Consider the following 72,089-nt stretch of genomic DNA (forward strand, 5'->3'; position numbering starts at 1 on the left):
GGACAGAGAAATGAGAATGGCGACCGTCTAGTGGAGTTCTGTGTAGAACAACATCTTACAATTACAAACACGTTATATCAACATCATCCACGGAGATTATACACATGGCGCAGCCCAGATGGACGAACAAGAAATCAAATAGACTACATCCTAATGAGGTCAAGATGGAAGTCGTCGGCCGTCAACTGTAAAACATATCCTAGCGCAGACTGTGGAAGCGATCATCAACTCCTGGTATTGAACGTTCGACCCCGTTTTAAAGTCCCCAAAAGAAGACCCCAGAGAAAAGTCATGTCTCTAAATCCATCAAAAATCAGTGACTTCCAACAAAATCTAGAAGAAGCTCTTTCTTTAGACCAAGTAGCTAGTGACCCTGAGAGCACTTGGATCTATCTCAAAGATAAGGTAATCTAGGCTACAAAAGACTGTGAGGCAGCGGTTTCCACTGGCCGTAAGCCATGGATATCTGATTGTGATACGTGGACTATGATTCAACGCAGAAAAGAACATAAAACTAGATACGGAACAAACGATGAATACAGAGCGTTATCGAAAGAAATCATAAAACAGTGCCGCAAAGACAAATCTGATTATATCTCTCAAATATGCAGAGTGATAGAGGAAATGACTGTCGAAATAAACCGAGGGATTTATTTCAGAAGATCAAACTCCTTACCAGAGAATTTAAATATTTAAACTTCAAACGTGGTCTTTAGTAGATAAGGAAAGTAATCAAAAGACCGATACTTACGAAATATTGGAAACATGGCGAAACTACTGTGACGAGCTATATAAAAATAACGAGGTATCAGCAGAAAATCTCCTCCTCCTCTGACTACCCTAGAGAACCTACTGTCTTACTCGCTGAAGTCAAAGATGCAATTAAATCACTAAAGAGAAATAAATCCCCAGGCATTGATTCAATACCATGTGAAATATTACAGTTAATAGGTGACAAAGGACTACATATCATCCATTCTATCTGTGTCACTGTTTGGAATTCAGGAAAATGGCCATCTGATTGGTGTACCTCAATTTATATCCCGCTACACAAAAAAGGAACTACTACCAGATGTGAAAACTACCGCACACTGTCACTAATATAATAACACATGCTAGTAAAATCTTGTTGCATATCATCATAAACAGATTAAAAACCTATCTACATTACCAAATACCTCAGGAACCAGCGGGGTTTCTAAAGGGTAAAGGTACAAGAGAACAAATCCTGAACCTGAGACAACTCATTGAAAAGTCTATAAAATTTCAAGTACCTATGATTATATGCTTCGTTGACTACCAAAAGGCATTTGCTTGTGTAAGCTGGATAAATCTGTGGTCAATTTTAATAGAAATGGGCGCACCAATGCACCTGGTGACTCTTATTAAAAATCTGTACCAGTCCAATATAGCGACAGTACGATTAGATCAGAAGTTCTCAAACCATTTCAAGACCGAGAGACGTGTTAGACAAGGATGCGTGTTGTCACCTGACTTATTTAACATTTATGGTGAACGTGTCATGAGGATGGTTTTAGAAGGGGCTGGTGGAGTAACAGTAGCTGGTATGAAAATCTCCAATTTAATTTGCTGATGACACTACACTTTTAGCAGCAAATGAGCAAGAAATGTTTGATCTGCGAAGAGTTGAGTACGAAAGCAATAAACTTGGTCTGAAAATCAATAAAGCTAAGACAAAAATAATGGTGGTCGTCAGATTCGACACTATTCAACTGACTAACATGTTACAGGAATACCAGATAGTAAACACCTTTGTCTATCTCGGGTCTAGTATAACTAACGATGGTAACTGTGAAGCAGAAGTTCGGAGACGTATTGGTATGGCAAAAAATGCGATGAGTCGCCTAACTAAAGTTTGGAAAGACAGATCTATCTCTCAAAATATCAAAATGAGACTGGTGAATGCCCTTGTATTCTCAATATTTCTATACGGAGACTTGGACTCTTCGCGCATACGAGCGCCAAAAAATTGATATCTTTGAGATGTGATGCTGGAGAAGAATGCTGCACATACCTTGGACAGCTTATAGGACAATCGTTTGAATTCTAAACCAACTTAAGATTAAAAAAAGAATGTGTGTGTACTTTGTACGCACGTAAGAAGTTATACTTCTATTATATGATTATATGATTATAAACGAAATTAATATACTTTTTATTTATATTTTATTTAAATATTAAATTAATTTATACTTACTACTTCTCAAACATTTTTATTAAAACAGTGCCAAAAAACACATTAAAAATGCCACAAATGATTTCTGAACATTAATTGTCGGAAAATTTTTTAACTAAATACGTATTTTCTGAAAATAAAATTATATAATAAATATACTTACAATCATAAAATGTATAAAAAAAATAAAAAAATAAAAGTTTCTATTGGGATTCGAACCAACTTACCACGCGGCTGGTATTTGCGTTGTATTGGGATTCACCCGCATTAAAACTTCGCCACAGAGACAGCTTGTCATTATGTGCGATCGTCTAACTAAACAGATTAACCTTTTGACATTTTTAACTTATGTAAATCAAATTATTTTGATTTTGAATTGAAATGATTTAGAATTGAAAAAATACAACAAAACATAGAGTAAGAAGACAATATATTAGGTGAATATTGATAGAAATTTTGATGGTAATCAAATTATGTAAATAAAAGTATTACATACATACTACTTATGTATTTTGGTAGGTTCAAGGTAGGTATCGGAGCCCGTATAACGACTAATAAATTTCGCAATCACTTGCGTCGTGCAAAGTGGCTATGTTCAAATATCATAACAAAATTTGATCAACTATTTATAAAACACTTACCAGTGAAAGATTCTTTAGCTTTGAATAAGCGAGATCTGCGGCACTCATACTAGGCACAGTTTGATGAGCTTTCACATTGGCATGCAACAATCATCTCTTCTATGTAAATAAGTCCAAAAATATAATATGAAAACTATTTAAAAAGGCAGTATAACCATTAACTAACTTTTTGTTTGTTGTTTCTCTTCCTACAAATTTTAAAACGCAACAAGCATACATTATAACCAAACCATGCACAGTCCCACAGCTGTGCCACAGCTGCCATATTGGATAATTTTTGTCATGTCATTTGAACATCCAATCAGAACAAAGTTATAATGCGCATGCGCCCGGTCGCTAGGTTTTCCCATATAAAATTTCACCGTCATTACGCCCGTAAAGAAGTATAACTTCAAAAAATGCTGTCCACAATATGTCTGCAACGACTTCTGAAATTCTTTGGTCACGTGTTTCGTAGAGGTGACGACAGTTTGGAGAAATTAATTGTTTCTGGAAACGTTCCGGAGAGAAGATCAAGAGGACGATCACCAACAAGATGGTTCGACCAAATAAAGAATTCAGCTGGAAACTCATTCTGCGAAGCACTTAGAGGAGCTGAAGATAGAGACCAATGGAGAAACATTGTTAGGAATATTGGAAGAAATCACGATCCTCAGTAATGGGGAAACAACAAGAGAGAGAAACACCAACAAATCTTAAGCTGCAGTTTAGCTAAGCTCGGCTTATGTATATCCATAATTTTAGATTTTTAGCTAAGGCTAAGCACATCTTAACTGAGACGAAGATGCAATCCACGTGACAGTCCATTGTGGCAAGCTGAAAATTGATCTAAGTAAGACTCAAATATGCAACGCGTGTTTAGTAAGCTAAGCTTAAGGCACGTCTTAAGCTTAAGATATGTTGGTGCAACCAGGCATAATATCATCAGAAATAGGAAGCGATTATAAATTGGTATTGTGCAAAATCCGAATAAAAACACATATTTGTACGTGATAACAAAACATCAGATTACATCACAAAGATAAAAGTCGAAAGCTTGCAGGATGAAGCCACAAGATACCTATTAAGATACCTATACTAAATTTACAATCAAGATGCAGTAGAAATAAACAAACCAAGACACGTTAAATTCTACTAGGAGCACTCACGAATCATAATTTACAATGTATAAACTTTGGAAATCATGATTTGGGATTTACAATGTATATAGGTACATTGTAAATTATGATTCGGGAGTGCTCCTAGTAGCATTTAACGTGTCTTGGTTTGTTTATTTCTACTGCATCTTGATTGTAAATTTCGTATAAAAAGAATAACAGAAAGAAGTACAAACACCTTCTTCTTACCGTTCCGAATATTGGCGATCAGCATGGCTATCCTAACTTTGTTTGCTGCTATTGCTATTCGAAATAGTCCAGTTGTCGATGTAATGAACCACTTTTTCAGATTTTAAAGCCAAGATATTTTTCTTCTCCCCGGTCTTGTCATTCCAAATACCTTGCCATGAAGAATGAGTAGCAATAGTTCATTCCTCGTAACATGGTCAAGATAGCAAGAGAGAAATAGCATAGCTTAGAGAGCAGAATCACTTATAAAAAGGAAAAAGCAGAAAACATACACCATTGTACCTACTACTCCGGTCAACTTACGCATCCGAGGCTACAAAAATTAACATCAAGCTGAAAATTGGCAGGATTGTTAAAAATACCATCATAAATAAAATCTAAAAAGTCCTCATAAATCCGACCCCTGCTAAAAATTTTACGCGGGGTCAAAGGTCACCAAATATGGTTTTTAGCGATTTTCAGCGAAACGGTAAGTTTTATGGTAAAATTAGTACTAACAAAAAAGATTCGATAATTATCTATAAAAGATGCCTTATTACTTTTTTTCCTGGGAGCCACCGTTTTTAAGATATAACGATTCAAAAAGTGGTAATCGTCATAATATGCGCACACGTTTCCACACCACCATTGAGGTAGTGTACTTAGCGCGTTTTTTAACGTGGTTTCCCCAGTAGGCCTATTCCACGGATCTGTTATGATTCTGTTTAATTTAAAGCTATTTAATAATTGATATTGGCAAGGGTTAAAAATGATTAAATTTTATATAAAGCGGTATAAATTAAAAAAAAGGGAAATTTATCAAACTGGTTCATAATTTTCTAATACTTCTGCTTCCCTTGTTCTTCTTCTCATTGTTCTTCTTCCTTTTCTTCATCTTCTAGTTCTTCTTCTTCTTTTTCTTCTTGTTCTTCTTCTTCTTCTTCTTGTTCATCCTGGGTGCAAGTAAATTGTCCCAATAATGACACATCGCATGGCTCCTCGATTGAATCAAATGAATCCTCAATTGTTGGTAATGCAACATTGGAGCACGACCGGTTTTGACAATTAGTGCATGCTACCGAGCAAAACAGTCCAACTTTTTTGCAACCACATTTAGCGCTACATCCCTTTTTACAGTTGCAAAAAATTGTGTTAGGAGTTTTTCCGGCGCAGGGGGAGTAAAGTTTGAATTGGTTCTAATGAACTGTCGACTAATTTCCATCCCCAGTCTTTTGGATCTAGCTGATAACCAAGCCACACTTGAACTTGGTAACATACCCGAAAAAGATGTTGATGAGCAGCCGCTGAGGTTGGAGGAAGACAAGATAACTGCACTTGTTTTTTGTTTCGAGTATGTACTTTTTAAAAAACATGCATATCGAAACTTATCTAAGCACGTAGTTTTCTTAAGTGCTCCATACATAGAGAGAGAAAGATGGCCATTTTTTTTCACGCTCTTCATTACATTCCTGGCCGCAAAATAAGCATTGTTTTTTAAAACAAAAAGCTGGTTCACTTACACGTGCTCTAGTAAGAGGAGGACTTTTGGTCGATGTACTGGCTTCTTGTTTTTCATATTGTCTTTTAATAGCTGCAGCAATAGAACACTTTCGAGTATAACTTTTACGACACTCCACATGTATGGTCACAGATTTCTGCTGTTTAAGAAATTCTAAAAATCCATCAGCTCTTTCAGTACTTGCATTGATTAGTGTTTTTATACCACGTTCAACGGTAACAATTTCACCTTCAGTTAAAATTTTAGCGCAAATAAAACAATATTCTGACACTTTTGTTATAAAAATGAAAATAACACGAAATACACGATAAAAAATATAGGTTTAACACGTATTTTCACTCCGGAGTAGTACTCAAGACTAATTAATACCTCGAGGGTGTCATCTACCTGAAGGATTTTGCCACCCAGGAAAATTACGGTGTAATTTGCATAAGTATTTACTAGTACTTAGCAATAAACATTTTGCCTAGAAAGTTGTCTTTCATTATCATGTTCAAACCCTTCTGAGAAGAGAATAGGTAGGGTGATTAGATTAGCTGACGAACGTGTTTATTCCGACAAAACCCATCTTTGCAAATTGAACTAAGGCGCATAAATAAAAAGAATTATTATAAGTTAATACTTTGTCATTTGTTGTATTTTGTTGTGTATTTTTGTTGGGATTAAGCCGTAAAATTCAAATAATTCTTATTATTTTCGCGTTACAATCACTTTGTAAAGATTTTTTTGTTGGCACTGTAATATAATACAGCTTATGGATTGCATCCCTCGGTAGACCGCAAGCTGTATAATAGAAACATTATCATATTTATAATCTTATATTATTATGTGTAATATAAGTTAAGTTGACCGTAGAATATTATGTTTACTTGTATTACAGCTTCAGTGATGTATATACCTGGTGTACTAAAATATATTATGACGATTAGAAGTCTTTCAACTCTTTGAATCGTTGTATCTCAAAAACAGTGCCTCTTAGGAAAAAAACTATTAAGATATTTTTTATAGATAATTATCTAATAATCTAATCTACATTTTTTGTTAAAACTAATTTTACGATCAAACTTACCGTTTCGCTGAAAATCGCTAAAAACCATATTTGGTGACCTTTGACCCCGCGTAAATTTTTTAGCAGGGGTCGGATTTATGAGGACTTTTTAGATTTCATTTATGATGGTATTTTGAACAATCCTGCCAATTTTCAGCTTGATGGTAATTATTGTAGCCTCACTCCTATTTTTGAGTCTAACTAGACCGGTCTATACATTTACAAAAAGTTCACAATGTAGGTAGGTATAACAACAATTATCGTAGTGTAATAATTTTTATTAAAACAGCACAAGACATGTTAATTTTTTCCTCACTTTACTATTTACCCACAATTTTCAGTGTCAATATTGGAAAAATCAGGCGTGTCAATTATTTTATTTGCGAGCGCGGCCAGCGATAGTTTGAAAACGTTGAAGATCAACAAAAGAACGTGACTCATCGCATTAAGATAATGACGGTAAATAGACAAATAGTCAACAAGACTATTTACTATAGTGGTACAAAGGGCATCAGAGCGTTGAAGATAAGCGATCGCATTAGAAAGTTAAGCTTGAATTCAACAAATGATACCAAACAAGAATCGGCTTGTACCAGAAGTAAATATTTGGCATCTAAAAAGAGCAAAATTTTAATATGAATGATATTATTTGTTTACAAACGTAATCATAAACATTTTGTTGTTTTGAAAGAATAAAAAAACATGAAATTGCATTACGCAAATACCTATTATACCTCTTGTTCAGATCTGTTTTTCTATAAGGTCATATTCAACACGAGTCGTTGTTTACGCCAAAAAGGAAGGGCCGTTAAGCGGAGTTTTATAAAAAATGACATTGAATTTGTAGACATTCTTTACGCACAATTTAGGATTTTTATAATATACAGGGTGTAACAAAAATACAGGTCATAAATTTAATCGCATATTCTGGGACCAAAAATAGTTCGATTTAACCTAACTTACCTTATGGTAGGGGAGCCCAAGCGGGGATTTTTGCAGTTACTCGAGCGCGTCAGGTTATCATATGGGGAGAAACCTGGTGCCCTGCAGATGTACCTCTACCATATATTGGCTATTAACACAGGGGAGTTCGTTAAGGGGGGCCCGAAAAAAAAATCTATCCTTAAAAATACTCGAAATTGTCAGATTAAGATAAGGTAAGTTAAGGACATGCAAAACAGTGAAACTTTTAAAAATCTGACGATTTGAGCGGGGCGTAAAGAAATGGGTGAGTTAAAAGTTTCACAAAAAGAAAGCGAATAATTCGCGAAATGAACGTTAGATGGAAAAACTAAAAAATACGTGTTCAATATTTTTTTCAAAAATCTATCGAATGATACCAAACATGACCCTCCACGGAGAGGGGTGGGGGGTAAATTTAAAATTTTAAATACAAATCCCGTGATATTTCGCAAAATAAACATTAGATCGAAAAACTGCTAAATGCACTTAATCAGTATTTTTGAAAAATATATCGAATGGTATTAAACACGACCCCCCACGGAGGTGGGGTGGGGGTTACTTTAAAATCTTAAATAGGAGCCACAAATTTTTATTCCAGATTTGGACTCTTTACGTAAAAATAAGCAACTTTTATTTGAAACATTTTTTCAAATTATGGATAGATGGCGCTATTATCGGAAAAAACGATTGTTGGAAATGGAAAATTAAATTAAAAAATGGCAAGCGCCCACTAAAATAGAAAACTTTACTTAACTTTTTTTGGTTTTAGGACCTACTCTTCACAACCCAATATGTCACCAAAGCGCTCGAGTGACTGCACATTTACCATACTTCGATCCCCTACTATTAGTACAAATGTGCAAGGAAAAAAAGTTACAGCCCTTTGAAGTTACAAAATGAAAATCGATTTTTTCCAATATATCGAAAACTATTAGATATTCTTTATTAAAAATGAACATGTGGTATTCTTATGGCAGTAGTATTTTAAGAAAAAATTATAATGAATTTGGACACCCCATAAAAATTTTATGGGGGTTTGGTTCCTTTAAACCCCCCCCCCCCCAAACTTTTGTGTACGTTCCAATTTAATTATTATTGTAGAGCCATTAGTTAAACACAAGTTTTTAAAAACTTTTTTGTCTCTCAGTACTTTTTTCAAAAGTCAGTTTTTATCGAGATATTTGAATATTTGTCAAATCCACCACATATTTGTATATGGAGTACGGTTATGGAGACTTGGTAATAATATGAAAATTTATTTATGATTTACATTTTTAAGTATATTTTGAATCATATTAAAAAAGAAGCCACATCTCGATAAAAGACGCTTTATCAAAAAAATACAAAGAGGCAAAAAAGTTTTAAAAACACTGTGTTTAACTAATGGTACCGCAGTAATAGTTTAATTGGAACGTACACAAACATTTGGGGGGTTTAAAGCAACAAAACCCTCATAAAATGTTTATGTAAACATATTAAAAAAGAAGCCGCAACTCGATAAAAACTGCCTTATCTAAAAAATACTAAGAGGCAAAAAAGTTTTAGAAATATTGAATTTAACTAATGGCACCACAATAATAATTTATTTGGAACGGACACAAAAGTTTGGGGGGTTTAAGGGAACAAAACCCCCATAAAATTTTTATGGGGTGCACAAATTTCACTATAATTTTTCTTTAAGATGTTCTTTCCATAAGAATGCTACATGTCCATTTTCAACAAAAAACCTCCTAAACCGAATCTAATAGTGTTCGATATATTCAAAAAAATCGATTTTTATTTTGTAAGTTCAAAGGGCTGTAACTTCTTTTGTGTGCATATTTGTACTAGGGTAAGTTAGGTTCATTCGAACTATTTTTGGTTCCAGAATATGTGGTTTAATTTATGACCTGTATTTTTGTTACACCCTGTATGTAGACCAGGGCATTTAGCACTAAAAACACCGGAATATTTCGATTTTTAAATACAGCACGAGCACCTAGAGACTTCCAACTTTTTGCATTGTGTTCAGGATGATATCAGGAAAAAAGTCTACTACATAAAAATAGGTGGAAATGCATAATTGCATTTTATAGTGCATAATATGCATCCAAAAGTGCAAAAACATGTCAAAATTCAGTCAAAATAATTGTATTAAGGTCAGATTTTGTTACTCGGCGGGTTTTTGGGGTCGCTAAAGACGAATTCAGCATTAGAACCGACCACCTGAGCACCTGGTGTCCAAGGTTTCTCTGCTAAGGCACGTCATCTGAAGTTTCGAGTGTTTTCGGTACTAAATTGATGTAAGTATGTTATTCGGGCGATTTTTTGCGTTACTAAAAACGAATATGCCATCAGAACCGACACATGGAGTACCTGGTGTCTAGAGTGATCTTCTGGAGTTTCGAGTGAGATCGGCACTAAATTGATGCAAACATATACGGGGGATTTTAGGGGTTACTGGGCACGAATACGTCATCAGAACTTATCTCCAGAGCACCTGCACCTGGTGCACACAGTCACTACTAAGGCACGTCATCTTCAGAAGCTTCGAATGTTTTCGGCCTTGAATGCATGCAAATAGATTACTAGACGATTTTTGGGGTCGCTTAATACGAATACGCCATCAGAACCGACCACCTGGTGCCGGTGCCCAAAGCCACCGTTAAGGCGTGTTATCTTTTGGAGTTTGGAGGGTTTTGGGCACCAGTTTTCATCAATTTAACCGATCTCACTCGAAACTCCAGAAGATGACTCTAGACACTAGATTCCATGTGTGGGTTCTGATGGCGTATTCGTTTCTAGTAACGCCAAAAATCGCCCGAGTAACATATTTTTGCATCAATTTAGTGCCGAAAACACTCGAAACTCCAGATGGCGTGCATTAGTCTGGTGATCGGTTCTGATGTCGTATTCGTCTTCAGCGACCCCAAAAACCCACCGAGTAACAAAATCTGGCGTGTGTATGTACTTTTGGATGCATTTTATGCACTTTAAAATGCTACTATGCATTTCCACCCATTTTTGTATAGATAGTAGACTTTTTTCCTGACATCATCCTGAATACAATGCAAAAAGTTTTAAGTCTCTGGTGCTGTATTTAAAAACCGATTTATTTTGTGCTAAATGCCCTGGTCTAAAAGCTCTTTTAAGGCGTCTGGTGAAATATGCGAATGTGAATCAAAACAATTTTCTTCTTCTTTATTTTTCTCTCCTGTAGACCTTTTCATCACCATTATTTTTATGTGCATGCATTATTAGACCTGGATCCCGCGTACCAAAAAAAAGGTGATTAATAGCAAGCTGAAAATTTGTTAATAGTTTAACGGTGTCTAATCGGACAAACTCTGATGTAAAATTGTGGAACAGGTTAAAAATTTGGAACGTCAGACTACGAAAACGTTCCATGTATTTGGTCGGACAGAACCTCCAATTGATTTGTTGCCCTTTCATTGAACTCTCGTGCAAAAATCAGACTGGTATTTATCACCAACTGGACATTTTAATGAATGGAACACGAAGAACATGTCAAATGACAGGAATCATGTTGGTTAGTAATAGCAGTCTGATTTCTCTTTACTATATTACGAATATATGTGCCAAATATCTCGACAAAATATTCAAAATTAAAGCCGCAATCTTGGAACGCGTTTTCCATTTTCATGACGCGCTACTGTAGCCTCTTAAAGTTGGTGATTGGTTACTGACATTGAAATTTTGCTACTGAGCATTGAAATTATTTATTGCTAAGGCGTGGCTTAGAAAGAAACTTCAAATTTTAACTACTATACAGGTGCAATAATATCCAAATTAGAGCATTCCCAAATGACGGGACCTCTACATATTATTTTATAAATTTTCCAAAGCCAAAAATTTCTATATAAACAATCTCGTGCTATATCCACAATATTTGATTTGTATTAACCCACGTAAGACGGTGCCACGGTGCATAGATGTTTACGTAAACAACGGTGCACCCCATCCGTATGTCCATTTTTTTATGTGTAAATGTTGGTGAAATTGATTTGAAAGGTAATTAGAACTTCTTCTTCTTATTCTTCGTCTAGTCATTCACGTCCACATCTAAACATAAGCCTCTTCAAGTCTTCCTTTCCATTGTTTTTTGTTGTACGCTACTTGTAGCCAATTTTTTCCGTCAGTTCGTTTCAGATCATCTGTCCATCTCATAGGAGGTCTGCCTCTGGGTCTTTTGTGTTGGTATGGTCTCCAGGTTAGAATTGTTCTATGCCATTTGTTTAGACCGCCCTTAGCTACATGTCCAACGTATTCCCATTTAAATTTTAATGATTTTTGTACCACATCGGTGACTTTGGTTTTCTGTCTTATCCATGTGTTTAGGTGATATGCCTAGCATTGCTCTTTCCATTGCGTGTTGAGTGACTCTGAGTACAGTTCACCAAGAATAGCTGAAAGTCTGAAAATAACCACGCCCATGATGCGCATTCGTCATCCGACGGATCTCGCACTGAGCGTTCACTTAATATCTACCGTTTGTAACGTGAACAAGTCGGTACAGTCTGGAAAAAATTTTTTGTAAGTACGAACCGCAAAGGAGAATCAATTTAAAATTTGCAAATTTTGTTTAAATCGGATCTGAAGGGAAAAGTTTTAAATAATCAGACACGGGAAGTGATAGCAAACGTGATTCATTTTATGATAAATGAAGCGAAAAACAATAAACCGTGTAGAGATTTGAAAAAAGTGCAGGAACGTGTGGTATTGGCAACAGGTGTTAGTTTAAGCAGCGTTCAAAAAATTGCTCGGGAAATGCAATTAATTGAAGATGGCGAATATTCCTCATTTGTAACTCCAAACAAAAAGAGAAAAAAAAAGCGCTTCAAAAACGTGCTTGGACGATTTTGATATAGGGCGTCTTCGACGTTATATAATGGATTTTTGTATAACACAAAAACAAGTCCCAACTGTGAAACGCATACATAGAAAATTTGCAGAGGAGTACAACTACTCAGGTTCCATAGAAAGCCTACGAACAGTAATTAGAAAGATGGGATTTCGTTGGCGAAAAACCAGAACTAATAGAAAATTATTAATGGAAAAGCCTAATATTCAACATCTTAGACTGAATTTCTTACGTAGTATGAAACGTTACAGGAACTCAAATCGCCCAATTATATACATGGATGAAACATACGTCCATTCATCTCATACCTACCAAAAGAGCTGGTCTGATAGTTCAAACAAGGGCATACAAAAACCAGTATCTAAAGGACAGATGCTTGTGATAGTGCATGCTGGAGGTGAAAGTGGGTTTGTTAAAAACACTTATCTGCGCTACAAACCTACTATAAAAACAGGAGATTATCATGATGCAATGAACTACGACAATTACAAAAAGTGGCTTCAGGATAAACTGATACCAAATTTGCCCCCGAACAGCGTTTTAGTGATTGTTAATGCACCGTATCACAACGTACAAATTGAGAAATGTCCAACTATGTCTTCCAGGAAAGTAGAAATGCAGCAGTGGCTGACAACGCGAAATATTCCCTTTACAGATGACAAGTTGAAATTTGAATTATACGATATTATAAAATTACACAAACCTCTGTTTAAAACCTATGAAATTGACAAAATACTCGAGGATAAAGGACATTCAGTTTTACGGTTACCCAAGATATTATCCGGATTTGAATCCTTAGTATGGGCTTCTATGAAGCAATATGTCGCTGAAAAAAAGTCAGTTTTGATTTTAAATTAGTGAAAAGTTTGTGTGGACTGAATAAAACGATGACGACAAATGCTATGGAAATGGATACGAGAAAGGTTATAAATATCTCTTTTAACAAAAAGTACTGGTAAAAAGACACCATATTTATGCTTCACCGGGACCGAACATCTAATTTCTATTTAGTATTGCAATAGACGATTTTATTACTACTTTATTACCCTACTGCTTACGCCCTTTTTCTCCGAAACCTTTTGGTCAATATAATGGTAATATAAAGTATAAATAGTCAATATAAAAATATAATTTTTGGTTTATAATGCCATAATTTATAGCAACGCAAGCGGTTTTTGTTGGATCTATTTTATTACATCTCACTTTGTAAAAAAATACTACAAATATACTGAAGAAAAGTAATGACAGTAATAATAATTGTGTACGGGACCTATTAGAAACTATTCAAACTTTACGTTTCTATATTTGTGTCTCCGATTGTACCTATATTTTAAAGTTGACCCTCGCGTACAGGCTATCTTTTTCCTTCCGAGTGCGTTCTCACTTCATTGTTCGCGCAGGCAGTTAGAATTTCAGACTTTCAGCTATTCTTGGTGAACTGTATGTTCATATTCTTTTTTGTGATTGTCCATGTTTGTGATCCATATGTTAATAGAATTTGCTGAATTCTGAGTAAATAGTTCAGTTTGCCGAACTTAATTAGAAATTATAACTTAATGTTTATTATATTATGAAACATAATTTTACAAACAAAGTACTTCTTAAAGTATACAAAGTACAAAGTACAAAGTACAAAGTTCTTCTTAAAAAAAAATAATTATCGTTGCAAGACAAACACATGAAATTTTTCACAGAGTGAGCAACACAAACAAAAAAAAAACACAATACAGTAATGCCGGGACTTTTGGTTTTTTTTTATCTGGTATAAGTAACATTTTCTTTCACTAGCTTCCGTCCTAAACCTAAGCCCATGGGCGTCCACAGGGAGGGGCAGAGGGGGGCAGCTGCCCCCCCCCCCTAGAGAGGACGAGGCGAGTGTAAAATTGGTGAATAAGCAATATAGAAAAATACAAATTTGTAACTTAATCTTGATTTTGAATGCAACCACTCTGTTTCTATATTCTAGCTGGGATGAAAAAACCACATAAACTTAACAAAACTTTAATGAAAATTTGAAATCTGCTATTATTTTATTTACCTAATATTTTTTTAAATCTGCAAGCAACGGCAACCACCCCTGAATTCGTATTTTCTTTCTATTCGAATCTTTTTTTTTTCACTGTGCGTCACACAGCTTAAATTTAGTTGTGAACGATTTAAATAGCTTAAATGAAGTTCGAAATACTATTGCAACTATTAATTATACAACCAATTTCTTCCGTGAATCAGTATTAAGAAGGAATATGATAGCAAATATCCCTAGCCTCTGCGAAACGCGGTGGTTCGAGAAATACAAAGTAATTAGGGTTTTTCGAAAAAATTTCATTGAAATTGTACAGGCCTTGCAATCCCTATCCGTTGAAGGAAATTTGGTCACTAGAAAAACATCTGATCAGTTGCATTATGTGGCATGCAAGTCAGGATTTATCGTAGCTGTCATTGTGATTGCAAAATATTCTGAATACCTAGAGCCTATAGTCAACCGCGTACAATCTGCGCAAACTAATGTTTTAAAGGTAGCGGAACATATTCGTCAAATCATGGATATTTTTAAAAAACACAGACAGAACGCAGAGAACGTAACAAACACTTTATTGCATGAAGCCGATAAGATAGCCGAAGAATGCGGTTTTGAATTATCTACCCCTAGAACTGTAGACAAGCAACAGCATAGAAGCAATCAACCAGCTGATACGCCTAGTAAATACGCCAAAAATTGATTTAAACGGCCTTAAATTAGAACAACTGAGACAATCCTTAAACCACTATGAAAGAAATGGAATAGATGCAGAGCTAGAAGTACGGGTAGAGCATTGGAATAAAAAACGCAATGAGTTAGACATCTTCAATACCCTTGAAATTTTGGAACTGGTTCGAGCGTCCACTACTTTTTATCCGTTAACAAAAAAATTGCTGGAAATTCTCGTATTGTCCAAGTAAAAAATACTGTAGAATAGCTTTAAGCCGGTGAAATATGATATTCTTCAAATATACATGTTAGGTCAAACGTTTAAGAAGCGGCCCTTTGAAAGCGTCTGTGTTTTTACGGCCAGACCTCCCGCATATCTATTCACAAGTTTCGTGCAAAACATTAGTTTTAGTTCGGTAGCCTAGCAGTGTATTAGTACTGGAGTGTACGTGTGTTAAGTGATACGAGTGTTTTGTTTGCTGTAATTATTTTGAATATTGGTTTAGTATTTCGTTTGGAGAGTGTCAAGTGTTGATTATTGTAATTTAATTAATGTGAATAGTGATGTGGCGCCCGTGGGATAATGTAAATATCGCGTACGATAACGCTGATATTGTAGAAATTGCCAGTGCTAGTGTGAATGTAATTACTAAAAAAAAAAGAGCTCGTAAAGAAGATTCGAATGCATTTAAATGCAGAAACACAGCAAGTATGTTTGAATGTATACAAAAATCTACGTACGAAATTCGGCTTCGATGAAACACTATTGGCACAAGCCACCTCTGATTTAACAGAACTTCCACTTTCTACTGTATATAAAATAGTTAAAAATGAACCCTATCATCGCAAGAAACGATGTGACTACAAATTTTCAAGACCTTTAAATCCTTCTCTTGTAAAACTATTGAAAACCACAATATACGACTGCTACAAAAGCAATGAAATACCTACAATAGTAATAATAAGAAAAGAAATTGGAAACAACCGGTCGAAATATGAACTGCTGTGAGAAAACTCTTCAAAATTGGATAAAAAAATGGGCTTTAAGTTAAAAAAAATAAATAAATGTCAAGCAATTATGGAAAGCCAAAGAATAGTCAACAGACGTAATATGTACCTAGAAGAAATTACTAAATATAGGCAAGAAAATAGGAGAATTTATTATTTAGATGAAACTTGGTATGATACCCACGATACAGTAAAGAAAGGATGGACAGATGGTTCAAGCATGTGCATACCAGAAATGCCTGCAAATAAGGGCTCGCGACTAATTATTATACATTGCGGAGGAAGTGAGGGATGGGTTCCGAATGCTTTAAAATTATGTGGGAAGAAAATGGAAGATTGTAACGTTGACTACCACAAGAATATGGAAGCTGACATTTTTGAAGATTGGTTTGAATACTCGCTGATCCCAAACTTGGAGAAAAACAACGTAATAGTGCTTGACAACGCTTGCTATCATTCCCGACAGCTCACTATAAAATACCAAATACATCTTCAAAGAAAGCTGACCTGCAAAATTTTTTAATGGAAAATGATTTGTATTTCGAAGATTTTTACACAAAAAAACAACTTATTGAAGTTCTACACACGAAGCAATTTAGAAAATTATACGCTCTAGAGAGTATTGCCGAAAAGCATGGATACACTATATTGAGACTTCCCCCCTACTTTTGTGTTTTCAGTCCTATTGAGTTAATTTGGGGACAATTAAAACCAAGTATAAGGCGTTCAAATAAATTTCCTAAATTTGACAAAAAGGTAATTGAGATAATTAAAAAAGAAGTAGCCAATATTACCAAAGTAGACTGGCAGAAAAGAATCGCCAAAGTGATCAAAGTGGAAGAATATTATAAGAAGATTGGGCACTTCCACATTAATGGTGGAAATAAATTTATTATTGAATTGGGCGATGATAGTGACGAAGAAAATACGGAAGAAGGAGAAAATGAGTTAAGTGTATCAGTATTTTAATTGTTGTGTTGTGCAATTCATTTTCCAAGCATAAGTGTACTAATCAAAAGACTCGGTTAAAATAATATTTTTAGATTTTGTATTTTTAATAAAAAAAGAGCGGGGACATGCTTGCATTTTGTGCTGAATTTTAAAAGTTTTAAACTGTATACCTAAAGTAATTTTAGATCTAACTGTGTTTTTATAAAGTTCTTTTAGTATCAGTAATTCTAACAATAACAAGATTAATTATAAAAGCTATTCTACATCAGTTAAATAAATTGTTGTTTAAATAATAGTGTTTAGGAACAGACAATTTATCTTTCTTCACAAATCGAAGACTTATCCAGAAGGAAATAAACTTGTTAAATTTGCATCACGTTTTTGTAAAAATCATTAAAAAAAATTTTTAAATTATATTTAGTTTGCTTCATTTTTGTATGAAGTCATTGAGTTATAATTTTGGCTCCAAAAACGTTATTTTCAAAACTTTTCTTAGGAAACCCCTTCACCCTCTCCCCTCTCTGAAGACTCTCAATTTACGTCTATATTTATTATTGCTTATCTAACCAATTTGTCAAAAATCTGCCCTCCCCTAGTTTTTATCCTGCGGACGCCCAGGCCTAAGCCTAATAAAAAATTTCGTCTTGCATCCAATTGTTTTTATCGTAATTTGGATTTTTTATTTTCCAAATGTTGAAAGCGTTTATGAGTGGAATATCTAAAAGATGATACTTAAAACATTACCATGGGCCATGTGCGTGTTTGGTGCTGTGTTGTATACTGTGCCATTTTGTCTACTAAGTACATACATCAACAGCTCTTTTTGTTTTGTTATGTTACAATGAAGTATAATTTCAGTTTTATAGGAGTCCGTCAGATTCACTCTCCTGAAGCAATTCACTATCACTCTTCTCGTCACTATTTTCGTGGTTTGCCACTTTTCAAATTCCGGAGCACCATCATCAGAGTGGAATATCTAAAAGGTGATAAAACAGGTCCCGGTGAATTCGTAACTATTTTAATCCCCCATCCTAATTACAGGCCAACCGGCAACTCTGACGCGCAGGTAATTTTTCGATAACCCACTAATTACCGGTGAATTTGTAACTTTCATTTTTTAAGTAATGTTGATAATGTAATACCAGTATTCCAGGTATGTACCTGTATAAATTACCCTCTTTGAAGGTGGTGTAAAAGGTTTTCATCATTTATGCATTGTCTCTTGGAAGAGTTAGTTACTAGAGAAAATCCAAATAAATTTTCTGAAAATGGCTGAAATTCTTGTAACAGATTTCGTAATGAGTGAACGTGGGTGTAAGTTATTGGTGGTAAATAATTTTAAATTTCACTTAAAGAAAGTACTAAAAAGTGAAAAACATTTATGGTAGGTACTGTCCTGCACCTGGTTGCAAGGCAACATGTTATACCGACGGTAATTTTTTTTAAATATTCTGAGTAGTGACAAACACTTATGTTGGTTATCAACAATTTGATGTCAAAATACACATTTTTGCTATTTTTTGTCTACCAGTAAGAAGAAAGGCATTTAAAACAAAATTTAAGATAACCGCATTATAGTGCATTATAGTGCAAACAATTTAAACAAGATTTTATAAATTTTGCTATACTTTGCTTATAAAACTATAAATTAAGTCAGTTAAGCGTTAATAACTTATGTAAAAATAAAACTTCTATCTCGATATTACGTGAAATAGCCCAAAGAAAGGAGTAAAAATACACGGTTTTTATGACACCCGGTGTAACTAGATACTATATGTAACAATTGTTTTAACTTCTATATGGATAGAATAACAAAATTTATGTAAATCTGACCAATTTTTCCTCAATTTATTTATTTATTGACAATTTAAATGGAAAATAGCCGATTTTAAGAATTTTCGTCTATAAGTTACAACATTTTACCAAAAAACTGAAAAAAGAACCGATTCGTTTATTGAAATAGCTTTAAAATAAGTTGAGGAAAATATAATTGGAGTTTTGTTTATCAATAAACATTAATTAAAGGAATACATTTTTGCGATAGGCCCCGTGTTGTCTTAATCCGTTACGGTTCAATTTTATTTCTTACGTTTTAACCTAACTACCTGAGGTATTAGATTTAATCCATGGTTTCGAATTCACCTGTAGAAGATTTCGAGTTGGCAGGTTCAGGTAGTAGAAAAGTTACGAATTGACCGATGTACCTACATATTAATTTAAAAATGTTTGTCATTAAAAGTTGCGAGTTGGCGCGTGTCCGGTAAAACATTACCATGGGCCATGTGCGTGTTTGGTGCTGTATTGTTTATTGTTCCATTTTGTCTACTACGTCAACAGCTTCTTTTTTTTTTGTTATAATGAAGTAAAATATCAGTTTTATAGGAATCCGCAAGGAAGAAATTCCTGTAGTTGGCTGTATACCATTAATTACAAGTGAAATTTAATAAAAAATGTTCCTCTTGGTAAAAGGTATATTAGTTTAAAAAGCTCTAAAGGGCTACAAACATATGAACAAAACGTTTTCGCTCTGTAACAAGAGCATCATCAGTGTCACAAGAACATGGTGAGCCAAGAAAAAAATACAAGGTCAAAGCCTTTCAAAAAACAGACAAAAGTCTAATATAAATAGACTTTTGTCTGTTTTTTGAAAGGCTTTGACCTTGTATTTTTTGGTTGGCTCACCATGTTCTTGTAACACTGATGATGCTCTTGTTACAGAGCGAATACGTTTTGTTCATATGTTTGTAGCCCTTTAGGGCTTTTTAAACTAATATACCTTTTACCAAGAGGAAAATTTTTTATTAAATTTCAGTTTAATAGGAGTTCGCCAGATTCACTCTCGTGAAGTAATTTTGTAGATATCACTCTCCTTATCACTATTTTCGTGGTTTGCCACTTTTCAAATTCCGGATTATCATCATGATCATCATGACATGAACATTCCTGGCGGAATGATTGCCGCCCTCTTTGGGATCTTCCGTTTCATTTGTTTTCGAAACTATCAAGAAAAGAAAAACTGCGTATCTGGTCAAATCATGCGAAATGAAAATACCAGTGCTTTCAACTTATAATCGAGGGTAAAATTAAAAGCAAGAGTGGAATAGGACGCAAGTCAATGTCCTGGCTCCGAAAAATAAGGCAATGGACAGTGATTAACGACACACAATATCTGATACATAAGTATTGCAAGAAACAGAGAGTTAATGGAAAATATGATCGCTAACATCCATTAGTGAATTTGCATCTGAAGAAGAAGAAGAAGATTCATTTGTCGCGGGGAATCAGTCCGCATTAACATTTTGGTTTTACAATTATTTGGTTTTACAATTGGGTAACACTTATTCCAGAGCATTGTATATGTTAGTCATTAAAATCACATTTTTATATAAATTTAAGAATAGGGGAGGACATTAGGACATTGATAACATGTCGGTACCTAATTAATTTTTTTGAAAAAAATTCGTTCATGACGTAGGTGTATGTTTTTTTATATCAAATTAAAGCTATTTTTTTTTCTAATACGATGATATAAGGTTGCCTGTGAAAAAATGGCCGCAAATTAGGGTGGCCAGCTGTTAAAAACGCAAGGTATCAGAGATAAAGTGAAGGAAAGCTAGTGCGCAACGCCACTGATTTGACAAGGTTGACCATGTTTGATGGCGAATGGAAGTTGCTAAAGCAGTTATATTTTTTTTCTTTAGTTATCTATCTTTTTCTCTGTGAACACATCAAGTTATCAACGAAAATGTTTTAAGTACAAAAAATAGGTCAAGATCAATAGCTGATCTGCACAGTAAAATTAGGTATTCCCAACAAAAAAAAATAATATTCATAATATAATAAATATATATTCATTTTTGATTTACATTTACTCTGTGTGGAGTATGAAGGGAACCATTCTCGTTGGAACTTTACCGCGCTGAGCAGATGGGACGTGAATTGTAAATTGTAGAATTCCCTCATCTTCCTTAGTCTCAGCATCCGTATGGCTTGCAAATTGTAGAAGCCTCGGAGGTGTAACCAGAGAAGGTTCCCATTGTTTTCATTCTGGTGGGATGTAGAATAGCATTATGTTGTTTTGTATGCCATTAGAGTGAAAACTTAGTCTTTTTGGTAGCAGTTGCCGCTAGGGCATCTATGCCATTTCGTTCGTTGCAATCCGGGATTGCACGCTGGGGTTTGTTTTGGTTGGATCAGGGAGAGCAGCATATGTGCCTCCTGATGAGAGACTGATAAGTTTTGAAACCGGTAGAGGTGCTTGCAGCACTCTCTGATTGGACTAGAATATGGTTCGGCTGTATTTTCGTTTTGCAACGAAATTGAAAATGGTTATTCATTTTTGATTTACATTTACTCGGTGTGGAGTATGAAGGGAACCATTCTCGTTGGAACTTTACCGCGCTGAGCAGATGGGACGTGAATTGTAAATTGTAGAATTCCCTCATCTTACTTAGTCTCAGCATCCGTATGGCTTGCAAATTGTAGAAGCCTCGGAGGTGTAACCAGAGAAGGTTCCCATTGTTTTCATTCTGGTGGGATGTAGAATAGCATTATGCTGTTTTGTATGCCATTAGAGTGAAAACTTAGTCTTTTTGGTAGCAGTTGCCGCTAGGGCATCTATGCCATTTCGCTCGTTGCAATCCGGGACTGCACGCTGGGGTTTGTTTTGGTTGGATCAGGGAGAGCAGCATATGTGCCTCCTGATGAGAGACTGATAAGTTTCGAAACCGGTAGAGGTGCTTGCAGCACTCTCTGATTGAACTAGAATATGGTTTGGCTGTATTTTCGTTTTGCAACGAAATTGAAAATGGTTATTCATTTTTGAAATTGAAAATGGTTATTCATTTAAAAAAAAAATAAATTGCATCTAATGGAAGCTTAGTTACACCCGACGGTGCGATGGACGGAATGGAATAGCTGTTGATCATGATGATACTTTACTTATTTAGAATTAATCTGTAACAAAGACATACCCTTATCTAACCTAATGGCGCGTCTGCATTGGTAAAAATTTGCGTCTAACAAGCTGTTCGTCGCAAATATTTGCGTGCTCGAAGTAAATAGTGCTAGTATGGACGTGTAAGTCGCATAAATCGGACGCAAGAATTTTCGACGCACACAACGCACACGCTCCATCGGTTATCGTTTTCGAGCGAAGATCAAATGATTTGAGCACCGCGTCTTCACTGGTAAAAATTTGCGACACAAATTCTTGCGACGAACCATTAGTTCAATACGCATGAAAAATTTACCAAAGCTGACGCGCCATAACAAGAAAGAAAATGAATACCATTTTTAAAATGTTATTCACGTGAAATTACTGATCACTAGAGCTCGGGAAATATGCGCTTAAAAAACCCTAAAATATGCATGCAAAAATGCACAAAAAACAGTTGAAATATTCACTAAAATATGCTTTTATGCATTTAATGCATATATACAGCATATATACATTTATATAAGTACAGCATATATACAGCATATATACATTTAATGTTTAAAAAACGCAGCAATCTTTGTATTGAAAATATTTAATTTATTTTATGCTAGAGTCACAAAAATATTTATTGAAATTTCTACATCATTATACATATTCATGTATTCTTTATATTCATCATCATCATTCTTCATTATATTGTTATTAAAGTTAAAACTATGTATATACATGTATTATTATTAAATATTGTTCTAAATTTTCTAGAGAAAAACTGTGCCGTCTATTTGATAATAAATGTCTATACGTGGAAAAACTTCTTTATATTTCATCCCTGTTGAGCTGGCCCCCCACCTTGTAGAGATTAAGATACAAATAGCGGTAAATTACGAGCTATTTATGAGATTTCATATTCCGCAACCCCTTCGTAAGAAAACCTCCCCATCTTCGATCAAGAGAGAATTGTACTTAAAATTAAAAAAAATATATATTATTTTGCGACTACATATCGTTTACTAATTTATGAGCTTGCAAAATATGTGAATTTCGATTATTGAATTCCAATTTCTTTTCTATAGGGTCGTGACTGCTGATCAACGATTAGCTTCTTCGATTTCAGTCAACCTCCATCGATTTTCACGAAAATTGGTGAATGATTAGACGATACCTCAATAAACAAGAGTGAAATAGTGCCAACTTGCGCTTTTACCCTGGAGGTGGATGCCACCCCCTATTCAGGGGTGAAAATTACTTTATTAAAAATAACCCCACAAATGATAGAGGGACAAATTCTAAGGAAAATTTGCTATATAAAGTTATTAAATCAATAATTTTTAAGTTATCAAAGATCAAAGATTTTGATTTTTCGTGAAAAAATGCATGTTTTAAAGTGGTTTTTCATAATTAACTCAAAATATGCACTTTTAATAAATAGGTATTCTTGTTCTCATGATCATTTTTCAGTGCGTCATTAATTATGACGTCATATACTGTATTGGGTGTGTCGAGACTTATTTCATGTAATTATTGACGAATCTGACAGATGCCAGAATCGTACTTAGCCATAGGTGAAAAGCTTGTGGAATTAAACTAATTAGTAATTTAGTAGATTTGATTTTTACACAATATGTTAACATGTAGGTATTTTTTATAAAGGGGAATAAAATTAAAAAGTAAACAATATTGTTAATTAAATTTATAAATATGGAAACATTAAAAAATGACACAAAACTATCCATAAACTGTGTTTTTATCTTCCTCTCTAGGTGCTGTCTCCGCTTCAAAAGTTGATAATCATCAGAGCGATCTTTATTTCTGAAACCGCGGCTCTAAATAATTCATTGTTATTACATCCAAACCATTTCCTAAGGTTCTTCAGCCATGAGTTACGTCTCCTTACTATGGATATTTTTCTTGCATAAAAAGCTGGAGTATAAACTAACTTCTAACGAATTAAATTCTAAACCAAAACACAAAATAATGCACAAAAACGTTGTGAAACACAAGGGAAGTCGAATTCGAAATTTCAAAATGACAGGTACACAAAATACTGACCTGAATACTAACCGTCACTTGACTCTTTGACACTTCTAAAAAATGGCCAAAATGGACGAAGTTTTCGTCAAATGTTCGTAATACGTGTATTTGATTGGCTAGAAAAAACGCGCATTCTAAATATCGACGAATCAAACGTAGGCTAGGAATAGACATCTTATGTATATAACCATTGTAATGCTGCATTATTTTTGTGTTTAATCACGGAGCTACCGCTTTTTCCGTCTCATCAAACTTAATGCATTAGAGTGAAATCGAAAAACTGTGACGCACTGAAAAATGATCATGAGAACAAGAATACCTACATATGCACTTACAAAATTTATCCAAAATATGCAAATATTCACTTAATTAATATGCATTTTGCATATTTCCCGAGCTCTACTGATCACTTATAATTAAGACCGTTATAAGCTAATCGTAGACGGAAAAAGTAGTTATAAACAGGTACAATGGGTACCTAAGTATATTATAGAAAATGCTAGGAAAATATTTTATGGTTAGGAAATAGATAGAGAAAGATATTTAATTAAACTAAACAGTTAAGGAATATAAAGTTATAGGTACCCACTTAGAGAATATACTAATATGTAGGTAGGTACCTACTTATGAAAATGAAGACATTTCGTATCGTGCAGAAGTGTGGACACTAAGAGTATCGAGTATGAACGGAATTGAAGCACTGCAAATGTGGATTCATAAACAAATGCTGAAGATACCTTAAACAGCAAGAAAAACTAATGAGGATGTACTAGACTAGGAGAATCAACAAAGATAGAGAACTGCTAAGCACTGTTAAACACCGGAAAATCTCTTCTGTGAAAATCTGTGACATATAGTGAGGAGCAATCGATATAAGTAGAGAATGCTACAACTTACCCCTAAAGGCAGAATAGAGTGCCGTAGAAGTATAGGAAGACTAGCCTCTGCAAAAATAAGAAGGGTGAAATCATTAGCGATATGGACGAAATTAAGATAACCTGGATGACATATTTTAAGGAAGTATTAAACAAAGGGGCACAACCACCATTACAACAACAGAGGCAGCAGCAGGCACGGCAGGAGGTACAACAACAAGAGCTGGGGGAAGATGGAGAAGAAAATGAATTGTCCAAACGGCAATCCACATACAAAAAAGCCATAAAGCACCGGGAATAGATAAAATACCGGCAGAACTACTCAAGCAAGGAGGAAGGAATTTGACACAACAGATGTATCAGCTAATACGAGAGATATGGATAGAAGAAAAAATCCCCCAACAATGGAAGAAAAGTATAATCTGCCCTATTCATAAAAAAGGAGACAAACTGTTGTGTCAGAATTATAGAGGCATCTCTTTACTTTGTTCGGGATACAAAATATTCACAAACATCCTTAATCGAAGACTTCAACCTCTCACGGAAAAAATCATCGGGGAATATCAAGCAGGGTTTAGGCAAAATAGATCTACCATTGACCAACTATTTACAGTTAAACAAATACTAGCCAAAGCATGGGAATATGACATGGACGTTTACAATCTCTTTGTAGATTTTAAACAAGCCTATGATTCAATAGATAGAACAATTCTACCTAATATATTGGAAGAATTTGGCATACCATCAAAATTAATACGACTAGTGCAAATGACAATGACAGAAACAGAAGCACAAGTATGTATTCAAGGACAGATCACTGATGCGTTTACGATAACGCAAGGACTGAAACAAGGCGACGGACTGGCTTCAACGCTTTTTAATCTTGTTCTTGAATATGTAATTAGACGGTTGACGGTAAGCGGAAATAACATACTTACAAACAAATCTACCCAATTAGCAGCATACGCGGATGATATAAACATAATGAGCAGAACAATGAATGCAGCGGAAGAAACCTACGTTGAGTTGAAACAGAGTGCAGAAGCAGTAGGGCTAGCAATAAACACAAATAAAACAAAACTACTCATACAAACCAGATCAAATAGACCGGCGCAACAACACTTTATTGACGATATAGAACATGTGAATAGATTCACGTACCTAGGAATGGATCTGGTTGCAAGCAATGAAGAAGAACCGGAAATAAATAGAAGGCTTGTGCTGGCAAATAAAGCCTATTTTGCGATGGGCCACATATTCAAATCGCGAGACGTACACCGGAAAACAAAACTCCGGGTATATAAAACAATAATCAGGCCCATAGTAAGTTATGGCTGCGAAACATGGGTGGTGACACAAAAATCTGCCAATGCATTAGATGTGTTTGAAAGAAAAGTATATTACGTAGGATACTGGGCCCAATAAGTGAAAATAACAACTTGCGAATTAGGTATAATAGAGAAATATACGAGCAATATAGCGAACCAACTCTAGCACAACACACTAAACTGCAGAGATTACGGTGGGCAGGGCACGTGGTCCGCATGCATGAGAGTAGAATCCCCAGAAAACTGCTGAATGCAAGAATGCAGGGAAGAAGACCTGTTGGAAGACCTAAAAAGAGATGGGAAGACGAAGTCGATGAGGATGCCAGGAACTTTCTGGGAACGCGTTCATGGAAAAGAACAGCGGTAAATCGAAATGATTGGAGAAGCTTATTGAAGGAGGCCAAGGCTCGATTTGGGCTGTAGTGCCATTGGATGGATGGATGGATGGAGAAGTATAGGAAGAAAACCAGAATGCAGAAGATCGAGAAACCTTTCCACTGGTGATCGCCAACATCGGATATTTCATGGCACGCGAAGAAGAAGATAGACAATAGAAACACAAAAGGAATATAAAGTACCTACCAATTTTGCAAAGTAGAATAGCAGATTAAAAGCAATTAATAGGTAGATAGGTACCTATGCAAGAAAATGGTAGGTAAGTGGTAAGTATGTCACAAAATATTTGAGGCTATCAGAGCAACAGTGGCCTAACCCCAAAAACGAAATTTTTAGGTAGGTACATAAATACAGTCTTTGCATTCGCATTTCCATTATGTTTATGGGATGGCGCTACAAATTACCTATACGTAGCGCCATTTAGCGAAAAATAGAGGATAGAGGTAGGTTGTGTAGACCCCTGTTAATCCGAAGATTTAATGTTGCTGCTTTTATTGATATCTATATTAATCTAAAAATGCTCAATTTGTTGCTTAGGTCTCTGTTGCTCTGAGGGCCTCATTTATAAATTGCAAAAAATAGACATTGGAACATTGGAATCAACAGTGCCAGTTTGAAGTCAATTACCTACCATGTATTGAGTGACGCCTCTGTTCATCAGCGGATCTCGAAGTACTGACACTGTAGAAGGATGAGAATATAATATGAACCTATGTATATTTACAAATTTATTGGGAAATAAGCCACAATTTAAGTTAAAAATCAAATTTATTGACGTTTTGACTTCCACTTCGGATTTAAAGTTGATTCTTAAGTTAAAGTTAATTATTTCATGTACTTTGGTAATCGAATGAACTATCTTCCAATAAAGTCGTCCCAGGAACGCTGCGAACTTTTGCCCCACACAATATCTAATGTTGTTCTGAAGCTATTTCCTTGTGGCATTTTTGTAATCAACTATTCTAAATGGGAAATAAGCCACGATTTAACTAAAAAACTTATTATCGTTTCGACGTCCAAATAGGACGTCGTTGTCTAAAAAAAAATAAAATCATTTTTTAATTAAATTGTGGCTTATTTCCCATTTAGAAAAGTTGATTACACAATCTAGATTGAACTCCAATGTTTTAACTAACTAATTTAGATGTTTCTTGTTGTTACAGGAACTATAAACGGAAATCTGAACGAACTCCCATTACTCCCGAAATTTTCACCAGAGCTAAGCAGTTACTTCAAACCGGATTATCTAAACGTCAGGTTGCTAGCCAGCTGGGATGTTCAGAGGGTGCGCTTAGAAAACGCTTGAAGTTAGACTGTGGCGTTAATCAGCTAGGTCGATTTAAGCCTTTATTTAATCCCGATCAAGAAAACGAGTTAGCTGAACATGCAAAAAATTTGGAAAAAGTGTTTTATGGCCTTACACTAAAAAGCTTGAGAAAATTGGCTTTTCAATACGCTGACCAGAATGGGATCGCTCACGTGTTTTCAAAAGAAAAGAAAATGACAGGGAAAGATTGGGCATACAGTTTCCTAAAACGACATAATAATATGCTTTCATTAAGAACACCATCGAAAACGAGTGTAGCCAGAGCAGCGGGCTTTAACAAAGTGCAAATCGACTTATATTTTGATAACCTAAAATTACTAATTCAAAAATATAAGTTTTCAAGTTCAAGGATATTCAATATGGATGAGAGCGGTCTCTCCACAGTTCCAAATAAAACGCCCAAAGTTGTATCCATCAAAGGACAGAAACTAGTTGGAAAGATAGTCTCAGCCGACAGAGGCCAAACTGTAACCGTAGTTTGTTGTATGTCTGCTTCACGGTCTTACATACCACCAGCAGTTATTTTTCCGAGGAAAAGACGAAAACAAGAACTCATCGATGGTGCACCTCCTGACTCTATTCTTTTAACATCAGATTCGGGATACATTAACAGTGATTTGTTTCTGGAGTGGTTTAGTCATTTTCAAACACATGTTAAAGCCACAGTAGCTGACCCGGCGTTGTTGATTTTGGATAACCATTCGTCGCATACTTCTCTCGACGCAGTTTTATTCGCTCGCGAGAATAATATCCATATGCTGTCTTTACCTCCGCATAGTAGTCAAAAAAACTCAACCATTAGATCGCTGCTTTTTTAAACCTTTAAAAGACTTTTATTCTCAGGCTTGCGAGCAATGGTTATTGAATAATCCTGGAAGAACTATAACTCAATACCAAGTTGCCTCATTATTTTCCGAAGCATATAAAAAAACGGCCGCAGTTGGGAAAGCGGTAAACAGTTTCAAGACTTGCGGAATTTGTCCTCTGAATACGTCGATATTCACGGAAGAGGATTACTTACCTTCCACCGTAACAAATCAGCAAGAAATATTTGAGGGCAATAGTCGGCTGAATATTGATGGATCTCAGCAGGAAAATTCTAACTCTTTTGGGCGAGAAGATATCGCCCAAGCTAGTAACATCAGACCGGATGTAGCAAGACCTTCTACATCAAAAGGACTTACAAGTGAATCGACTTCATCTATTATTATCAGGCCCGACATGCCAAAACCTTCTACAAGACGAGAAAGCTCGGAGTCTTTCACATTAGAGGAATTAGAAACAGACACATCTTTGTTCAACAGCAACAGACAAAATATTGCAGGACCTTCTAAATTAGAGGCAGCTGCAGTGGCATATGTTTCTCCTATTCAAATTCTACCACTTCCAAAGAAAAAAGGCACAACTTTGAGGAAGAGCAGAGGAAAGAAATCCATGATTTTGACCAGTACTCCGGTAAAAGACGAACTAGAAGAAGGAATAAAAAAAAGGAAGAACGCAAAAACAAGGGTACACGAAACGTTTTTGCTGCAAAACAAAAAGATGATCAGGTAAAAGCTAAATCTGCTAGTGACAGCAATATAAAGGGCAAAGGTAAAGTCTTGAATAAAACATAATTTGAAAGAAAAAATGAAACCAAGAAAGCTTTACAAAATTCTGAAGATGACGTAACATGTCCTGGTTGTGAAGAAACATTTTTTGAAACCCCAGAGGACGACTGGGTGCAATGTAACTACTGTGGTGAGTGGTGGCATGAAGACTGTTCACCATACGAAGGAGTAGGGGTATTTAAATGCGACCACTGTGTCTAACTATTTTCGATATTTTAATTTTTTAACTGTTTTTAGTGTCAAATTTGCTTATTTTTAATAAAACAAGCTGCAATAAAGAAGTATTTTAAATTTGATTTGACTGCGATCTTTTACCTCACATTACGCGTATTTTTGCCCCACTAGTGGGGCAAAAGTACGATTTTACAGCTGAATAATGTTAAATTTTTTAAGTGAATAATAATAACATTGAATGATTCCCTTATAGGTCTGGATCCCGCGTATGAAAAAAAAGTTGATTAATAGCAAGCTGAAAATTTGTTAATAGCTTAACGGTGTCTCTTCGGACAAACTTTGATGTATGGGAACACTGGAACAGGGAAAGTTTTAATTGTGGAACAGGTTAAAAATTTGGAACGATCAGACCACGAAAACGGCACATGTATTTTGTCCGACAGAACAGACTTAAACTCTCCGAACAGAGATTAAACTCTCATGCAAAAATCAGACTGTTATTTATCACCAAATGGTCGTTTTAATGAGAGGAACATGTAGAATATGTCAAATGACAGGAAATATGACAGGTGATAAATAGCAGTCTGATTTTTGCATGAGAGTTTAATCCCTGTTCGGAGAGTTTAAGTCTGTTCTGTCGGACAAAATAAATGTGCCGTTTTCGTGGTCTGACCGTTCCAAATTTTTATCCTGTTCCACAATTAAAACTGCTCCTGTTCCAGTGTTCCCATATATCAAAGTTTATTCGACTAGACACCCTTAAGCTATTAACAAATTTTCAGCTTGCTATTAATCAACATTTTTTTCATACGCGGGATCCAGGCCTATAATACTTAAATGGTGCAATAAGCCAGTAGCTTTTACTAATTGAGTGTATCGGCTAATCAGTATCACTTTTACAACAATTACAATTTATTTAACATTAAATGCGTAGGTACTCCTGCCCCACCTTACTCTATAGGTAGTATCTACCTATAGATATGTCTAAATTGCCGATATCAATCAGTCAGATTAAATTAATTTATTAGAAGAATTTTTTTACTAAGCAACATAAATAAAATTTATTTAATTTATTAGATAATATTTTGTATTTCGATAACGACTTCCGAAGTGGAAGTCGAAACCTCAATAAATTTCATTTTTAACTCAGGTATTTATAGGTATTTGAAACGTAGGATAAATCAGTTCGAATTTAAAGCAAATAACAACAAAATATAAGCATAATACTTATCTATAATTAAATAAATTGATACCCGATCTTATAATCAAACATAAAATAGATAAAAGAAAAAAATTGAAGTTAGAGGAACTGGTCCGAATATGGGCTATGTATTTAATATGGGCCACCAAACTACCTAGGAAACAAGTAGTGTTATCTGTTAGAAAATGCCCAAATATACTAGAGGGCCCCTCTCTTGTCATATATTTACAGATTCCTCCACCAGTGCATATGTTGTTGTTACACAGTGTAGACCGTTTGATTTTGACTCATGAAAAAATTTTATTGGGTAAGTTTATATAAAGTGATATTTGTGTTTATGGACATTATTTCGGAATTGATATATTTTGCTTGTGCGACAGAAAGAGGGAAGAAAAGGGTGTTAATGTAGATTATGACCAAAAAGTAATTACAAAATCATAAGCTAATATTTTTCTTGAACGTACATATTTTGAAATATGGGCCCCTTGTGTGACGTAAATATGGGCTAGGGGCTCATATTCAGACCGCCCGCATTGATCTAGAAGAACTATTGGAAAAAGCCTTTCTGAAATCCCAGACGGCAGAAATAGCTAAGAATGGGTTTAAAGTAACAGGACTAGGGCCAATAAATATAACCATTTTTTCTGATGCTGATTTCGGTGCTGAGAAACTTGAATCTGAGAAAACTTGTAACTCGACTGGAATTTATTTGGAAGGATTGACAGTTCGCCTTGCAGAAACGATTTCTTTAGAAAATATAACAGTTCGTTCAGAAGATCAAGGACCAAGTTATTCTAAAGACCCAGATCGACCATTAAGGAACACAGCGAACGCAACAACTAAGTATGCCAGAACATTGTTCAAAAATATTCATCAGTCCATTCGTTCATTCACCTGTCCCATCAGTTACGAACCGAGCGTTTTTAAGAGAAATTAAAACTTCTCGGTTCTCAAGTTATAACTTTATCTCCGTATAAATTGGTTCTTAAATTATCAATTGAGAATATAAGAAAATCAAAATAAGGGAAGGAAAAAAGAACAGTATTTTCAGTTGAATTAAAAGAAAATATAAAGATAAAGGAAGGAAAGGGGAAGCGAATAGGGGGAAAATATAAAGAAATCCAAGAGAAAAAACAAAACCAAATTTAGTTCGGATGAAGAAGATAAAGAGGAATTTTTGCCCGCTGATGAAGACCTTGACATAGCGCAGATAGGACAGTAATCTCCTGAAAGCAGTGGAGCCACATATCTATTATGTATGTAAAGAAGAGTTTTCTGATGATACTAGATAATGGAGAAGAAACTGGTTCAATGTTTAATGTGCAATCTCTGGGCACATAAACAGTGTTCCGGAGCTGAAAGAGACTCTTATCTATGTTTGCGATTTTTGTAGATAATTTTATTTTATTTTTCAGAGATATTTATTATTCCTTAAGCATGAATTGTTGGCTAAGTTATGTCGTATTTTTATTGTCAAAAGAAAATTTTGATAGTTTTTTAATGGGGCCCATATTTCAGACAGCCTGGCCTGGTTAGAAAAATATGCCCCACTTCATATTATTACCTGTAAAATAAATAAGCTTTATAATAAAAAATACATAGTTAGCAGTTTTATTTCTAAGGTCTTATAGCATGTAGACATGACATTTAAACAGTATTATCAAAATATAATAAGCAAGTTTCAATAAAAAAACAAATGGGGGGCCCATATTCGGACCAGTTCCTCTACTAGCCTACTGGTTTCGACAAAAAAGTGTTTATTTATGTATTTTGTTTTATTTAAAAAAATATGTAATAGGTATACGGATGTAGGTATGTTTAATGGGTTTGTGCTTCAAAACAATGAATTACTTTACTAGCTTTACTAAAAATCCAGCATTCTAATTATTAAGGATTACCTCGAGAGATGTAATTATCCAAAAATGTTACACAAATCACAGTTCAGAAATTCCAAACTTTCAGATAAAAAAAAGTCACTAGATATTAGATACCCAGAATTTCAACTCAGTGCTTCTCGGCTCTTAGAAGAAATCATTAGTTCATACATCACTCGTTTCGTGGCGTCATCGGAATTAAGTGGGCGTCGCCGATATTCCCCTCAACCTAACTCACCGCCAACCCAGAGCCGCTAGCCAATCGCCAACTGTTATCGTCCGCCGATCACCATAGCAACGAATGAAGAATGCACGCGATTAGTGCCACGGTTGCTATGGCGATCTGCCCCCTCCACACTTTTGTATTTGACTATCCAACGCTCTGGGTACTTCAGACTAGCTTGTAGTATCTAAGTAAACAGGCTGCCAGAGGTATTTGTTTTTCCAATCAGTGTAGGTTTTGGAATACCTAAAGTGTTAAGTTGTTTGTGAATTTGATCGTGATGTAAACAATGAAACAAAACCGACGTTTGAGATAGAATCAATTGATAGAGCGGAATCGTTGACAAATACGACGAGTGGAAACTATTAGTGCAATAATACTTTAGTGCAATATGTTGACGCAAAAACTATATCCTGACGTAAATACAATGTCTACGGGAAGTAACGCGATGTCTCCCATGACAACAACGTACTCCATGAATTCTATGGCGATGGCCCAGATGAGTTGTTCCCCGCAGACTTCTATGTTCGGATCGGGTATGCTGAACTCGGGAATGACGTCCAATATGGCAATGAATCGAATACAACCCCGAATGGACCAGCCGATGAGTGAGCCTCCTCAATTAGGATATTCAACGATAGGTTCGCCGATTTCTAATATGAATGCTTGCATGGGTGCGACAATGTCATCTATTAATAACTATAATGCGACTATAGGCCGGGGCGATTTAGGTGGTGGTGATACTTCGCCGAATAGTGCGTTACAACGAGCTAGAGCCGATAAAACCTACAGGAGATCTTACACACACGCAAAACCGCCATACTCATACATTTCTCTAATCACAATGGCGATACAAAATAGCCCGCAAAAGATGCTGACGTTATCAGAGATCTACCAGTTTATTATGGATTTATTTCCATTTTATAGACAAAACCAACAGCGCTGGCAAAATTCCATACGGCATTCGTTATCGTTTAATGATTGTTTCATCAAAGTTCCTAGAACGCCTGACAAGCCCGGAAAAGGATCTTTTTGGAGTTTACACCCAGATTCAGGTAACATGTTTGAAAATGGTTGTTATTTGAGAAGGCAAAAACGATTTAAAGACGAGAAGAAAGAAATCCTCAGAGCGACGCACAAAAGTCCTTCTCATAGTGTAGACAGCAGTAGCAGCTCGGGTAAGAAAACTCCTGTTCAACACGGCGAAGACAAATCTCATCATTTAGACAAAGCTAACGAAAACATTGGATCTATGTTAAGTTTGCATCCTGCAAAATTAGACGTCGATCAATTGAATCTTCTAAACGCAAATGATCTTCATAATATGCAGCAACATCACCACCACCAAAATATGTCTCACGAAGAGTTATCCGCTATGATAAACAGAAGTAACCATCTAGCGTTGTCCAGCGAACACCAAGCGATGCTGCATCATACTCCGATGAACCACCACCTGAAGCAAGAGCCCACCGGATACACTCCATCCAATCATCCGTTCTCAATAACGAGGCTACTTCCAGCAGAAAGCAAATCGGACATCAAGATGCAATACGACATGCAGTACGCGGGATACAACACCTTGAGCCCGCTGCCGAACGCTATCCATTCTCATAGTACCATAGGTAATGATTATTATAATAGCCCTTCTTTATACCATAGTTCTTCGGGCACGACGTCTTTGTGACAGTATCCTTTAGCTTAAGCAAAGTTTTCTCGAATACACTATTTGTAGTTACGTATGGACGCGGTTCTGTTGGATAATTTATATTTTTGAGGCAAGTTTTTAACAAATTTTTAAATTATTTAGAGTAATCTCATATGATTAGAATATTTTTAAAAGAGAATAGCGACGGGGACAGTCTATCTATCAGCTTCTCTTATCTAAAAAGATAAAAAGCTCTAGAATAAACGATTAAAAACAATTTTTTTATAACAACTAATTGCTGTATTATCAATTTTTTAGTAAAATATCTCGTAGAGTTGAATGATATTTATCTGCAACGTACGATTGATCAAGTATTGGAGTAGATATCTACGATTTATGTTATAATTATTTTGTAATACATTATACGAATATATTTTTTCTTTTGCCGCTAAAAAATCTGTCAACACAATAATGTTGTATGGGCCATTCCACGAACATACGCCTGTTTTGGATTACTTCTACAACGAATATTTTATTTGCAATTTACTTTCGTTCTTCTTATTTTGCACAGTAAAATATTCGTTGTCGAAGTAATTCAAAACAGGCGTATGTTCGTGAAATAAGGTATATCTGAAAGGGGTATACGCAAAATCTTGATCTAATGCTATTTAAACGCATTCGTTTTTTTTCGAATCCTGTTAAAACTAGTAAGAATTTTTGAAAAATATAAACGCAGAATGAAAGATTACATTATTACCGAGGGCCGAAAGTCCCTGAAAACTTCTATAACGTTTATTTTAATAAAATTACAGGGGTAAAAAAAGGAAATTTAGTGTGATTTTTAATTTCAAATATCTCATTCAAAAGAAACTTTTTGTTTATCCTAAGGGACTTTCGTCTTTCGGTAATAATGTAATCTTTCATTTTGTGTTTAAATTTTTCAAAAATATGTATTAGTTTTCTCAGGATTCGAAGAAGTGAATACATTTAAATAACATTGGACTAATATTTTGCGCCTATCCCCGTAAAGTTGGTTAAATCAAATATGAAATATTGTGATATGTTAGTTTTAGCAAAACTTTTTAAACAGTACACTTAGACTTATATATTATATATAAAAATTTTAATTTTTAATTATTGTAATAAAGTATTACTTTCTTTTATAATTTGTTACATTTTTTTTCTCATATAAACCCTTTCCTTTATTTTTCCTTTCTTTTGTCTAATTAAGTTTAGTTTTTCAGTTGTTTTCTTTTGTCAATTTATGTCTATTCAAAATTTAAATTAGTTTTGTGTCTGTTTTAATATTTAGAACAGTTTTCTATTTTCGTATATTTTTTTTGCAAAAGTCTTCTTTTTTATAATTTTCCAAGTACTTATATGATAATTCTTTCCAAATTTTTGGCTGTCTAAGATCTTTGGGATTTTGGGATGATAGGATATTATTAGCTATCTATTCTTCTTTTGTCATTTTACAATTTTTTCTATAAGTGATTGAATTCAAGAAGTATAATTTTTTGACATTTCTCTTTAACGACTTCATTCTAACCATTTATTGAGTTTTTTTCGTAAATTGTTTGTTTACTTATTTCCAAATTTTCACTTGTTTAGGTAAGTACCGTCTCTCATTCAGAGGATGGATATCATTATCAATATCTTGTCTCTATCTACCGCCGCTGGCTCTGAATATTTCTATTCAACTACATTGAAACCAGTCTCTTAAAATTTTCCAGTCAATGACCATGACACTCTTGTCCTTCTTCCTATAATGCTTCCTCGTCTTATGTTTCCCTCTATTATCAATCTTAGTATTTCATATCGCTGTCTCCTAATTAATGGTCAAAGCTATTTTGTAACGTTCTTATTTGTATTGTGTTTATTATTTCGTATTCTTTACACATTTTTCGCAATACTTTCTTCCTTGTCCATAGATACCATTTTAAGCATCCTTTTGTAATACCAAGTTCCAAATGACTGTAGCTTATTTAGGTGTTTTTGCTTCCGTGCTCAGCTTTCAAGTCAATATTGTAGTACATATCGAAAATAAGTAGTATCTCAGAGCTTTTACCCCCAGTTCTGATTTAAGGCCTTTATGGTTCATTATTGCAGGGAATGGTTTTCGTTTTTACAATCGCATATCTTGCTATTTTTATCGTGGCCCTTATTTCTGTTGTTTGATCTAGCCTACCTAATATGTTAATATTGGCACCGTTTGTTATATTTTTATCTTTCTTTGTATTCTCTGATACCTATACTAGTGATATATTTATAATTTCGAAGTTTATTAAAGTCTTTTTATTTTTTTTAAGTATTAGGTTTCTAAATTTTATTTACCATAATTATTTTGAATGTCTTTTCTAATAAATACCATGTACAGCAGATTAAATTAATTTTTTGAAATATGTAATACATATTTCCAGCTAATATTTTTTTGGTTCTATTAATCTGTCTGGAGTCAAACCTATTTTATTATATAATATTTTATTTACCTAGTTTCTTCTTAATATCTATCTATAACATTATCTTCTCTTCTTTTCAACATAAACGTATTTATGATGACTTCATCTCGATCATTGACCAACTCAGTATTTTGTTTATAACCTGTTCTGTCTTCATTGATATGAATATGAATCATTCATCTAGAGTAAAGAGCTTTCTGTGAAATGCTTTGGCGATCTTTTTTTCACCCTGCCATTTTTCTTTTATTAGGAGCTTTTCTTAGGTTGTGTTTCCTACTGCGACGTGGTCAAAAAATCTCCAATAATATTGTGGAAATCACATCTCAAAAGTATCAAATTATTTTTTGTCCACTTCTTTTGTTTAAAACTGAGATAATATCCAGAATTGATATATTTGTAGGTATGTACCTAACTGTGCTTCAATTTAAGTTTTCTGTGAAGAATGATGATGACTCTCAGATATGTACCTATCTAAGAGATTTGTATAATTTTTCGCAATATTTCGGCAGTAAAACCCTTTGTGAATTTTCACCTACATAAAAATATTCTTCCATTCTGGACACATCGTCCATCCGTCCTTTACGGAACCTTCAGCTTGTTCTGTTACCTTGGGTTGCCCTTCTCTGGATTACTTTCACAGCTCAGTTATGTGGTATCCTTTATAAATTACCAAGCCAGTTTAGCCTTTGTGCTTTTTCAAATCTAACAATGTCTGCGCTATTCATTAATGTCCATGTACCATCCCTACAATGGGTTTGTCCAAATGTCTTGATTTTTATCAGTGCTTGACAAAGTATCCACATAGGTATGACCAGTGGCCTCATTTGACTCTCGATCCAGTAATATACTTTTCATTATTTCTTTGTAGGTACCAAAATATCGCTAAGAAATCATGATGTATTTCTTGACTAAAGTTGTTCTGTTCATTTATTATTGATTCCGGTGGGGATAGCTAGAGGCATATTCGTAGGTATGATTCTCTAGGTTTAGGTTCTCACCTTGACTAGTTATTTTGCACTTTATAATTGGTATTTTGTTTTACTTTCCTTAAATTTTCGGCCTAGTTTTGCCAATCTAATGCGTTTTTAGCAATAGATTTATAAGACATTCCCAAGATAAGTGTTTTATCATCTTCATTCATCAACTCAAATTTTCTCACATGTCAGCTCTTTACGGATTTATTGTAGCAGATGGTATTCCTCCCAAATCCTTGTCTAACTATTGTTCTATTTGGATCTATCTAGTAATATTTTTATAATTATCTTTTAGTATATCTATAATGGATCGTAATGTTATGGATGTCTATTTTTTTACATTTTTAAATTTTTTAATATAGATATATAATAATTAACACTCCTTGAACAAAAATCCATTGGATGTCAGATTTGTGCTAACCATTTCACTAACACTTCATTTCAAATTCAAATTTTGGAAATTTTGAGACCTATTTGATGCCATGAGTTATTAGAATTGTCCTGATACACGAAAAATTTCCGTCGGAATATGTAAAATTGAAAATTCAGATGTGGGGCGAGGTCTAATTAATTTGTTGTTGATATTTCCTGGTACCTCAATGCCTTTCGGTAGGAATCAATGAAATACACTCACCGGCACAAAATTCCGCCACTCAAAATTTTTGATTAAGTTTGACAATCTATAACTTTATTATTTTTACTCCGATTTTCAAGATTCTTGTATCAGTTTGTATTATACGGGGGTGAATGGAAGCATTGTTTTTTCTCCTAATTTTAAAAAATTCTGTGGGAAAATTGGAGGGCTGATTTTGTTTCATACTTTTGTATTATTCTGAAGGTATTACTAAGGTTTTGTTTTTTGAATTATCCAAATATCTCTTTTCTTGTAAGAGCTGTAATAAAAAAACTGCTTTGAAGGTTTATTTAATTAAAAATATCAAACGCACTAAAATTAACAAAACAAAACAAAATTAACAAAAAAACAATTCAATAGGGGGTACGTCCACCTCTTGCAGCAACGACTGCTAGCAATCTGTTTAGCATCGAATAAAGATGTGTTATCCTTGCCTAGGGAATAGCCCGATATTCCTCTACAAGGGCCATAACGGTACCAAATTTTCCGGAGGCCTAGGATGACGGCAAATATCTTTTTTAATTCATCCCATAAATGCTCAATAGGATTGAGATCTGGGGTGCATGCGGGCTATTCTAATCTTATCAATCCAACCTCTATTTTATGAGTCCATCAGTGTTTTTATTTACAAAAAATGGTACAGCTCTTACAAGAAAAGAGATATTCGGATAATTCAAAAAACAAAATTTTAATGATACCTCCGGGATAATATAACAGGACTATGAAACCAAATCAGCTATTCCATTTTTCCACAGAATTTTTTAAAATTAGGAGTTTAAAGTTACCGTTGCCGGAATAATACGAAATGATGACAATACATGTACCTATAAACTGGTGCAAGAATCTTGAAAATCGAAGCACACATAATAAAGTTATAAATTGTCAAACTTAATCAAAAATTTTGGGTGGCGGAATTTTGTGCCGGTGAGTGTAGATAAGTAAATTTTGTTATCAACTTAATTATGCTTTACATATTTTTTACTTTTGGTCTCTTCAATATCTATCTCGTGGAAATGTAAGAAGATAATATTTACTTTCTTGCTTGATCAATTTGTTGCAAATATTCAAAACTTATTAGAAAATGTGAGATTTTGTTAAAAAATAATAAATAATACAAATAGTGAATTTTGAGAAGAGTAAAGAGAATGAACTTTCAGCACATTTTGCATGTTTATATAGTCCGTCCGCTATAACTTTTCCCATGCGGTACGATTCATTTTCAATCAAATTAAGTCAAAACAGAAAGTGAAACGTACGCCGATGTGTGTAGTATATAGTATACAGTATACAAAATGTATATACACATCGACGTTCGTTTCAATTTATGTTTTGACTTAATTTGATTGAAAATGAATCGTACCGCATGGGAAAAGTTATAGCGGACGGACATTATGTTTTCAAAATTTTTGAATGACTCTAAAATTTTGATAGATCTTATTACAATTTTTAGCACATAAATATTTGCAAATTTACTAAATGCTGTAAGCACTTGTGTTGAATGTAAATAATAGGGCTTTTCATCGATTGTGATTTGTTTCGAGCTTCTGTCATGTGTCGTCTAATATTAATTAATATATCTACGTCATACGTTATTGGTATATACGAATGATATAAACCAAAGACGTATGACGTAGATATATTAATATTAGACGACACATGACACATGACAGAAGCTCGAAACAAATGAAAAGCCCTATATGTAAATTGGCGGAAAGTTATCTAATGTGACAGCTTCGTCTTAGATTTATTTTGACAAAATTTTAGTTGTTTTTTTCTGTCTTTATATTCATTTTCGTTTTAATAAATTTTTGATTTTGGAATAGGATTAAGTTGTCTTGTTTGTTCATTGTCACTGTTTATTCATATCAAGTCTTTGCACCTTGCTCTTCTTTTTTCTTCTTCTTCTTTTTTTTTTACCTATAGACATGCCTCTGTCTGTATTTTCTATGTGCCTCCAGTAAGTTGTCGCTCCATCGTTTTCATGGTCTTCTCACTGCGATCGCCTTCTTGGGGAACCGGCGCTAGCCGTCCTCACTACTCTATTTGTTGTCATTCGGCTTTCTTCTTCTTACCCAGTTATTATCTAATTAATGTTCTCCACCTTGCAACTTCGTCGAATATGTGTACTTCCAGATCTGTCCCATACTGTCTTACCATAGATTTTTCGAAGATATCTGAAGTCTCTGTGCCAGGTCTAGAGCTTCACGATACGATACAATATTTATACTTTTTAAGTATTGAGTATTGTATTGGTAATACCAATGAAGTATCGTATCGAGTATCGATATCGGCAATAATTTCTTATAAAAATATCGGATTGATATTGATTTCGATACGATATTGATACAATACTCGATAAAATATCGACATAAAAAAGATTATACATCTGAGCTGTGTAGGCCCTGTATGCCCACTTTTGCATGCTTGGCAAATGGACATTATTCTAAAAATATTACGAATATTGCTTATAACTTATATGTATATTCTTATAAAGATTGAATATTACTGAATGCTTCTTTGAAAGTCGACAAATACTTACTAATTCTGTATTGTTTAAAAACTACTTTTGAAAATATAATGAAATCCCCGGAGATTCGGAATAAATCGCAATTCAGTATTTGTTAAAAATTATTTTTGAGTCATCATCACTTACTTCCATAATATTGCCACAAATGCCACATGATATAAACAGTGTAATCATAACAGACATTTACTCACTCTCAAGAATTTCAAATTCATGCACTCAAGTGTAAAATATTATAACAGCTGATGCTTGGGTTGCAGATCACTTATACGTTTATGTAATAAATAATCAAGATCTAAATACCTATTCCACAAAGTATCTATAATCAAACAACTGTGGCGTTTTATTTTTTCTCGATATCGATATTTTCTCGATAATACAAGAGTATTGTATTGATTTCAGATAATGAGAATCGTATCGACATTATCGATATTTTTATCGAATATCGTGAAACTCTAGCCAGGTCGGGTTTTTGCCTCGTATGTCCTTATTGGTCTGATGACTATTTTGTAAATTCTGCCTTTCATTTCTTTTCCGATATTTTTATTTCTCCATATTGTGTCATTCAGGCAACCTGCGGCTCTGTTTGCTTTATTCACCTGATCTTCCGCTTCGGCTTCGAGCTTTCCGTAGCTAGATAGTGTGATGCCTAGATATTTAAACTCCATAACTGGTTCTATTATCTGACCCTCCAGATCTAGTTTAGGTACCTACGTCTTATTGGATTTGCTATTATAACCATGCATTTTGTCTTTTTTTTAAAGGAAATTACCTACATGTTAAGTTTTCTAGCGGTTAGGTAGGATTGGTGCAGCATACGTTGTAAAGGGCGCAATGAAATTCGTCCGGCTGAGTTAAACCTTCGGGTCAAGTAAATCATTCTTCATTTGGTGCCCATGAAACTCGTCCGCATATTCTTAACACATTGTAATGAAATTCGTCCGAAATAATATAAAATAGTATAAAATATTCAATAATAACATCACATTACCACGTTCACTAGTTAGTTTTTCTAGACGGTACATTTTTAATGCTTTTTTGCTGTTGTAATCTTAGAAAACATTTTGCTACTCACTTTCTCTTAGGAAAATTCGGCATTTTATTCACTTCAATTTACCTGTATACTACCCCATCAAAACAAAAATAGTTCAGAACAACAAATTAATACTTAGAAGTAATTTGCGACAACTAGCGCCATGCATACCTATTAACAATGAAGATTACAAACAAAAAACAATGAAGATTAATTTTACCTGACCAAAGTAAACAATAAATTTTAAACAAAACCTCGGTTTTTCTAATCATTTTTTAATGCATTAATCTCTATGACATGATATATTATATTCTAAATACCGATAATAGATATTGGGTTAAAACGAACAAAATTAAAATCGGACGAATTTCATGGTGGCATCGGACGAGTTTCATGGTTACTTTTGAGGGCTAAAATAAATCCGGACCAATTTCATGGTATCATAAAATGAACCGGACGAATTTCATTAGGTACGCCGGTTGTAAATCATCTTCACTTTGAGATACATATTAGTATTGCATCGTCTGCATAGCAGATTATTTTAAGTTGTTTTTCTCCCATTTGGTATCCTTTTTTTAGTTCTTACTTTTTTTTTATTATTGCATCCATGATCAGGTTGAACAATAAAGGACACTAAAGGATCAGGTTGTTCTGGTAGATGATTTCGATCGTTTTAATTATTCCTAGAGGTACCTCTCTTGAGTATAACAAATGGATAACGTCCTTTAATTTTATCTTGCCAAATGGCTTTTTAACGTCCACAAAACATAAATATGTCGGTTTGTTGTATTTTAAGGATTTCTCTTGAATTTTCCTCATAAAGATAGCGTCAGTGCATGATCTTCCTGACCTAAAACCTTGTTCTTCTGCCAATGTTATAATTTCATTCAGTATGTTTGTTATCACTTTGGTTGTTAATTTTGATGATGAGTTTAAAAAGTTAATTTCTCTGTAATTATACGGGTGCGATTTTTCTCATTTTTTGAAGAGAGGTTTTGTTCGTTTTATTAGGTATTTTTTAGTTTTAATAGTTATTGAGTCAGATCTTGTCCTCCGTACATTAGGAGTTCGTTCGATATTCTGTCCTCTCCTGGTGATTTTCTATTTTTAAATTTTCTTAACGCCAAAAGAAGCATTGCATAATTGCCTCTTGCTTGATGTGCCTTGCTGAGGTTGGCCTTTGCAGCTGTTTAAAGTGCCTTAGTTCACCACATTATCTCTTCAGTGCACCGTGTTCAGTTTTAATCCCCATTTCTTCTCATACATGTGTCTGCCCTCATTCCCTCATAGGAGTTGTCACTGAAGTGCTTGTTATTTTTTCTAATTGCCAGTTCTAATAAAATTTTGAGTCTAGTATAACCCTGAGATACTTTATCTCTCTCTTTAGCTGAATTTCTTGTCCCTGCAGCTTTAGAGTCGGTACCTAGTATCTCTAATTTCTGTCTGCGTGTGAAAGCGACTATGGTAAATTTGTGAAGATTTATATCTAGCTCCTCCAAATAAGTTTGGAGTTGCTAGCTCCTACCTCCCATCGTATTACTTAATTCTAGAATCTCATCCATCGATCTCTGACTACCGTATTGTCATGTTTACTTTTTCCTTGCGAGCTGATTAGCAAATCATATGCATATCCAATTGTTTTATAACTATTTTCCTTTATATTCCCTATTAGGTACTACATCCATTACCAGATTCCACAGCAATGGGGGTAGAACTCTCCCCTATAGAAATCATCTGCCGTATCTTTAGACGCCATACTTTTCGTCTTCTTTGTCTTTATTTTCATATTGATCTTATTACAAACTAAATATATTTTGTAGTTTTTTGTTATATTAAGTGTTGTCACTACTAAATATTAGATAAAGGAAGATATTGTTAACATTCAATATTTTCGTATATTATTATTTATTTATTTAATAATTAATAATGATATCTACATTCAATAGAACCAAATGCTTACATTTTAAGTGCATAGGTATACTTGAGTTTGTTTAGTAATATGTTGATTTAGTACCTACTCTTCTCTTTACTCTTTAAATTAATTAATGAAATTTACATATTAAAACTGATTCTTTTCCTTACCAAATACTACAAATACTAATATTCGCCAATGTGTATATTATGTACTCTGTATAAATGTACATAAATGTTTTGTATATATTTTTTATAATAATCCTTTATGTTGCAATCTATCTCATAAATTGTATAGTATTTCCAACGAATACCTAAAAGTTGTATTTGTTTTTGTTGCAATAAACATTGTTCGTTTTAGTAGCCATTTATCGGAATAGTCCAAACTTCATTTAATTTTAAAAAGGAAAACAAAAGTAGGAGTCAATGTGCTATACTGGGTGTTAGTAAACAAGTATGACAAACTTTAACAGGTAATTCTAAATGAAAAAATAATGACAGTTTATGATGACATTTTTTGACATGGAAATAATAACTTTGTATTCATCATTGGCGCGCCTACGGGTAAGGGTCTGAATTTTTTAAAGAAACAAATAGTGCGCCACTGAGATATTTCAAATTAAAAATGATTTTTAAATTTCACGTTTAATTTATAAGAAAAAACCTTTCTTGCCTTTTATTCATTTGGTGCACCGATTTTATGCAAAAATAAATAATCTTGGCGCGTATTTTTTTTTTCATTTCGTAATACATTATCAAGAACTATCCAATATAATAATACTAATCTAGAAAAATAACAGAATATATTACTAATAACATTTTAACTAGGTGCAAAGCTACAACTAATGTTCAAAATGACCTCTTTTAGAGGTGACAGAAGAATTTTATATTCACCATTGGCGCAGGTACGGGTAATGGTCTGAATTTTTTTAAAGAAAAAAATAGTACACCACTGAGATATGTCAAATTAAAATTCATTTTTAAATTCCTCGTATAATTTGAGACAAAAAATATATTTTGCCTTTTATATATTTTTATATATTTTAAATATATTTTTATAAAATATCTTAACGCTTACAAAGTATTCGAGTTTGTTTGATATGCATAGAAACTTATTTCAAATACTTTGTAAACGTTAAGATGTTTTATGTTTTTGCATAAAAACGGCGCCTCATATGAAAAAATGGCCAGAAAGATTTTTTGTTGTAAATTGAACGAGGAATTCAAAAATAATTTTTAATTTGACATATCTCAGTGGCGTACTATTTTTTTCTTTAAAAAATTCAGACCATTACCCGTACGCGCGCCAATGATGAATATTAAATTCTTCTGTCACCTCAAAAGGAGATCATTTTGAACATTAGTTGTAGCTTTGCACCTAGTTAAAATTTTATTAGTAATGTTTTCTGTTATTGTTATAGTTTAGTATTATTACAGTTGAGTCCCTGAATCCTTACCCGTGCGTCATCATTTAAAGCATACGAAATAAGTCGATGATAAGTCGGAAATGATAAGCAAGTGACTTGCTGTTGCCTTTAGTAAATTTCAATTTCCGACTTATCATCGACTTATTTCGTATGCTTTAAATGATGACGTACGGGTAAAGATTCAGGGACTCAACGTATATTGGATAGTTATTGATAATGTATTAAGATATGAAAATACGCGCAACCATGTTTTATTTTTTTTGATGAAAACGGGGCACCATATGAACAAAAGGCAATAAAGTTTCTTAATACAAATTAAACACGGAACTTAAAAATAATTTTTAATTTGAAATACCTCAGCGGCGTACATTTTTTTCTTTAAAAAAACTCAGACCATTACCCGTTGGCGCGCCAATGATAAATACAAAATTCTTAATTGTATGTAAAAAAATGTGCAATAACTACCTCTTAAAACATACCAAATTTCATTTTCATAGCTCAACCGATCTTAGAAAAATAAATAAATTGGCAGTTTGAAATAAAAATTTCAACACGTCGTATCTTGGAAACGAAGCATTTGCGGACATACATTTATAGAGTAAACTGTCATTATTTTTGCATGCAGCTGTAGATGTACCTGTTATAGTTTGTCATACTTATTGACTAACACCCTGTATTCATAGATACGTAACATTTTATTTAGAAAGTATTTTTTGTTTACTGAAATAATTATTTACTATATTATACAAATATTGAAAGATTTTCTCTTAATATTTTTCAACCAAACCAGTTAGACCAGGGCGGATCTGTAAAAATATTTAGTACATTTGGACGTTGAGAGGTGACTCAAATTTTTTTGCAGAAATTGCTTGAAAATAAATCAAATAATAATATTTGAGTTATCCTCCCTGTCAAAAAGGTCCGGAACATTGTTTAAATAATCAAAATGTCAAAAAATGAAGGAAAAAGTCGATTTTTTCTTCGTTTTTTGATTATAACTTTAAAAAGCTTTATAAATTTAAAAAGCATTATAACTTTTTAACTTTTCCGAGAAAAGTTGTACTAACATAAAAGTTGCGTAATTAAATTTGCTACAATAAGTTAAAGATTTAAAAAATAGTCACCCTTGTTGCCAAATAGCAATAATTGCGAAAAAACCATACAAAAACAAGTATTCGTATTTTACGTTTTTCAACCATTTATGCTAAACTTAGGACCTTCATATTTCACCCAGAAAAACTTTATGATACAGTAAAAAAATTCTTTAAATTTCATTAAGATCGGTTCAATAGATTTTGCAAAATAAATTTTGCAATCCGGCTTTCGCAAAAAAAATTCATTTTTTCAAAATGTTACAGGACTGAAAATAAAGCAGATAGCAAGTTGAAATTTTTTTTGCGTATAGAAGTGTACTGTACCTTTCATTTTCAATTTTTCAAAATTTAAATCGATTTAGATCACGGCGTCAGGAATTTTTTTTAAATAAACATTACATATTTTTGCTACGCGCAGGACAGCGGATAGTTTGCTCCGATTGGGCATTCCAATGACCTTTGATAATGATTGATATATTTTAATTTTTATTACATTTCGATATAAATAAATAAATTTGTTTATTGCAAAATAAAAACACATACTCTATCCTTTGAAATAACAGTTTTTTAGCAAAAACTTTCTTTGTTCATATATTTTAACTTAGAGAATAAAAGTTTATTATTTTTAAACATATGCAATTGTTTAAACAATATTTCACAAACAATAATAAAATTAGTTTGATTTTTGTGGAATTAAAATATCAAAATATAGAGTAAGAAAATAATATATTATTTAATTAATGTTTATTTAAAAAATTTCCTGACGCCGTGGTAATTAATCGATTTTAATTTTGCAAATTGCAAATAAAAGGTACAGGACACTTCTATATTCAAAAAAAATTAAACTTGCTATCTGCTTTATTTTCAGTCCTGCAACATTTTAAAGAAATGAATTTTTTTGCCAAAGCTGGATTGCAAAATTGATTTTGCAAAATCTATTAAACCGATCTTAATGAAATTTACAGTGTTGTTTAACTATATTATAAAGCTTTTCTGGGTAAAATATGAAGGTCCTACATGTAGCATAAATGGTTGAAAAATGTAAAATGCGAATACTTGTTTTTGTATGGGTTTTTTCGCAATTATTGTTATTTTGCAACAAGGGTGACTATTTTTTAAATCTTTAACCAATTTTATATTGTAGAAAATTTAATTACGCAACTTTTATGTCAGTACAACTTTTCTCAGAAATGAATAGTTTTAAAGTTATAATCAAAAAACCAATAAAAAAAAGAATGTGTGTGTACTTTGTACGCACGTAAGAAGTTATACTTCTATTATATGATTTAAACGAAATTAATATACTTTTTATTTATATTTTGTTTAAATATTAAACTAATTTATACTTACTACTTCTCAAACATTTTTATTAGAACAGTGCCAAAAATTAAAATAATAAAAGAATAAAACACACACAAACACATTAAACAAGCCACAAATGATGTCTGAACATTAATTGTCGAAAATTTTTTTAACTAAATACGTATTTTCTGAAAATACAATTATATAATAAATATACTTACAATCATAAAATGTATTAAAAAAAACAAAAAAGAAAGTTTCTATTGGGACTCGAACCAGCGCTGATAAGAGCGGTTGGTATTGGAATTCATTCGCCTTCTCCGCTTAGCCACGAACACTATGTGTCATTATTTACGAAGATCGACTAACTAAACGGATTAAACTTATGATATTTTGATATTTTGAAAATTGATCAAATTATTTTAATTTTGAATTGAAATGATTTAGAATTGAAAAAATACAACAAAACATGGAGTAAAAAAACAATATATTAGGTGAATATTGATAGAAATTTTGATGGTAATCAAATTATATAAATAAAAGTATTACATACTATGTATTTTGGCAGATCAAATAGGTAGGTTTATACCCATGATACATTAACAATTATTACGTACCTGTTGCTTTTAAAAACTATTTAAAAGTCACTACAATATTATAAACTTTTTTGTTTCTGTCCTCACAACAATAAAACTAATATATTATACATTTGTTTACCTTTACCTTTACCTCCAAACCACAGCTGCCATATCGGATAATTTTTGACATGTCATTTGAACATCCAATCAGAACAAAGTTATAATGCGCATGCGCCGGGCTGATAGGTTTTAACGTATAAAAAATCACCCTCTATCGCCGGTAAAGAAGTATAACTTCAAAAATCGAATTTTTCCTTCATATTTTGACATTGTGATTATTTAAACAATGTTCCGGACCATTTTGAGTGGGAGGATAACTCAAATATTATTATTTGATTTATTTTCAAGCAATTTCTGTAAAAAAATTTGAGTCACCTCTCAACGTCCATCTCAAAACAGATGCGCCCTGGACTAAGTTTAAAATAGCCAATTGTAGCTACTTAAATGTATGCCTTCGTGCATACATATGAAAATAAAAATATAATAAGATGACAAAATGTACAAGAAAATGTTTTCATAGTTTTAAACATTTTAGCCGTTTCATTTACACTTGACTTCTCCGTATCATCACATTCTTCTTCTTCTTGTGTATACGCAATTTTGCTTTGTTCATTGGGTTGTTGCCTCTATGGAAGATATGAAAGGTGGACGATCCATTTCTTGTGCCATCGGCCGATACTTCTTCTAGCACTTGGTGATTTGTCCTTTGCTGTTTTCTTTTGTCCGCCATTCTACGAATGTGATTATTCCATTCTTTTTTTCTATTTAGTGTCCACTCTGTAGTGTTTATATCTTGTACATTACATTTTGTTCTGATTTCGTCACTCTTTACTCAGTATATCTCAGTGTTTACTGTAATTTTTCTAAGTATTCTAGTTTCTGCTGTTTTCAGCATTCTCTGTGTTTGGCTGCCGAGTCCTGTTTCTAATGCGTACGTCATTATTAGTCTTGTACTGTCAATATACATTCTTGATTTCATCTCACACTTAATATGTCGGTTCTCAACGAAAATTTTTGCACTCGATTCGTAAGAGCATTAGAAAATTTTATGATGATGTAGAACTGAAAAATGCATTATTAAACAAGAAAGTTTCCATAGTGCATTTCGAAGTTATACAGGGTGTCCAGAAACTCTACCGACAAACGAAGACAGGAGATTCCTCAGATAATTTTAAGGCAATTTAACCCAATTCACCTAGTTCGAAAATGCTTCTGAAGGGAGCTAGAGCTCGTTGAAGATGGCGCCATGAAATTAGTTTTTCTTAAATACCTCTAGAAGGCTTCAATTTAGAAAAACTAAAATTGGTATGCATATTTACTTTTCAGAGATGAATCGATTCCATCGATTGCAAATTTCTAGTACCGGTCATAGGCGTCCGTTTTGGGTAGAGCAACGGGTATTTTATCGTATAACTTTTTTGTCCTTAATTTTTATGCATTTTTGACACCTGATTATTAAATTGTGAGGTATTCTAGTACTAAAAGGTACTCTTGCTTTAAGTCCGTAGGATGCACCGTTTTCTAGAAAAATCAATTTAAAAGTTTTTCGTTTTTGGAATTTGAAAAAAAATTGAAAGAACTTTTCAACAAAAAACGAAGTATTTTACCAACATAAAGTAAGAGTAACTTTTAGTACTCGAATACCTCATAATTTAATAATCTAGTGTCAAAAATGCTCGAAAATTCAAGACAAAAACATTATGCTATAAAATAACTGTTGACCTACCCAAAACGGACGCCTATGACCAGTACTAGAAATTCGCAATTAATGAAATCGATTTATCTCTGGAATATAAATAAATGTACCAGTTTTCGTCTTTCTAAACAGTTTTTTTTTGAAATTTTTTTTTGTAATTCAGAAAGTGAAAAATTTTCAAATCGATTTTTCTAGAAAACGGTGTGTCCTACCGATTTAAAACAAGAGTACCTTTTAGTACTAGAATACTTCACAATTTAATAATCCAGTGTCAGAAATGCATAAAAGTTAAAGATAAAAAAGTTATGCGATAAAATAACCGTTGCCCTACCCAAAACGGACGCCTATGATCGGTACTAGAAATTTGCAATGTATGGATTAGATTTATATCTTGAAGATAAATACGCGTACCAATTTTTGTTTTTCTAAATGGAAGCGTTCTGGAGGTATTTAAGAAAAACTAATTACAAGACACCATCTTCAAAGAGCTCTAGCTCCCTTAAGAAGCATTTTCGGACTAAGTGAATTGGGTTAAATTATCTTAAATTTACCTGAGGAATCTTCTTGTATTCATTTGTCGATAGAGTTTCTGGACACCCTGTATAAACGATAAATTTATAAGAAGGAGACTAAGTTTTCAATCGAATAGCACATAAAATAATATTAAAAATATTACTCTACATCCCACCAGATTGAAAACAATGGGAACCTTCTCTGGTTACACCTCCGAGGCTTCTAAAATTTGCAAGTCATACGGATGCTGAGACTAAGAAGATGAGGGAATTTTACAATTTATAATTCACGTCTTATCTGCTCAGCGCGGTAAAATTCCAACGACAATGATTCCCTTCGTACTCCAATCAGAGTAAACATGTAAATCAAAAATGAATAACCATTTTCAATTTCGTTACAACACGAAACTACAGCCGCATTATATTCTAGTTCAATCAGAGAGTGCAGCAAGCACCTCTACCAATTTCGAAACTTATTAGTCTCTCATCAGGAGGCACATATGCAGAATTACAAATTGTAAAATTCCCCCATCTTCTTTAGTCTCAGCATCCGTCATGGCTTGCAAATTTTAAAACCCTCAGAGGTGTAATCAGAGAAGGTTCCCATTGTTTTCAAGCTGGTGGGATGTAGAGTAATATTTTTAATATTATTTTATGCGCTATTAGATTGAAAATTTAATCTTTTGCTAGCAGTTGCCTAGGGCATCCCTGCCATTTCGTTCGTTGCAATCCGTAACTGCACGCCTGGGTTGGTCCTGGTTGGGTCAGAGAGAGCAGCATATGTGCCTCCTGATGAGAGACTAATAAGTTTCGAAACCGGTAGAGGTGCTTGCTGCACTCTCTGATTCAACTAGAATATAATGCGGCTGTAGTTTCGTGTTGCAACGAAATTGAAAACGGTTATTTATTGTTGATAAATTTATAATTCAGCACTTGAAAAGATTATATCTTCTGGAGCAAACTTGCTTTACGGAGAGCAGAATGAAGAAACAACTTCTGCGCAAAGAACAAACTTTAATTCCCATAAAACTGACTCTAATACCTGGTCCAAGAAGCATCATGAGCTTGATATTTCCACAATCGGTGCAAAATGGACTTTGAAAATTTATTTGGATACATAAAACAAGGATTACATTGTAGTGTCGCGTACAATAATTGCGAAGGCGTTAAAAAATAAATAAACGACTCTAAAACCACTCGAATAAGGGCGAGTTTAAATTGATTGTGTATCGAATTTCCACAAAACTGCAGAGGATGAGTCTCGCCTTGGGTATCAGGTAGCTCGGAAACCATCGTCGACATGATATTCGTATTCAGCGACCCCAGAAAAGGCCCCGAGTGTCAAGTTTGCACTAATTTTGTATCTAAATTAAGCAAAACCCCAGGAGATGAAGCTCGTTCTTCGCACCAGGTACCTAGAATTTCCATAAAACTCCAGGAGATTGGTTCCGTCTTATCTGGGCACCAGATCACTCGAAGACCATCGCAAGCATGATAATATATTCGTGTTTAACAACCCGAAAAACACTCGAGTGGTACCTAATATTGAACTCATTTCCGTGAATTGTTTCCGAATTACAAATCTATCAATTTTCATCACTTCGAAATGCACTTTGAAAAACGCATTTCCTTGTTCAATAACGTAATTTTGCGGAATGGGACGTTTCGATGCCGCCGGTTCATCGCCAGCCGTTTCGATGCCGCCGGTTCATCGCCAGTCCATTTCATCGCCGTCATATCTCGCATTTCCTAGAATTCCTAATTAATACTAAAAATAACTAATAATTGTAACTGTCGAAAATTCGGAAATATATCAGATAGCGATTAATTGACTGGCGATGAATCGGCCGGCATCGGCATCGAACTGGCGTCATCGAAACGGCGGCGATGAAACGTCCTAAACTGAAAAAAATTGTTAGGCTTTTTTGCTTCGTTGCCTGGCGTATAGAAATTTATTTGAATTTAGATATTTTCTCGCAATTTTTCTTTATTACTACTTCCTTATGTAACAATGTAATAATTGAAAACATAAGCGACCACGGATTTGGTAATCATAAACACCTGTTTAAAACCATTAACCCAGATAGTAAATAAAAAAAATTCATAGATTTAATTATAAATAAATATTTATGCTTATTTATTATTAGTATTTGCATCTAACCACAGTATCATAAATTTTATTGTATTTTTAATGACTATCTGCTACCATCTATACCTGTGTGGTCATCTTACGACTTTTAGGGTCAATTTACAAGTTCTGCCTTTGATGTCACTTTTATGGGCTGCTAATAGAAAAGAAGTTGTTTCGTACCTGATGTGTCTGAATGCTTTATTAAGATAATAATTCTTGCTCTAACTTTGTGGTTTAAAGCGACAAAAGAAATGTTGGTTTTTTACTTTATTTATTCAAAATCTTGCAATATATACCTACCCACAATAGGTAAACCAATATTTCATTAAATTTTTATAGCTCTTAACTATTCAATTATTTACTACCTTTGTCAGGTCCTTTGTCGTCTGCCAGGCTTTCGTTCTACTTTTTCTTCCATTATTTTCTTCCAGTATCGTCGCCCCCGCTAGCGAAATTATTCAGATTCGATTTTTTTGCACAAACTTACTCAAAAAGAGGTCCTTATAACATATCCACAGGGTGCCGTGGTCGAAAAATTGTTTACAACAATTTTTTTTAAACAAATTCACAAAAATAATTTTTTTATTTCGAACAATTTTTTTTAGATAATTTGGGCCATTCTGAGCAAAAAAGGCCTCCTGCCATTTTTCTCTAAAATTGACTGTTGTCGAGTTATAGGCGATTAAAAATTTGAAAAATGCGAAATTGGCTATTTTAAAGGCTTTAACTCGATTAAAAATGATTATTTTGAAATTCAAAATGTGACTAAATCAAGTCTCAGACCCCTTCTTCAAGGTCCTGAAGAGATTTTTGTCATTATTTTATTACAAAGCTGTTATTTTTAATTATTAACAATTAGAGCTATAGTCCAGGATGTATCGTCGCCTCCGTTAGTGAAATTATTGCGATTCGATTTTTTTGCACAAACTTACTCAAAAAGAGGTCCTTATAACATATCCACAGGGTGCCGGGCGGTGCCGTGGTCCAAAAATTGTTTAAACAATTTTTTTTAAAACAAATTCACAAAAATAATTTTTTCATTGCGAACGATTTTTTTTAGATGATTTGGGTTATTCTGAGCAAAAAAGGTCTCTTGAGATTTTTCTCTAAAATTCATTGTTGTCGAGATATATGGCAATTTTCGCATTTTTCAAAGGACACCGCACACATCTTATGGAAAATATATTGTCACTCAAATTCAATAAAATGTATATGAATAGAGTCGTTTTAAATTAACGGTCAATTCTTATCATTGCGCCAACTCTTAATTATGATTACTTACGGCGCAAATTGCAATTAAAATGTATCGAAATCACATTTTTGGAGTTCATAAATGTGTCAGTTACAATCACTATTGCTCTGGGTGCTATTCAAAACAGCTTAAACCCCGCTGGGCCTAAGCGGATAAGTGAAACTAATCCGCTGATTTATGGAGTACCGATAATTTGGGTATTTTAAAATATTTTTTCTCTCTCTAACTTATGTACGTAGGTACCCATTTGATTTCAGATTTATTTATATCAATTTCTGCTCTTATTATTGAAAATACAGAGTTGGCGCAATGATAAAAATTGACCGTTAATTTGAAACGAATCTATTCATATAAATTTTATTGAATTTGAGTGACATTATATTTTCTATAAGATGTGTGCGGTGTCCTTTTAAATCGCGTATAACTCGACAACAATCAATTTTAGAGAAAAATCACAAGACACATTTTTTGTTCAGAATGTCCCAAACAATCTAAAAAATTTCTCGAAGTGAAAAAATTATTTTTGTGAATTTGTTTTAAAAAAATTGTTTAAACAATTTTTCGACCATGGTACCGCCCGGCACCCTGTGGATATGTTATAAGTACCTCTTTTTGAGTAAGTTTGTGCAAAAAAATCGAATCAGAATAATTTCACTAACGGGGGCGACGATCCATCTGGACTATAGCGCTAATTGTTTATAATTAAAAATAACAGCTTTGTAATAAAATAATGACAAAAATTTCTTCAGGACCTTGAAGAAGGGATTTGAAAATTGATTTGGTCACTTTTTGAATTTCATAATAATAATTTTTAATCGAGTTATTAAGCCTTGAAAATGGCTATTTTCACATTTTTCAAATTTTTAATCGCATATAACTCGACAACAGTCAATTTTGGAGAAAAATGACAAGAGAGCTATTTTGCTCAGAATGACCCAACTTATCTAAAAAAAAAGTGTTTAAACAATTTTTCGACCACGGCACCGCCCGGCACCCTGTGGATATGTTATAAGGACCTCTTTTTGAGTAAGATTGTGCAAAAAAATCGAATCGGAATAATTTAACTAACGGGGCCGACGATACTGCCCGGTCTGTAAGCTGTTCCATAAGGTTTGCGGTACGATAAGAAAACCCAATTTGATTATTTGAAATACACTTTTAAGTATAGTCTCTCTGAACATCAATACACCTGTTCCAAAACGAGATTCCAATTCATAAATTTCATCCCTGAAGTGAGAATCTGGAAGGGCTACAAAATAAGGGCTTCAGCTGTCATGACCTCATCCTTTGATGAAAAACGCTATACCTACGCATGAATTTTTTTAGGTATTGAAACAGATGGGGCCAAATCTGACGAATACGGTGGATGGTCCAACAATTCGAACTTTAATTCATGGATTTTAGACATTGTTAAAATGCTTTTATCATGAATGTTTTCCTTCATCTGGTCTAAAAGGTTACAATGATATCAAGAATTTATTGTTTTACCAGTTTGCAAGTAATCCACAAACAAAATTCTTCTCGCATCTCAAAAAACTGATGCTAACACCTTCTTGGTCGGTTTCTGGACTCGAACTCGTTCCGGAGCTGAAGAACCAAGTTTGCACCACTCCTTAGTTAGCCTCTTGTTTTGATTCAGGAATATACAAGATCATGTTGCTAGATTTAAGGCTCATCCGTAGAGATGAATCGACACACATAATGTACTTTCATCATTCTCTTTGCCTTATCCCTATGCGGGGTCGGCTTCCCTAATTGCATTTCTCCACACAATTCTATCTTGGGTCATATCAATGTTAATACCCTTTACCAACATGTCCTGCCTTATCGTCTCCCCCAGGTCTTCTTTGGTCTTCCTCTCCTACTCCTTCCAGGAATCTGCACTTCAGCTATTCTTCGTATTGGGTGATTAACGTCTCGACGTTGAACATGACCAAACCATCTTAACCTATGCTCTCTCATTTTGGCATCAATTGGTGCCACACCTAGACTTCCCCTAATATACTCATTTCTAATTTTATCCTTTTCTTTGTCACTCCACTCATCCATCTAAGCATTCTCATTTCCGCCACATGCATTCGTTGTTCCTCTTTCTTTTTCACTGCCCAATATTCAGTTCCGTACATCATAGCAGGTCTTATGGCTGTTTTATAGAATTTTCCCTTCAGCTTCATTGGAATTTTTCTGTCACACAACACACACCACTCATCACTCGCTTCTTTCCACTTCATCCATCCAGCCCTAATTCTACTGCATGCATCTCCATCTATTTCTCCATTACTCTGTAATACCGATCCTAGGTACTTAAATCTATTGCTTTTCACAATCATTTCACCATCCAAAGATACCATTTTATTTGTAGTAACTCCATCTTTAAATGCTACCCTGTAGTTTCGCTGTTATCTGGTCCAAAACTAATGAGAATAAATAAGGACAAAGCACCGAGCCTTGGTGCAATCCTACTTTCACCTGAAATTTATGAGTCTCTCCCACACCTGTCCTAACACTAGTCGTTACTCCTTCATACATATCTCTCACACTCTTTACATATTCAACAGGGACTCCTTTCTTATTGAGTGCCCACCACAGAATCTCTCGAGGAACTCTATCATATGCTTTCTCAAGATCAATGAATACCATATGAGCGTTGGTCTCTTTATTCCTTTATTTTTCCATCAGTTGCCTTACAATGAAAATTGCATCTGTTGTTGATCTGTCCTGCATAAAGCCAAATTGATTATCGGATATTTCGGTTTCTTCACGTATCCGTCTATCAATTACTCTCTCCCATATTTTCATGGTGTGGCTAAGTAGTTTTATAGCCCTGTAGTTTTTACATTGCTCTTCATACTTCCCCAGGAATATCATCTGGTCCAACTGCTTTTACTTTCTTTATTTTTTGAAGCGCTTGAGCCACTTCCGCGTTTGTTATTCTGGTAAACTGGTAACCATTGCTGTTACTGTCTCCGTTAGCTCCACAGGCTGTCTGTCAAATTCTTCATTTAATAAACTGTGAAAATACTTTCTTCATCTCTTTTTGACATGCTTTTCGTGAATTAGTATTTTGTTATTTTCATCTTGGATACATATAATCTGATTAAAATCTCTTGCTTTCTTTGCTCTCTGTTTGGCTATTTTATATATCTTTGCTTCGCCTTCCCTGGTATCAAGTTGATCATATAGGTTTGAATACGCTTCTGCTTTAGCTTTTGCTACTGCTACTTTCGCTTGCTTTTTGGCGACCATATAGTTTTGAAGATCTATGTCCGATCTGGTTTCTTGCCACTTTTTATATAATTTTCCCTTCTCTTTTATTTTTCCTTGTAGTTCATTTGACCACCACCAAGTCTCTTTATCCTCAAACTTCTTTCCTGACGTTTTCTCACGTATTTCAATAGTCGTCTCTCTAATAATATTGGCCATTTTTCTCCAAATTGTGTTAGGGCTTCCGTTCATGTTCCAACATATTTTTTTACTATTCTTTCCCTGAATAGACCTTCTTTCTCATCTTTTAGCATCCACCGCTTGATTTTTTGCGGTCCTCTCCGATATTTTTGTTTAGTTTCGCTTTTTACTTCGATGTCCAGAACAAGCAGCTTATGTTGTTGGCTTACTGTTTCACTAACTATTACCTTGCAGTCCTTGCATTCACGTATGTCTTCTTTCCTTATCATGAAGTAGTCTATTTGGGATTGATGTTGTCAACTTATGTACTTGTACGAAATTCCCTTTCCCTTTCGAAAACGAATTTAGATCAAAACCCATTGTGAACACAGCTCTCTAAGACCAAATACTTCCAAATATTGCTTAAAGTGCCCAATAATATGGCCAGAGCTTAATAGCTGTAACCTGTAACGGCATTAATGGCTAGTAAATTTTGTGTAGATAAGTAGTGAAAACAAAAGTTTTCAGTGTTTTAATATTAGATAACATATGAACTTCCATCAAGTAACGGGCGAATCCATCACTGATCTAAGTTTTAATCTTCTGAGAGCTTTACAATTTTACTGTGAATGTTATGGGACCAGGTGCTTCCCCAGTTTTCATGTTTTTTAATGCGTATTTTGTTTCTGATGTTTCGTCTATGTATTCTTGACTTCCACATATTTCCAAACTTATTAACACTATTTTTAAACATTCAATTTTTGTATTTTGTTCATACTGTATGTAAAAATTGAAAACTTTTACTATAATTATTGTTTTGGTAAGGTTACATTTTTTATTCTGGCGACATGATACAAATAGATCCAAAGTTCAACAGATTGGATTTCTATTAGAATCAGGAAATTTGTTTGACTAATATGATAAAGAGAGTAGATTTATCTAAGAACTCTGTTTGCTCGTATCTATATATAACTTTTAGACTATCATAATCTTATTATTTTCCCATAACTGTAATCTATGTATTAAAGCCTTCAAATGCTCTATGAAGTAAACAGACATTTTAGAACCATAAATGTTAAATTATCAACCCAAAATGTCTTATTAGGTCGTAAAACAGTGTTTACGACAATGTTTCATCGACACAAGCATGTGACTCAATAACCAAGGAGACCAGGGCTTAGATTGGGCTGTAGAGCCATAGGGTAGATATGATACTAACATATGTAGCGGAAGCAAGAGATGAAAACCATACGGGGAATTCCTCTTAAGGGCCGTTTTCACGCTACGTCTTATTGTACGTTTTGTGTGTCATACAAAACGTACGACAAAACGTACGTTTTCTCAACAAGCGGATTTAATTTTTTTGATTCAACAAGCGACGTATGCTGTTTTTACGCTACGTCTTATTGTACGTTTTGTGTGATAGGACAAATCCTATACATTTTTCGATTCGACAAGACGTACGTTTTGCTGTTTACACGCCACATTATACACTGGACAAAACGTACGTTTTGTCGTACGTTTTGTATGACACACAAAACGTACAATAAGACGTAGGACGTAGCGTGAAAACGAGCCTTTAGAGATAGAATAACGAATGAGAATACATTAAGAAAAACTGCAGTTCGGAATCTGATGAGATGAATGCGAGCAGGATGCCATAAATCGAGTGATCATGTCGATAGAATGGACCCAGGAAGAGTCGCTGAATGGGCAAAAGCACATAAACCCATTACAAAAAGACCACTAGGAAGACCCCCGAAGATAAGGCATGAAGCTTGGATATCAATATCACACGAGCAGAGGTGATAGAATAAAGAGGTCCAAATCCTACAAGAAGAAAAAGATGAAAAAATAATGTTTTAAAATAAAATAAGCCCAATATACTTATTAAGGACGACTGATAGAATAAAGTTTAAACTTTTGATTTAAAAAATGATATTTTTACTAATGTTTTGAGCCTTAGAAATCGTCATTTTTGATTTTTTTAGTTTATTGTTTATAACTTGAAAACGATCAATTTAAGGAAAAATTATAAAAGACCTTTTTTATTTCGAATGATCCAAAAAATCTAAAATAATATCTGCACTCCTTGTCTTTTTAATTTTTAACATACTAAATAACAAACAGATGTTATTTGCTTCTAATTCGTATAGCATTTGTTTAGCATAGAGCATAGCATAATAATTTTTGTCTTTAAATATTCTGTTTATAGGCGTGGATTCCACGTACCAAAAAAAGTTGATTAAAAGCAAGCTGAAAATTTGTTAATAGCTTAATGGTGTCTAGTTGGACAAACTTTTATGCATGGGAACACTGGAACAGGGGAAGTTTTAATTGTGGAACGTGTCACCCTGACAAGTTTATGATTTTGAAAACTAGCAGGTTGTTTTTAAGTTTATTTAATAGCAAACTTTAATTAATATATGAAAAAATGTTTGTCCGGCAAATATGTTGGGCATTTTAATAAGTCCGACACGTAAAATAAGTCAATTGACAGGAATTATATTAGTGGTAAATAGCAGTCTAATTTTTACATGAAAGTTTAATGAAAGAGTAACCAATTAATTGAAAGACAAAATACATAGGACGTTTTTGTAGTCTGACTTTCGAAGCCCGTAACCTGTTCCTCAATGAAGACTACCCCTGTTCCAGTGTTCCCGTATATTAAAGTTTGTCCGACTAGACACCGTTAAGCTATTAACAAATTTCCAACTTTTTATTAATCACCTTTTTTGGCACGCGGGATCCAGGCCGATTAATCATGATATACCTACTTTCTGAATACTTATACTCAAACGAAACACCTACTTTTTCGATCAAATAAATATGTTTATATATTTGATTATTGATTGTATTTGATATTTGAAGTTTGGACTACCTATTATGTTATAGAAGTCTCGAAAATATTACGTTGTTAAAAATTGAAAAACATACTTTTTTTTAAACCGATACGCAGGTGTATTTAAAAATAAGTTACCGTTAAGTTTTAAATAGAATGTATACGCAGGAAGAACAGTAACTTGGACGCTTTAGGAAATAGGAAATTATTGCAGAAAACCTTAATGTTTGGCTTATTACAAAGTCCTTTGCATTTAAGTGGCGTGGTTAAGTTCCCGACACAGGTAGAAAGTAATAAAATGTTAATTTATTGTACATTTAATTATCATACCTGCTACTCAGTATGTTTACACTTGAAACTTAACGATACCACTCAAATACAAGTGACTTTGTAATAGAATTAAAATTTTCTGCACTAACTTGATGGCAACTGTACTATCATCCTTCAGTTCTCAAAATCTTGGGTCCGATCCACAGATGTCAAGATGATGGTGCTGGAGTAGCCCTTTGCATCATTTAGGCATCTCTTTCATGACTTCCATTTGGGCGACCGTGCGTCCGTTCAGTTTATGATGAAGATAAGCTCTTTTTGTACTGCAGATGAACTATCCATATTAATTTAGTACTTTTTATGTCAAGCACATATTGGATTCTATATCTTTCCTCTTTCCTCCACCTATATTTCGCAGCCGTAACCACAGGTTTTATAATAGTGCGGTATAGTTTTATAATATAGGCTAGGAAATCGGCTAGAAAATTTAGACTGAATATAACAAACTTTGGCAGTTTGGCAACATTGTGCGAATACCAAGTCTCAACAAATTGAGACGCTAATCAACTTGATTTTTTGCCACGAAAAGTAGAAAAAAGTTTAATTTTTCTTGAATCATATTTATCGTCTAATTATTTTAGTTGTAACTATGTACTAACATTCAAGTGTTTACTGTAAGTTCTAAGGTGACTAATTTGCAATGAATAATGGGATGTTAAAATACCGACAAGTGCTTATTTCTAAAGCCTCTACTCGAATTTCTTAAACATTTTACCAAACATTGATACCGCCACATTGTTGCGCATTCTGCCCGATTTCCCTTTCTACTATACCTTTTGGGTTTCATTTCCAGGACTTATGATTTTACGCTATACTATTATATGTTTTGCCTCTCTTCTCCTTTATTTCCATTAAACATCAAACATTATAAACTTAGCAATATAAAATGCTATACCAGCGTCGTACATGATGATTCGATTCTACTATCCATTCATCACCACTCCACTTCAAAATAGTGTGTATTATAAACTTTATAAACATTAAATAAACTATTTATAAACATAAATTATAAACTTAACCTCTTTTGTTTTCAATCTGGTGGGATGTAGAGTAATATTTTTAAGGTTATTTTATATGTTATTAGATTGAAAACTTAGTCTTTTGCTAGCAGTTAGTTACCCCTAGGGCATCCCTGCCATTTCGTTCGATGCAATCCGTAACTGCACGCCGGGATTTGTCCTAGTTGGGTCAGAGAGAGCAGCATATGTGCCTCCTGATGAGAGACTAATAAGTTTCGAAACCGGTAGAGGTGCTTGCTGCACTCTCTGATTGAACTAGAATACCTATAATGCGGCTGTAGTTTCGTGTTGCAACGAAATTGAAAATGGCTATTCATTTTTAACTTATCCTCTTTTTTCTGGCACGTCCATATAAATTTACTGGAAATTAATACAACCTACCTTGTGGAGAATGAGGATCTACAGTATACAATCAAATTGTTACATTGTTATTATAGCCCGATCAAAGAACAATCTGACCCCCAAAAAAAAATAAAGGAAGGATGAAAATTTGGGAATAGGTATGTACATAGTTGAAATTGTCTATTATTATATAAGAAAAAGTTTACAATTCTATATCCCCTCCATTTTTTTCAAAAATAGAGGGGAATACCCCCTCTCGAAGGTGAAAAATATACATTCTCAAGTCCGGAATTGGATAAATTGACTAATTCTAAGCAACTTTTGCTCTATAGAGTTTTTTCCCTAAGTCAAAACTTTTCGAGTTATTTGCAAGTGAATATGTTCATTTTTAACAGAAAAAACATGTTTTTGGACGGTTTTTTGGAGATAACTCAAAAAGTAAGTATTTCAGCGAAAAAAATATTATTAGCAAAAATATAGTTTATAAAAAACTGAAAAAAATGGTGTATGCATGAGGTATGTAGACCCAGTAGAAGCAGAGTTGTAGCTAATGAAAAGTAGGTTCTTCTTCATAAAATTCCAAATCGAATATTTCAATAAGAAATAACCCAAAAACGGAGCACTTTTCGGGAAAATTCATTTCAACTTAAAAAAAAGGATTATTTTTGATTTTTTAAAAAAGTTGTAACATTAAAAGTAAGTGAGTTACGCTTAAAATATTGTTGAGCCCTTTTATTTTTTGGTAAAAAGATCGCGAAAATCACACCCTAATTAGCATCACAAATAAATTTTATCATTACCACTTCACAAGTTACTTTGCTTATGTATTATTTATATGATCTGTATGTTTCATCGGTTCAAAGTGCTTTTTTTTTTAAAAAGCTGTAGTTAAAATGTCTTGAACGAGTAACAAATCACGAGTTTAGGCAAATTTTGAACAGCCATAGCATAATCAATTTTAGTATTACAAGAAAACAAAAAAGGAAAAATATTCAGAAAAGCAAAACGTACATTTTATTACTCTTTAAGATTTTTGGTAAAGAGAGGGAAGTTTAACTTCCCAATTAAAGGAACAATTAAAGAAAGAAAACTGCAGTACCTCGGACATGTGATGCGGGGCGAGAAGTATGGCATCCTGCGACTCATATTGCAGGGAAAGATAGATGGCAGAAGAAGCATCGGCAGAAGACGAATTTCATGGCTGAAGAACCTGAGAGAATGGTTTGGATGCAGCTCAAAACAACTATTTAGAGCTACGGCCTCAAAAAATAAAATAGCTATGATGATTGCCAACCTCCGTAGCGGAAATGGCACCTGAAGAAGAAGAAGATTTTTGGTATTACTAATAATTTTTAAGTTAATTCCATGAACAATTCCATTTTTTTTTCAAAATAAAAAAAATGTTTTATTTTAAACCAAATTTTTTTCAAAACTGAGCACTTTGAACCAATGAAACTTATAGATAATATAAACAATACATAAGTAAAGTAACTTGTGAAGCGGTTACAATTAATTTTATTTGGGAAGCTAATTAGGGGGTGATTTTCGCGATTTTTGTACCAAAAAATAAAAGGGACCAACAATATTTTGAGCGTAACTCACTTATTTTTAATGTTAGAAATTTTTTTTAAAAAACAAAAATAAACCCTTTTTTAAACACTTTAAAAAAGTTGTAATGAATTTTCCCCGAAAAGTGCTCTGTTTTTTGGTTATTTCACATTGAAATATTCGATTTGGAATTTGACGAAGAAGAACCTACTTTTCATTAGCACAACTCTGTTTATACTGGGTCTGTAGACCTCACGCGTACACCATTTTTTTGAATTTTTTATGAGCTATATTTTTGCTATATTATTTTTTTTTTCTGCGCAATATTTTTTTTCGCTAGAGTACTTACTTTTTGAGTTATCTGCGAAAAACCGTCCATAAACATGTTTTTTTTTGTTGAAAAATGAACATATTCACTCGCAAATAACTCGAAAAGTATTGACTTAGTGAAAAAACTCTATAGAACAAAAGTTGCTTAGAATTAGTCATTTTATCCAATTCCGGGCCTATTTTGAACGTATATTTTTTCACTCACGAGAAAATATTTTTCACCCCGTATTTCCAAATTTTTGTAAAATGGAGGGGATGTAGAATTGTAAACTTTTTCTTATACAATAATAGACAATTTCAACTATCTATTTCCAAATTTTCATCCTTCCTTTATTTTTTTGGAGGTTTTCGTAAAATTTTGTGGGAATCGGGCTATTAGCCAATGAGGATCTACAGTATACAATCAAATTGTTACATTGTTATGTGTAATAACAACTCTGTAAAGACAATAACGCTTAGTTCGTATAATAGCAATGCATTTTCCCCTCATACGGGGATTAACACACATAAATGGATTACGCATAAATAAAAAATGATGTGGTAACTCAAGAAGGCTATATTTTTAAATACATCTCGTAAATGGTGCATACCTATAATTTTTGTAAAAAGCAATATTTATATAGATTAATTTTATAATAAAATAATCAAGAGTGAAAACAATTATGTAGTTGATATTTTAGTAATATTTATACCTACTTACTTCTTTTTAAAAATTATTATTGCAATAATTGATACCAAGGCCAGAAAATAAAACAAAACCATTGCAATTGTTAGATACCTCGATACCTGTAGAATGTATGCGCCAATATTTGTTTTTGGAGAATACAATTCTCTGATGTTTGGGAAAAAGGGCTTAATTCAGAATTTCACAACAATAATGTTTTGGTCCAGAAGTCTATAACTGTTACGTAAACCGTATGTACCAATAAAAGATCCGATTTTTTTGGTCCAGAAGGCATCAAAGCAGTATTGTTTTGTGAAATTCTGACTTAAGCTCTTTTCCCAAACATCAGGGAATTAAAGACCCAAAAACATTACTTGCTGGGCTAATTCAGTATAGAAATAGAGAAACTCATTTTTATATACACTCACCCGCACAAACTTCCGCCACCCAAAATTTTTGATTAAGTTTGACAATCTATAACTTTATTATTTGTACTCCGATTTTCAAGATTATTGTATAAGTTTGTAGGTATATGTATTGACGTCGTTAGTTATTACATATTCCAAAAAAATTTTTTTATGTTAGCATCCATTATGGCTTGCAAATTTTAGAAGCCTCGGAGGTGTAACCAGAGAAGGTTCCATTGTTTTCAATCTGGTAGGATGTAGAGCAACATTTTTGATGTTGATTTGTGTGCTATTAGCCAAGCCGCACACCAAAGAAACATGAAACGAAAAACATGAAACATGAAACGAAAAACATGTTTCATGAAAAGAAAACACTGCTAAAAAAATCTCAAAGTCCGCCTACTAATGAAACGAGTGTGATTCATGCTCATGACACATTTTTATTTTCGGAGAGTCTCATAAATGGCCGGATATATATTTGTTTAGCAGTGGTTTATTTCCATGAAACGTAATTTACGTTTCATGTTTCTTTGATGTGCGGCCGGGCTAAGATTGAAAACTTAGTCTTTTGCTAGCAGTTGCCGCTAGGGCATCCGTGCCATGTCGTTCGTTGCAGTTCGTGACTGCACGCCGGGGTTTGTCCTGGTTTTGTCAGAGAGAGCAGCATATGTGCCTCCTGATGAGACACTAATAAGTTTCGAAACCGGTATAGGTGCTTGCAGCACTTTCTGATTGAACTAGAATATGATGCGGCTGTAGTTTCGTGTTGCAACGAATTTGAAAATAGTTATTCATTTTTGAAATTTTTTTTGCGTTGGTGGCATTATACGGAGGTGAATTTAAGCGTTGTATTTTCTCCTAACGTTAAAAAATTCTGTGGAAAAATCGGAGGGCTGATTTTGTTTCAACTTCTTTTGTATTATCCTGGAGGTACCACCAAGGTTTTGTTTTTTGAATTATCCGAATATCTCTTTTCTTGTAAGAGCGGTAAATAAAAACACTGCTTTGAAGGTTTTTTTAATAAAAAATATCAAACGCACTGAAATTAACAAAATAAAAAAAATTAACAACAAAACAAAATAATTCAATAGCGGGTATGTCCACCTCTTGCAGCAACGACTGCTAGCCATCTGTTTGGCATCGAATAAAGATATGTTATCCTTGCCTGGGGAATAGCCCGATATTCCTCTACCAGGACCATAACCGTACCAAATTTTCTGGAGGCCTAGGATGACGGCGAATAGCTGTTTTTAATTCATCCCATAAATGCTCAATATGATTGAGATCTGGGCTGCATCCGAGCCATCCTAATCTTATCAATCCAACCTCTATTTTATGAGACAATCAGTGTTTTTATTTACAAAAATGATACAGCTCTTACAAGAAAAGAGATATTCGGATAATTCAAAAAACAATGTCAAATTTGACAGGACTATGAAACAAAATCAGCTCTTCCATTTTTCCTTAGAATTTTTTAAAATTAGGAGAAAATACAACGCTTTCATTCATCCCTGTATAATTCATGCAACCAAATTTTTTGTGTTATGGGAATAATACCAAACGATATTAATACATGTACCTACAAACTGGTGTAAGAATCTCGAAAATCGGAGCACAAATAATAAAGTTATAGATTGTCAAACTTAATCAAAAATTTTGGGTGGCGGAATTTTGTGCCGGTGAGTGTATGTCATTTTAAAAATATATTTATATTTGAAGTTTCACTGGTCTTTGTCGTAACACTATGAGTATTAAAATATCAACTAAATTCTTTTCATATGCCTTGTTTCTGTAGAAAAATAGACAATTTCCAAATTAATCTCAAAGATTTTCTCGATCTACCGCGGTCTGTTGTAAATTATTTGTATCGTGTACAAAAACTGATGGGTTTGAAAACGCTTAATTTGTTTGTGTAAAAAGTGTAAACAATTGTATGTAAGTAAAGTAAGGTACCAAAAAGTCCTTAATCAATACTTTGTGATGTTCCAAGTATGTATTTATTAAAATTTACTTAACAATAGTACCTAACTTCGATTTGTGTCGAAATAGGACGTTGAAGAGCATTGTGTTCGACAGAGTTATTTAGTTTTTAAAGTTTTTTTCTAAAATAGGATTTTGACAGCGATTTAAAAGTGAAAAATATCAAAAAGACATCATAAATATTGTAATGGTGAAGTTAAAGTTTAGAGGCATTTTTCTAATTATGGATAGATGGCGCTATAATCGAAAAGACACTATTTATTAGCTACATCTATCAACAATTCTAAAAAATGTTTCGAATAAATGTTACTTCAGGAAATGCAAATCTGCAATAAAAAATGGGGGCTCCTATTTAATATCTTAAAGTTACCTCCCATCCCGCCTCCAAGGGGTGTTTGATGTTATTCGATAGGGTCTTGAAAAATATTAAACACGTATTTCCATCTCTTTTCCACGGATTTCCATTTCTTCGAGATTCACTTTGAAAATGCATTTTCTTATGCACAAAAATTTTTGCCGGAGAAGAATTTAGTTCACAAAATTGCCTGACTCTCTCTCGAATCGAATTCAAAAAGTTGCATGACGATTCATCTTACTGCACAAAATTCCTAGGTTTTGGGCTTTTTAGTGCTTCTTTGGTTCGCCTATTTACTCCAGATATAAAAGTATGATGTATTGTTGCTCTCGCCAATACTAAATTGTAATTACAAAATTATAATAGTTACTTAACATTGGACAACATATCTTGTTTATAATGGACTGGAAGATAAAGACTGTTTCAATAAATATTTCTTTTTTTGGTATTTTTTGCTATGAAACTATTTCAATTAAGTTTTTTCCTAAAATTTCTCTTTAGCTCTTCGACGTACTAAATGTTTTTGATTATTATGAGCAACTATGAACCAAATCTTGTATATAGTGGATAGAAAAGGATGTATATATATGATGTATGTATATCGATTCTTTGTCATAAATAAATGTTTCGATCTCTTCAACAGAATTGCGTTTTAATGTATTGCATATTGCCCTTCTTAATACTTAGAAAGTAAATTTAATTCAACATTTTTTACATCCTTCTAACTAAATACCTAGGATGTTGGATAAACGAGACAATAAATCCGGATGAAGAAATTAAAACTCGTATAGAAATTTGTTTTTGGAGTATTTATGAAACTTAGCTATCTATTTTGAGTAATTCTCAGCTGAACTTACAACTAAGAATCAATCAAAAATGTTAGATATGTGTATTCCGTATTACTATATGGATGTGAAACCTGGATCATGAAGGTTAACATGATGAACAAATTAGAAGCCTACGAGATATGGTCATATCGTAGAATGCACAGAATATCATGGAGTCAACGCATTTCAAACATAGAAGTCTTAAACAGAGTAGGTAAAGGCGATGGTGACTTAATGATGATGATAAAAAAGAAAAAATCTTGAATATCTGGGGCATATATTGAGAGATAGCAGATACTGGATACTGCAAATACTCAATGGAAAGAACGACGGAAAAAGCGGAATTGGAAGGAAGAAATATTAATGGCTCCAAAACTTTCGTCAATGGACTGGCTTATCAGCAAATGAATTATTACATGACACTCAAGATCGAGAACGACATCGGCAAATTGTCATGGAAGCTACCAGAGCACGCCTAAAATTTGGGCACGGTACTTAAAGAAGAAAAAGATGTCTGAATTGTGAGTATGAATGAGTCAGATAAAATTAAATTGTTAGAGAATTTTTTTACCAAGCAACATAAACAAAATTTGTTAATTTATTAATATTTTGTACTTTGGTAGCGATTTCTGAAATGGAACTCGAAACTTAAAATAACTTAAATTGTGGCTTATTTCCCAAGTAAAATAAATAGTAAATACATAGCATAAGATGCCACAGAGAAATAGCTTCAGAACAAGATTAATAAAAAAATTAAGTAATCCCGATTTTATTTAGCACAACAAGAAACGCTTTTTGAACCCCTGAGAAAACTGGTGTGGTTAATAGCCCGATCAAAGAACAATCTGACACAAAAAAAAATAAAGGAAGGATGAAAATTTGGGAATATATAGTTGAAATTGTCTATTATTATATAAGAAAAAGTTTACAATTCTACACCCCCTCCATTTTACAAAAATGGAGGGAATACCCCTTCTCGGGAGTAAAAAAATATACATTCAAAATAAGTCCGTAATTAGATAAAATGACTAAATCTATAAGCTACTTTGGTTCTATAGAGTTTTTTCACTAAGTCAATACTTTATGAGTTATTTGCGAGTGAATATATTCATTTTTAACAACAAAAAACATGTTTTTCGACGGTTTTTCGCAAATAACTCAAAAAGTACCTAAGTATTTTATCGAAAAAGATATTCTTAGTAAAAATAGAGATTATAGATAGTGAAAAGAATGGTGTAAGCATGAAGTCTGTATACCCAGTAGAAGCGGAGTTGTAACTAATGAAAAGTAGGTCCTTATTCGTCCAATTCCAAATTGAATATTTCAAAGTGAAATCACCAAAAAAACGGAGCACTTTCCGTGGAAAACTCATTAAAACTTTTTTAAAGTAAAAAAGGTTTATTTTTGTTTTTTTTTTTAAACTTCTAACATTAAAAGTAAGTGAGTTACGCTCAAAATATTGTTGCTCCCTTTTATATTTTGGTAAAAACAATCGCGAAAATCACTCCCTAATTAGCATCCCAAATAAAATTAATCGTTACCGCTTCACAAGTTACTTTGTTTATGTATTCTTTATAATGATCTATAAGTTTTATTGGTTCAAATTGTTCAATTTAAAAAAAAATTGTTTTAAAATAAAAACATTTTTCTGATTTTGAAAAAGAATCCTTTTTTTTTCAAAATAACTTAAAAATTATTAGTAATACCAAAAATCTCAAACAGTAATAAAATGTACTTTTTGCTTCTTTGATTATTTTGGATTTATTTTGTTTTCCTGGTAGACAAAAATTGGTGGTGCTATGACTGTTCAAAATTTGAATACTCCCGTGATTAGTGACTCGTTCAAGCCATTTTAACTACAGACTTTTTAAAAAGAAGCACTTTGGAGCGATGAAACTTACAGATCATATAAAGAATACATAAGAAAAGTAAAGTGTGAAGCGGTAACGATTAAATTTATTTGGGATGCTAATTAGGGGGTGATTTTCGCGATTTTTATACCAAAAAATAAAAGGGGCCAACAATATTTTGAGCGTAACTCACTTACTTTTAATGTTAGAAGTTCTTTTAAAAACAAAAATAATCTTGTTTTATAAACACTTTAAGAAAGTTGTAATAAATTTTCCCTGAAAAGTGCTCCGTTTTTTGGTTATTTCACGCCGAAATATTCGATTTGAAATTTGACGAAGAAGGACCTACTCCTCATTAGCTACAACTCTGCTTCTACTGGGTCAACAGACTTCATGCGTAGGTACACCATTTGTTTCACTTTTTTATAAGCTATATTTTTGCTAAGAATACTTTTTTCGATAAAATACTTACTTTTTGAGTTATTTACGAAAAACCGTCCAAAAGCATTTTTTTTTGTTAAAAATATAGGTACATATTCACTTGCAAATAAATGGAAAAGTATTGACTTAGTAAAACAACTTTATAGAACAAAAGTTGCTTAAAATTAGTTATTTTATCCAATTCCGGACTTATTTTGAATGTATATTTTCACCCCCGAGAAGGGGGCATTCCCCTCCATTTTTGTAAAATGGAGGGGATGTAGAATTGTAAACTTTTTCTTATATAATAATAAATAATTTTAACTACCTATTCCCAAATTTTCATCTTTCCTTTATTTTTTTGGAGGTTTTCGTTAAGTTTTGTATTCCTTGATCGGGCTATAATGAGGTTCTTGATTGGGACTTTAAGACTTTTTAAAAAATTTCACAGCACCCGTAAGTGATTTCATAGCGTCAAAGCATATTTATTTGAAGCCATATAAATAATGACAAGAAATAATTCTAAGTTGTCTATTTAGTCCGTTCTTTAACGGTAAAATATTGCAAAATCTCTAAATTTTAAAGAACCGCTTGGATTGACATGAAATTTGGCATACACATAGCTAACAAGTCAAAGAAAAAAAGTGATATTGTGCCGATAGGTGCTTTTGCCCTGGGGGTGGTTTTCACCTGGGTGGAAAGTCAGGAAATGGATAAACTGGCTAATTTTAAGTAACTTTTGTTCTATAGAGTTTTTTCACTAAGTCAATACTTTTCGAGTTATTTGGCAGTGAATATGTTAATTTTTTCAACAAAATAACCACGCTTTTAGACGGTTTTTCGCAAATAACTCAAATAGTAAGTATTTTGTCGAAAAAACATTCTTAGCAAAAATATAGGCTGTAAAAAATTTTAAAAAATGGTGTATATATCACGTCTCTACACCTAGTAGAAGCAGAGTTATAGCTAATGAAAAATAGGTTCATATTCGTCAAATTCCAAATGGAATACTTTAACGTGAAATAACCAAAAATGAAGCACAGTTCGGGGAAAACTCATTACAACTTATTTAGTGTTTGAAAAAAGCTTCATTTTTGTTTTATAAAAAAAAATTCTAGCATCAAAATTAAACAAGTTACGCTCAAGATAAAGTTAGTCCCTTTTGGTTTTGGTAAAAAAATCGAGAAAATCACCCCCTAATTAGTATCTTAAATGAACTTAATCGTTACGACTTCACAAGTTTCTTGACTCGTGTATATATTGTTTATATAATCTGTAAGTTTCATCGGTTCAAAGTCCTTATTATTGAAAGGGCTGTAGTTAAAAGGGGTTGAACGAGTCATTGATCACGAATGTATGCAAATTTAGAAACACCAAAT

The 72,089-nt window shown here is 33.5% G+C and overlaps 2 protein-coding genes across 2 annotated transcripts; both read left to right on the top strand.

Annotated features, from left to right (window-relative positions):
- The first annotated feature begins 12,830 nt into the window (after window positions 1-12,830).
- Window positions 12,831-13,412, top strand: LOC126891353 (uncharacterized). The gene has a single exon (XM_050660534.1). It carries the CDS (start codon window positions 12,831-12,833, stop codon window positions 13,410-13,412), a length of 582 nt encoding a protein of 193 aa, XP_050516491.1.
- A 19,722-nt stretch (window positions 13,413-33,134) lies between these two features.
- On the top strand, window positions 33,135-35,991 carry LOC114349412 (protein fork head). The gene has a single exon (XM_028299781.2). The coding sequence runs from the start codon at window positions 33,572-33,574 to the stop codon at window positions 34,862-34,864; it is 1,293 nt and encodes a 430-aa protein (XP_028155582.1). The 5' UTR covers window positions 33,135-33,571; the 3' UTR covers window positions 34,865-35,991.
- The last annotated feature ends 36,098 nt before the right edge of the window (window positions 35,992-72,089 follow it).

Source organism: Diabrotica virgifera, chromosome 1 (genome assembly GCF_917563875.1).
Source record: "Diabrotica virgifera virgifera chromosome 1, PGI_DIABVI_V3a".
In the NCBI taxonomy this organism is placed as follows: Eukaryota; Metazoa; Arthropoda; class Insecta; order Coleoptera; family Chrysomelidae; genus Diabrotica; species Diabrotica virgifera.

Excerpts from the sequence above, each read along its gene's own strand:
- LOC114349412 (XM_028299781.2), top strand. The coding sequence starts at position 33,572 with ATGTTGACGCAAAAACTATATCCTGACGTAAATACAATGTCTACGGGA.
- LOC126891353 (XM_050660534.1), top strand. The coding sequence starts at position 12,831 with ATGGATGAAACATACGTCCATTCATCTCATACCTACCAAAAGAGCTGG.